This window comes from Kryptolebias marmoratus, linkage group LG10, assembly GCF_001649575.2.
Source record: "Kryptolebias marmoratus isolate JLee-2015 linkage group LG10, ASM164957v2, whole genome shotgun sequence".
NCBI lineage: Eukaryota > Metazoa > Chordata > Actinopteri > Cyprinodontiformes > Rivulidae > Kryptolebias > Kryptolebias marmoratus.
In genome coordinates, this window is record NC_051439.1 from 16,358,218 (window position 1) to 16,417,280 (window position 59,063).

At 39.4% G+C, this 59,063-nt stretch overlaps 8 protein-coding genes across 11 annotated transcripts; 7 read left to right on the forward strand and 1 right to left on the reverse strand.

Annotated features, from left to right (window-relative positions):
* Nucleotides 1-931: 931 nt before the first annotated feature.
* On the forward strand, nucleotides 932-4,146 carry fam167b (family with sequence similarity 167 member B). Its single transcript, XM_017413558.3, has 2 exons — nucleotides 932-1,301; nucleotides 1,963-4,146. Exons 1-2 carry the CDS (start codon nucleotides 1,011-1,013, stop codon nucleotides 2,224-2,226), a joined length of 555 nt encoding a protein of 184 aa, XP_017269047.1. The 5' UTR covers nucleotides 932-1,010; the 3' UTR covers nucleotides 2,227-4,146.
* Nucleotides 4,147-5,948: 1,802 nt separating this feature from the next.
* Nucleotides 5,949-21,042, forward strand: lck (LCK proto-oncogene, Src family tyrosine kinase). The gene is made up of 13 exons (XM_017410293.3): nucleotides 5,949-6,219; nucleotides 8,761-8,871; nucleotides 9,388-9,448; nucleotides 10,498-10,588; nucleotides 12,287-12,385; nucleotides 12,500-12,603; nucleotides 13,110-13,259; nucleotides 13,967-14,119; nucleotides 15,884-16,063; nucleotides 18,015-18,091; nucleotides 19,571-19,724; nucleotides 19,817-19,948; nucleotides 20,472-21,042. Exons 2-13 carry the CDS (start codon nucleotides 8,767-8,769, stop codon nucleotides 20,666-20,668), a joined length of 1,503 nt encoding a protein of 500 aa, XP_017265782.1. The 5' UTR covers nucleotides 5,949-6,219; nucleotides 8,761-8,766; the 3' UTR covers nucleotides 20,669-21,042.
* A 1,303-nt stretch (nucleotides 21,043-22,345) lies between these two features.
* On the forward strand, nucleotides 22,346-27,880 carry LOC108237416 (probable histone deacetylase 1-B). Of its 3 annotated transcripts, none has more exons than XM_017418822.3 (14): nucleotides 22,346-22,501; nucleotides 23,173-23,285; nucleotides 23,376-23,493; nucleotides 23,578-23,652; nucleotides 23,757-23,895; nucleotides 24,021-24,162; nucleotides 24,240-24,332; nucleotides 24,423-24,531; nucleotides 24,623-24,763; nucleotides 26,036-26,144; nucleotides 26,290-26,417; nucleotides 26,499-26,666; nucleotides 26,800-26,851; nucleotides 26,929-27,880. In XM_017418822.3, exons 1-14 carry the CDS (start codon nucleotides 22,450-22,452, stop codon nucleotides 26,954-26,956), a joined length of 1,467 nt encoding a protein of 488 aa, XP_017274311.1. In that variant the 5' UTR covers nucleotides 22,346-22,449; the 3' UTR covers nucleotides 26,957-27,880. The 3 variants fall into 3 exon arrangements, with proteins under 3 accessions (XP_017274311.1, XP_017274320.1, XP_037833854.1); XM_017418831.3 differs by having other exon boundaries at nucleotides 26,499-26,648; XM_037977926.1 differs by lacking the exon at nucleotides 26,929-27,880 and having other exon boundaries at nucleotides 26,800-26,855.
* tmem54a (transmembrane protein 54a) lies at nucleotides 27,535-32,422 on the reverse strand. 2 transcript variants are annotated; one of them, XM_017418852.2, is made up of 6 exons: nucleotides 32,370-32,422; nucleotides 30,675-30,871; nucleotides 30,031-30,090; nucleotides 29,633-29,830; nucleotides 29,416-29,550; nucleotides 27,535-28,169 (listed from the first exon to the last, which is right to left on the reverse strand). In XM_017418852.2, the coding sequence occupies exons 2-6, from the start codon at nucleotides 30,831-30,833 to the stop codon at nucleotides 28,029-28,031; spliced, it is 693 nt and encodes a 230-aa protein (XP_017274341.1). In that variant the 5' UTR covers nucleotides 30,834-30,871; nucleotides 32,370-32,422; the 3' UTR covers nucleotides 27,535-28,028. The 2 variants fall into 2 exon arrangements, with proteins under 2 accessions (XP_017274341.1, XP_017274331.1); XM_017418842.3 differs by having other exon boundaries at nucleotides 32,265-32,421.
* A 925-nt stretch (nucleotides 32,423-33,347) lies between these two features.
* On the forward strand, nucleotides 33,348-35,989 carry zpcx (zona pellucida protein C). Its single transcript, XM_017413493.3, has 9 exons — nucleotides 33,348-33,794; nucleotides 33,873-33,985; nucleotides 34,063-34,130; nucleotides 34,212-34,383; nucleotides 34,455-34,560; nucleotides 34,636-34,721; nucleotides 34,791-34,876; nucleotides 34,945-35,839; nucleotides 35,911-35,989. Exons 1-9 carry the CDS (start codon nucleotides 33,390-33,392, stop codon nucleotides 35,930-35,932), a joined length of 1,953 nt encoding a protein of 650 aa, XP_017268982.1. The 5' UTR covers nucleotides 33,348-33,389; the 3' UTR covers nucleotides 35,933-35,989.
* A 1,191-nt stretch (nucleotides 35,990-37,180) lies between these two features.
* On the forward strand, nucleotides 37,181-45,768 carry pabpc4 (poly(A) binding protein, cytoplasmic 4 (inducible form)). The gene is made up of 15 exons (XM_017417572.3): nucleotides 37,181-37,685; nucleotides 39,699-39,892; nucleotides 41,249-41,364; nucleotides 42,212-42,351; nucleotides 42,431-42,525; nucleotides 42,612-42,749; nucleotides 42,834-42,929; nucleotides 43,022-43,291; nucleotides 43,599-43,689; nucleotides 43,774-43,872; nucleotides 43,960-44,090; nucleotides 44,172-44,262; nucleotides 44,351-44,481; nucleotides 45,031-45,134; nucleotides 45,227-45,768. Exons 1-14 carry the CDS (start codon nucleotides 37,493-37,495, stop codon nucleotides 45,127-45,129), a joined length of 1,884 nt encoding a protein of 627 aa, XP_017273061.1. The 5' UTR covers nucleotides 37,181-37,492; the 3' UTR covers nucleotides 45,130-45,134; nucleotides 45,227-45,768.
* Nucleotides 45,769-46,406: 638 nt separating this feature from the next.
* On the forward strand, nucleotides 46,407-51,465 carry ppie (peptidylprolyl isomerase E (cyclophilin E)). Its single transcript, XM_017410688.3, has 10 exons — nucleotides 46,407-46,469; nucleotides 46,893-46,991; nucleotides 47,075-47,118; nucleotides 47,589-47,615; nucleotides 47,718-47,799; nucleotides 47,900-48,000; nucleotides 49,036-49,159; nucleotides 50,612-50,797; nucleotides 50,884-51,026; nucleotides 51,309-51,465. Exons 1-10 carry the CDS (start codon nucleotides 46,439-46,441, stop codon nucleotides 51,375-51,377), a joined length of 906 nt encoding a protein of 301 aa, XP_017266177.1. The 5' UTR covers nucleotides 46,407-46,438; the 3' UTR covers nucleotides 51,378-51,465.
* Nucleotides 51,466-51,794: 329 nt separating this feature from the next.
* On the forward strand, nucleotides 51,795-53,884 carry gjb10 (gap junction protein beta 10). The gene is made up of 2 exons (XM_025004656.2): nucleotides 51,795-51,945; nucleotides 52,369-53,884. The coding sequence occupies exon 2, from the start codon at nucleotides 52,467-52,469 to the stop codon at nucleotides 53,256-53,258; it is 792 nt and encodes a 263-aa protein (XP_024860424.1). The 5' UTR covers nucleotides 51,795-51,945; nucleotides 52,369-52,466; the 3' UTR covers nucleotides 53,259-53,884.
* The last annotated feature ends 5,179 nt before the right edge of the window (nucleotides 53,885-59,063 follow it).

The following is a 59,063-nucleotide window of genomic DNA, read 5'->3' on the forward strand; positions in this document are numbered from 1 at the left end:
CCCCCCCCCCCCACTGTCTCCAGCCCCTCCTGGAGGATCCCAAGGTGTTCCCAGGCCAGAGAGGATACATAATCCTTCCAGCGAGGTCTGGGTCTTCTGAGATCTCCTCTCAGTGGGACATGAACCTCCAAATGGAGGTGTCCAGGAGGCATCCTCTTCAGACGCCCGAACCACCTCAACTGAAGCTTTCTGTGCGAAGGAGCAGCGGCTCCGAGCTCCCCTTGGTTGACAAAGATCCTCATTTTATTTCTAAGGCTGAGCCCGGCCAGCCTTTTAGCTTCCATTTGCTATTTTTTAGCTTTTAGCTGTTGTTCTGCTAGCATTTTGCTTCTTTTAATTTTAGCTTAACATTTGCAACATTCAGCCTTTAGCTAACCTTTTGCTATTTTTTAGCTTTTAGCTGGTGTTCTGCTACTTTTAGCTAGACTCTCATTACTTTCTGCTTTTAGCCAGCATTTTGCTTCTTTTAGTTTTAGCCATGTGTTTTTTTTTTCTTTTAGCTTTTAGCTTTTAGTGTTGTGCTGCTTCTAACTGGAACAACAGCTTCCAGCAGTCATTTATAGGTCAGGTTTTCTCTAGTTAACACTGTAGATAATCAGCTTGTGATTTAAAAGCACGCACACACAAATGTGTTTCTGTTCATTTCACCTACTCACTAGTATGAAATAGTTCATTAAAACAGAAGAAGTGACATATTTTCTTAAACAATGATGCAACATTGTAACTCAAGTTGTTTGGCTAAGAGTTTGAAGCACTTATGTTAGGCTACAGTCACAGTTTTTATTTTATATTTTTGCGTAAAACAACAGACTGCCCTGTGAAAGTCCCATCCAGGGTCTCCCTCCTCCTCCCACCAAACAGCTGACAAACTCTCCTTCCCTCCCGTCCTCTGCGGGATGGGCGGTCACTGCTTGACTTCTCCCTATAAAACAGCCCTGGACCTGTTGCGCATTGAACACTCCAGAGGCTGACTTTGGCTGAGTCCTGAAGGCTCTCCGTGCGTCTCTCGGATGGATTTTAAAGAGTTCGGAGCTGATTCCTCGGAGGGAGGCGCGGAGGATCTGGACAGCGTCAAGGCTCTGACAGAGAAGCTGAAGCTGCAGACGCGCAGGCCGTCCTACCTGGAGTGGCAGGAGAGGCTGCAGAGCCGCCCGTGGACGGACAGGAGCGCCCAGGACTCCGGAGGGGACGTCGTCTCCATGCCTGCGGTTCTGAGAAAGGAGAGCTCGGAGCTGGTGGTGCGCAACATCTGCGGCTTTGATACAATCGATGATGCTTTGGAGTTCCTGAGAAAAGAGCTGGTGAGTTCCTCCTGACCATCTTATTTTTCCTTTGACCAGTAATTTAAAACCATAAGTTTTACTGCAAGTTTTTAAAAATGTCCCATGAGAGATCCTGCTTCCAGCCGTCATCTCAAGTATCACTGATTAAAGGTGCTCATCATTGCAAATTATAAAATTTCATCCTGAACGAAATCAAATGGTTCAGTTTGAAAGCGTTTACTCCAGTAGGTTTCCACTGGAAACTTTCCAGAAATGTTGATGTCCAATTCTGAAAGGTGGGTCCACCCTCAATGTAAACAAATCATTGGGCGGGCTGGCTGTCGGTAAACAATCATGGCCGACAAGTTTAATGTTTGATCTATTTTCCATCTGCCTGTTTCTGCAGGTAAGCAGTCATAAATGTTGCTTACAAGTTTTGAATTTAATGACACATTAACCATCAATATGAGAAAAAAAATGAGTTGATCACTTTCTTTGCAACGAGCACCGTTAGTCCCAGGATGACACGACTGATGATATGCTGTAGTACTCACAGCCTAAACAAAAGGGTTTGTGAAACAATATGCTGTCTTGACTTGCAGCCCATAAACTCCACATGCCAGCATTTCACACCCCTCGATATGAAGATAAAACCTCTCAGTTTTCACACCGAGGTTCGCTTTGCTCTCTCACACCCCAGAGGGAGATGCAGGTCCAGGACAACCGCCTGGCCCGTCAGCTGATCCGCCTGCGCGGGGAGATCCACCGGCTGAAGGTGGAGCAGGTGTGCCACCGCCACAAGGAGATGCTGGACGACGCGACCTACGAGCTGGAGGAGTGCGGCGAGGAGTCGGACCTGCTGTGCGACATCCCCATGAAGGCGGCCTTTGCTCTGTCCACGCCTCTGAAGCACCTGGGCCTCACCAAGATGAACATCAACTCCAGGCGGTTCTCGCTGTGCTGAACCCCGAGGACGACCCGGTTTCCTCCTACATGCACGAGTTACTTCCTCCTGAAGTTGCTGCGGGTCAGAGTGAGGAGTGTCGCTCAGTGACTGTCTGCCATGAGGGAAAATGAAAACTATTAATGTGTTTTGACATGAATGAGGAAGCATCTGTTTGCACACCTGCAGAGACCCACACCTTTAAACCTTCAGAGCTTCCTGAATCTGAGCTGCTGTTTGCACTGCAGAAATCTTCTAAAGGCAAGACGGAAGACGTTTTATAATTAAAGGTCTAGCACTCCTTTAAGGAATGCATGTCACCCGCCACCTTTCATGTCAGAGTTTTAGACTAAGATCATCTTAAGTTGAGAAATGACTGAGTTATTATCATGTTAATTTCTAACTCAATATCTGTAAAACTGACTGAATTAGAGCCATTTTTTGTGTTGGCTAATGTCATTTAGTTGTGAAGTGGATTGACTCCAAAGGTTAATCGGTTGAAGATGCACATCTGATGAAGGTTTCATTAACATCCGTCAAGTAGTTCATGAGATATTTTGCTAACAGACAGGCAGGGTGGATTCCAACAGTTAAGGCTAAAGTTTTAGGCACAATGAGTAGCACTTGGAGTTAATCTGCTGCACATTCAGTTTATTCAGTGATTACTTTCTGATGTTTTTATTAAAATTTGCAGAGTGGTTCGCAAAATATTTTGCTGACAGGTATATGAACACACACACAGATATGAGCAAAAGCAGGCTATGTGATTTGTTGATGCAAAAACCAAGTTAAACGTGCTGAAGAGGTGCAAAATGGGGACTTTATTACTGAGTGACACAAAAAGGTGCTCGAGTTCGAGACTTTTCAGACTTGTTGTTCTGCTAACTAGTTCATGACCCCAACCTGGAGACCAGTCATCATGACAGAAACTACAAGAACTCATTTTGAAAAGCGAATGAACTGTTGCGTACAGGACTGACTGGCAACAACTTCTTTTAAAATGTCACAAGTTAAAAAAACACATCAAGGTATTCGAAGGCAGTGTGTCTGGTTATGCCTGCTGGGATCAGATAAAGAAAAATGTTCAGCAGGTCATAAAAGTAAGCAGAGTCACTCAGTACAACAACAAACTCCTGAAGCCTTCATCCGTCTGTACCAGGAAGCACGCACAGTTTTTACACCTCTCCTTCGCGAACCAAAAATATCACCATGGCAGTGACAAGACGCAGGAGGCTGGTTTGTTCCCCAGCGGCACGTCGATGCTGCGCAGCACTGGTTATATAAAGCTGGACGCTGACCAAATACTTCTTGTGGTTCAGAAGATAATGGTAGGCATGTTAAGTGGTTGGTTTTAAAGTTTAAAGGTACCCATAGCAAAGTATGAAATCAAACAGGAAAAAAGTTGACCTGAACTATATCAAATTGTGTAACTTCAAAAAGTTTACTCCAGTAGTTTTCTAGATATATTGATATACAATTATAAAATGCGGACACGCAGTCCATGAATATGAAGCCCTCAGCTGAAAAACAAAGAGGAAACGAAACAAATGCACCTGGTAGTTGGTAGCCGCTCACAAATTTTGCTTACAAATCTTTAAATCAAGTGTGAGAAAAATATTGTGTTTATTATCTTTTTGACCTGTCTTCATTACTTTGAATAAGCAACTATAACAAAAAACACAAACATTAACAAAAAAAACAACAACATTTTTTCCCCTCAGATTTGATAAAGGATGAGTGAAATGTTTAAAATCACATTCTATGCAGAAAAGTGAATCCTAAACTCTGTAATGTAAACGACTGATGTGATTGGTCAAGAAAGGATCTGAAATGTAAGTTTTCTTTTTTCTTGCACGTGAAACAAAACCATAAAGTAACTTTTTCCTGTACTAGTGACAGTCATACGTTTATATACTGATTATTAAATGATTTAAAAGTAAATGTTTGTTAGGTCTCTGTCCAATATAGAGAAGGATGTCACATGATCCAGTGGACCAATCAGCTGCCTTCCATTCTTCAGCAAGCTGAGCACAATAGTGTCCTCTTTCTTTCTACTACACATTCACGATCAAAATACAGACATTAATCTGGGTTTCTAAAGGGACAGCATTACAGACATTATTAGACCTATTTTGTAAAACAAGAAACCAAATATGTCTCGGCTGAATTCAGCGACTGAATGAGTGAAATGAGAGCAAAAGTCGGCCTGAATGATCAGAATGGAGAAAGCTACAGAATACGTGACCCAATGTGTGACGTACGACTTCATAAAGAAACATGAGAGTGAATTTTATATGGAAAAAAATGCAGAGGCTTCTGGCATGGAAGCCTTTTATCCTAAACTCCAGCTTTGTGTTTCTCACACCACTGTGCTTTTCCCTGTGGACAGTCTCCTTTAAACTTTGCCCCCCCCCCTATCACTATCACGCATAAATATCATATGCCTAAAAGCTAATATTACAGTGCAAATAAAGCATTCACGTGTATCAGTTCATCGCACTCTTAGCAACAAAAACAAAAGCCTCACTCAGAATCATGAAGGAGGCCAGCACCTGCGTCGTGAAGCCGCTGTAGGAGGGCTGGAAAACTTTGATAGCATCTCAGTTTTATTGCGTAACAGAATGTGATTTCCAACCACACTTGGAAGCAGTGACAAATGTGGAGTAGGAATACCCTTAAAAGCCTCAAGAGGCCTTTACGATACAGGTCATCCCTCAAAGATGGCAGCGCTCCTTTCCATTTGAGGATTTCTACAACTGATTGGATTCATTTTTAGCTTTTTGAAAACACTAAAACTCTCTGCTACATGTGAAAAAGCAAATCAGCCTCACACATCCTCCCAGAATTTCACTCTCTAACGGAAAAAAAGTCTGAATTCGGGTGGTTTCATCACCAGAGAGACATGATCTATGCTGTGGCAGTCTTCTGAGCACACATATATTGTGTGCACTCTCTGTGATGCTTGGACTGACTTCCTGCCATTGCAAGCTCTATAGCAGCATCCGTTCACCACAAGAAAAGAAAAGCGGCCCATAGTTTGAGGTGTCTGAAGTGTCGAGTGTGCGACAGCACAGGCTCCGAATCTGAGAGGCCTCATAGCTTCTTGTTCAACGAAATACGCCTGAAATGTTGATTTCAGTCTTTCTTTCATTGACATTCTCATCTCCGTGAGGACGATGCTTACAGCTAGTATTGCAAGTTTTAGTTTAAAGATTTGACTTAAGATTAAAAAAATCAAGGTCAAAGTCTATTTTTATGACATGCTAGCCATGTAGAGACACAAACCACATGCTTGAGCCTCGTAGTCAAGTGTTCTTCACAGTAAACCAAAAGTTTGAAACCGCAATTCAGGAAATAGATCTGCTACAAATAGCCATTACAGCCTTGTGTGTGCCGCTCGTCTTAATGTCATGCATTAAAAATTAAATGATCACTTCTGATTTGAAACATATGGGTCCTTAAATACTGTGTTCATTCTTCTAATTCGAGCACTACCACGGCAGCATCTGAAGAAGGTCAGTGACTCCCACGTCATGAAGTGCAAACCAGGATAAAAATATACAAGTGTTACCTCACCACAGTTTTTCAGCCGTAAAGCCCTTTTTGTTTTTTGAATTGCACTGGAACATGTTCAGGAACGACGCCGTTCTGACCCCTTTTGTCTCGGAGCCCGTAACGTTCCCCTTTGCTCACACACAGCTGCACATAGAGCACCTGTTAAAAGCCTGCAGAGCAACCCTCAACATCTCAACGACAGGAAACTCTCTGGGTTGCTCCTCCACAGCGTGCGTCTGTGTGTGTGAGTGACACCACATCAGCACTGTGTGCACACTTAGTTATAATAGGGGAGGCGGATGATGACATCTTCACACCCAAGCGCTCGAAAGAGAAACACTTGCTCCTTTTGTGAATAACTCTTTAGAACAAATAAATGTCTGAAAAAGAACACCTCGATGGCGACCTTTGACATCTGACATTACTGGACACTTGAGGAGATATTTCACTTTTCAAGAGGTGAGTTTGAATATTTGTGATCCCTCTGGAGCTAAATGTTAAAGTTTAGAACATAGAGAAATAAAAAGCTATGAACATTTTCATTTCTCTCCTAATTTAGATAGTTACGTCTGTTTTAAAGGCGTAGAGAAAAATGACACGTATATGATGAAGGACATCAACACCAGAAGATAATATGGCAGCTAAGATCCACTGTAAACAGTTTATTGTTAAAATAACAGTACATTATTGGCAGCAATTACTATGGTTTTCATTCCATAATAAAATTTCTGTAAAACTAACCTATCAGTGTTATCAAACTAAATACTGTACAGTAATAACTGGTGCTGTTGAATTAACCACTTAAAAAGGATAAAGCAGGTGTTCGTTGTCAGAGCAGAGAGATGAGCTGATCTGAGTGAAGTTTTAAACTCTGTTGTGAGACAACCACACTCCATGTGTACTACAGTATTGAGTACTGATGCAAAATATCATGGAAATAATAAAAACAATATGATTTAATACAGTCAAGCTAAAAAAACAACAAAAAAATACATAAAATAAAATATTACTCCTCAATTGTGAAGTCTTTTATTTCAAGATGGACGACTGATGTTTATTACAATAATTCAGCTTTGTTGTATTTTGATTTACAACAGCCAAATATTTCCTTTAGTTTTTACTGTAAAAACCACAGCTCTACAATAACTTACTTTACCAGTGAAGAACAGTAATTTTACGGTTAAAACAGCAAATTAATCATTTATAGTGTAGTTCAAACATAAAACTCTAAGCAGAAAGTTTGTACCAGCTGTTTTTTTTATAAATTTTAAGGTAAATTGATATAACAAACAAACTGCTGACAACAGAAGTCTGTATTTTTCATTCTTATCCTTTAAAACAAATTAAAAAAATGAACCCCATGCTTTTAGTTCACATAAAATACCCAGTAAAAAATATTTGTAGTCATCTTATGTTTATAAATTTACATACAAACATGATTAGGAGATAGTGGGAGTCCTCAGAACTGTCAGTATTTAGCTTATTGATGCTACAACAGTCTTGTTATGAACACATTTTTGTCAATTTGTAAAACTTTGTTTTATATATCGTAATTTTTTTAAACACTCTTGTAGTTCTTATCTTCATAACCACAGTGCTTTATGAGAAATGATCAGATGTTTGTTTGGAAAGGCCTCCAGCTTTTAATAAATAGCAGAGGGTAGCCCTTCACTGGAAAGTGCTGACTTGTGTAACTCTCTGTAGGCGTAGGAGACCTTCTTCATACCCTGGTGTTCCCCTTATGATTCATTCATGAGCTCTCTCTGCAGCACTGGTGGATTGTTAGTAGTAGGAGGTCAGACATCTTAAGAGTTCTCACGACTCTGAGCCTTTGGGACAGACGGCGGCGGCGATTAGCCCACTGACCCTCTTCCACGAGAGGCCCAAAAGGAGTCAAGTGAGCTTGAGAAATCTGGTTTGTCTAAAATAACACAAAACATGCAGTAGGCGGATCGTACGAGATTAAAAATCGGAATTTCTGAACCATTCAAGCCTGAATGAGGACTTAAAACCAGCAGTAAAACTAAGTCAGCTTTGACCTAATTAGGCTGTCGTGTGTGAAGGTTTGAATGCCACAAAAAGTGTGTCTAATGTTTTAATTCACAGGTGTTACAGCCTCATTTCTTAGTTTCAATCAACGTTGAACCTCCATCTTGTGTCAAGGCCCTCCGCAGCTTTCGACGAAGGTGATCGGTGCACACAGCTCAGATGTGTAAACCTTTTTCCGGGTGCGCGGTTAAAAGAGGAAGAACGGGCATACCAGAACCAGCGCATGAAGCCAACTCTTATATATGAATAATTAATTATTACCACCCTGATTGGATAAATAGAAACATCTGTAAGTAAGACAATCACGTAAAGAACAAAACAAAATGTATCATAAATGGAGATGAAGATCCTCCATCATATAAATACTGTATATAATAAAAAGAAATATAAATATATACATTACAAAGCTTTACAAAATATTGAATAATCAATTTAAAACTTACCAGCGACACTGAAATGACAGGATGATCTGAATAAATAATAAAAAAAGACATTTTAATTTTCTTAAGACACATTTAATCTGCTGTTTACAAAGTATGTATCCAAAACTCTTCCCTTTGCAGCAATGATTTATCTTTATCACCTCTTCAATCAGGTTAAGGAACCATTTTTACTCCCCGAAATCTCTAAGAACAAACATCATGGCCCTCTGTATTAAAGTCAAGTCACTGAAGAGCTTACATCAGTATTGCTAATAAAGTTTTTATGTTCAGAAACCCTAATTTTTAACTCTGTTTTTGTTTTACCTACATATGTTTACCCACAAGGACATTTCAATAAGTAAACTATATTTAGTTTTACATGTAATTCTTTGGGTTTTTTGGAAACTAAATTGCTTTTTTTCATCTGTTGTCTTCATGTATGTAAATTTACAAACTTTTCAAATAGTTCTGAATGCGCATAAAAGCAGAAATAGGTGGTTTCTGAAAGCTAATGTTTTCCAAATTGCAGAAAAAAATGGGATGCGCCTGCAGCTCGGACTCGGACATCGAATGGATCGAGAACTTGGATGAAGTCTGCGAACACTGCAACTGTCCCATCCCCCCCCAGGCCTGCAATCCAGTAAGAGCCCAGTTTCGATGTTTGTGTCAGTGTTTAAATATGTGACACCTTTGGCTTCTTGGTTGCTCTTTTGTGGTGGAACGTAAATGACCACTTCATGTCTACAAACACACAAGAGCCGAGTGCAGCACAGTGCGGGTGTGAACATGAAACGAGCCCCACAGCTCATTCTGTTATGCCATTTCTGTAAACATCGTAAAATACAACTTGCTAATGGCTGCTTTAGCTGAATAGCTTACATAATAACTGTGAGGGAAGTTGTCTTTTGTGTGTGTGCAATAAACAGGAGTGTAACTATTCCCTCAGTGGTGTTTCTTTCCTAGCTTTGACTCATATGTTGTTTTAGATTAGAATTAAAGAGAGAACCACCTGTGTGAGAGGAACCAAAACTGCCTACGATTAACGTCAAGAGCTGCACTGCTATTGTGAATATTTTTTATAGCTCGAATCTTATGTTGTTCTTGACAAAGATGAACATTAAATTAAGATTTAATTTTGTTTCTCTTGTCCTGCCAGTATACAGATGAGCTCATACCGTACGGATCACAGTATACGCCTCCAACATCACCTTTAGCAGGTAAATCCTGTTTGTTTGACTTCTTAAAAAGGTGCCATCAGAATAAAGCTGTTTTTTTCTTTTGAACAAGATTCAATACCTTTTTTTAAACCCTCCCGTGGCCTTTGGATCAAATTGCTACAAGACCTTCTCTGCCTCTCAACGTCTCTCTTTTAAGGGCTTCAGGGGGCTTAATCAGAATCAAGAATACTATAAATGAAAAACACTGACATGGAAACACCGTAATGTTGAATCAAATAACGAAACATAAATAATGTTTCTAAAAGCTTTAAATGAGAAAATCCTCCCATTTCTCTGTTCTGTCACTCTAAATCTTCCAAATTAATCATTCCATTTTATAATTTGTTTGCATAGCATTTTCCATTTCCCTTTGATTTTCTATTTTCCATGTAAATTTCCATTGTTGCTCAGACAAAAATGAGAGCTGTGTCTGATGTGTTCCAGTTTCTCATTGGTTAACAGATGACCGATGTTGACACATTTGTATTGTCCATTTGCTGAGCGTTTAATGAAGTCTCATTAGCGACGAACTTGTCCTCTGTTGGCATCATTCGACAAACCACTACATGCAAAAAGTGACAAACCATGATTATAAACAGATTTATGTTTTTCCGGTGCCTCCTTCCTCGCATGTCCTGCATCAGCATTCTGTATTTTCAGTTTGACGTTTCCATTTCAAGAGAAAAAAAAACTTTTTTGAAAGTTGGATTTCTGTGCCCCTTTCAGTGTGTTTAGAGTTAGAAACAAAATATAGTTCATAAAGACTGCACAGTTTGCAAACTAAAAGCTCCAAAAATCTGACAAAAGTTCCTCAGGTACGAAGAAATCTTTGAACTGAAGCATTTCAGTTACATGTAGGTGTTATTTCTCTGCCATGTTATTCATTTTCAGTAACCATTAATAATTTCATGCTGCGGGGGTCCAGACAATTACAGCTTCAATTTTCCATTTTATATATATATATGGAAACTGAGAACATCGAAAGAGAAAAAAGTCTTGTTTATATTCTCAGCAAACTAAAACATTTAATCTCCTGTTCTTTTTCCCAGACAACATTGGGGTGGCCATATACAGCTATGAACCTAAACATGAGGGGGACCTGGGCTTTGACAAAGGAGACAAGCTCAAGATCATCAACAAGTGAGATGCTTTTAAAACACATTTAAATGACAAAAACGAAAAGTCGTTTCTCCTCTGCGATGACAGGAGTTTGACTCATGTTTGTCCGCAAAGCTGAATTCAAGATGTAGGATGTTTGCATGTTGTTCGGAATATCCTAACAGTGTTTTTAGAAGTAAAATGTATTTAAAAATAATGCAAAAAACAATGTGTCATGGGTTGTTCTGGTGACATTGTGGTTCTGGTTAAATATAATGAACTGAAGATGTTTCCGATCAAGGATGCAGCAAAATCATGACCTCACGCAAAGTTTCCTGTCTGTCTAAAATGCAGGCAATTAAACAAAATGCAAAAAACAAAAACAAAAAAAAATTGTTGAGCCACATGATCCAACAAAGAGGTACCCAAACTTCTGATGGGACTGAAAGTAACAAAAATTCCACTGAAAGTTGATTTTGTTAAAGATTAGTCAAGTTATATATAAGTTAAATATGTCATACTGCGTGGCAAAATTTTAAAATATAATTACTTTAGATGTCATATTGGCAGGATGCATGAATCTGTTTGTCTCCTCGTATCTTCCTAGCGCATCGGTTCTTCTTTTCCTTTGAAATGAATTTCTGAAAATTGTGACGACAATTTTTAGACCTTTTGAATTTTACTGAACGTTTTAACAAGAATTTCAGAGCAATTCAAAATTTTGGAGTTTACTTCAAATTCTTAGGTTTGTTGAGTTAAAGTAAGATTGTTTTTTTGAAAACTACAAGTAAGAAATTTTCTGCTTCTGAAGTCATAAAAAGCATAATAATAATACATATTTTGTTATACTTCTTATAAATGTTGTTCTTTAATGACAAACTGAGATCTGATGGGGAAGGTATTATTTTATTTTTGTTTTTGACAGTTTTTGTTGTATAAAGGTTTATTTGAAGCTACCAGTAAATGTTAACAATAATCATGGCTGACAGCAGAACGGTGCTTATGTTTGGGATACTCATTGTTCACTTTTTTTTTTACAATTTTTGGGTTTGTTTTGTTTTGTTTTTGGATGAACTGATATTGTTTGACGTTGATGCATGCAAAAGCTGTTCTTCGACACCCAACATGTTCAAGTTTGCCTGCAAACCTAAGTGTTGAGAGTTTCACTCTCATGTTTTCTGCTCTAGTGTGAAGTGTTTTCAGTGACTTGAAAGGACTTCTGAGCAGCAAAATGGGGTTTTCTTTAAAGGCTATGCAATAAAAATTAACAGGTAAAAGTGTACTCAGATGAAAGATGTAGCAAAAATAAAACTGAGTGTCACGATCCATAACTAAAAATAGAATTTGTAAAACTGAACTTGAAGTTCAGACTTGTATTTATAAAAGTCTCTACAACACTCACTAACACAATATAGGTGATTATTATTGAATAAAGCAAACATAAAAGACTTTGAAATAAAATTTTAAGATCAGCTTTTATTTTGTTGTGCTTCAAAGGAGTGTATAATGTGGCAAAGATTAAAAATTAGAGGGCATATATTTTCCTCTGAATCGGATGCAGATTTTTCCATCTACCCAGTGTGATGTGGTTCATTTCATGCACGTAAACTGCAAAGAATCAGTGTAGTTGTGCCAGTTTAATGTCCTGAAGGTGAATCCAGTCCAAGTTGCTTTGAGGCAACATCAAAATATAAACAGACTGACGATATTGTTGCTGTCTCTTCTGTTTTTTTTTTCCAGGGATGACCCAGAGTGGTACATGGCTGAGTCCCTCACCTCAGGCCAGCGGGGCTACATCCCATACAACTTCATTGCGATGACCACCATGGAGACTGAACCGTACGTCACACAGGAAACACGTCGGAACGCCATCTCGTTTCAAGTGCCGTGTCCCTGAGGGAAGGGAAGTGGTTTAACTCAGAGAGTGAAGCTTATCGTGTGCTTGTGCTGCAGGTGGTTCTTTACGAACATTTCTAGAAACGATGCCATGAGGCTCCTCCTCGCTCCGGGGAACACGCAGGGTTCCTTCCTGATTCGAGAGAGTGAGACATCCAAAGGTGAAATGCTCTCTAGAACATGTTGTAAAATTGTTTCACATTATAACCAGAACGAGTAATATATTGCACTTGATGGGCTTACTGTATGTCTTCTTCAGTCCTTATTTATAGCCTTATAGCCACTTCCTGTTTCCTAGTTTGCCTCACCTTTTTATTTCACTTTTGTTTTCCTGCTGAAGATCTAAAATACTTGTTGAGACCTGCATGTGACTGATTCAATTTTTTAACTGGGTATGTGGCACAAAATGTGGAAAGTATCTCATGTAGGTCATAAATTAGGGGTGATGTTTGTAGTTATAATTAAACACAACAAAATGACTTTTTTAACACCCCAACAGTTTGACCTCTAAACACTATTATATTTAATTTTTCTGTGCCTCTAAAACTGAGCTAAACTGTAAAACCTGGTGGTACGACTGTCTGGACATTTGCTCCCAAATAAAAACTTGTCCTTCTAGACTTTTCGGGTTATAACATCTGTGCGTCTCCCTTTCTTGTGTTTCCAGGGTCATACTCTTTATCAGTCAGAGATTTGGACCACAACACAGGCGAGGAGGTGAAGCACTACAGGATCCGCAACCTGGACAACGGCGGCTTCTACGTCACAGCCAAGATCTCCTTTAACTCACTGAAGGAGCTGGTCCAGCATTACTCACGTGTGTACAGCTCTCTTTGTCTTGCTGAACTATGCAGGGCCTTCAGCTGGATGGGAGCATATGTTGTTCTAAAGCATGTATATACTGTTCTGCATTGATGGTGCCTTTCCAGATGTGTAAGCTGCCATAGGCACTAATGCACCCCCATACCATCAGAGAGGCAGGTTTTTGGACTGTATATTCATAACAGGCCGAATGGTCTCTCTCCTCTTTTGAATTGGTGTCTGGAATTTCCAAAAGAATTTCCACTTTGTCTCATTTCATTTTAAATGAGCTTTGGTCCAGAAAAGTTTCCGGATGGTGTTCACGTATATCTGATAGAGCTTTAAGCAGCATTTGCCCATCTTTACTTTTATGAGATTCAGCCTCTTTAAAATACTTTTTTATACCCAGTCTTCTTACAGTCCTGTTGCCATTCAACCTAATTAGTTGCAAAATGTTCCTCCAGCTGTTTCTTATTTTTGCAAATTACTTTTACAACCTTTTTTTGCCCCATCCCAACCTTTTTAAGATGTGTTGCTGCCATAAAAATTAAAAATATCTTGTTTTTTTTCTAAAACCTTTTGTGGTTTAAACATTTGATGTTTACTCTGTTTCATTGTGAATAAAATATGGGTTTCTGAAATTTGGAAATCCTTGCATTCAGTTTTCTTTCACATCCCAACCTTTTTGAAATCGTGATTATTTATGTTTTCAATTTTGTTCAGGTGAAGCAGATGGGTTGTGCACAGTCCTGGTGAAGCCATGCCAGTCCAGGGCACCGCAGAAACCCTGGTGGCAGGACGAGTGGGAGATTCCCCGCGAGTCCCTGAAGCTGGAGCGCAGGCTTGGAGCCGGCCAGTTCGGAGAAGTCTGGATGGGTGAGCTGTTTTCCTATTTGTCTGAGTGCTGACTTCTGTACTCAGGAGTTTTTCACATGTGAAAAACCCAAATGCCCGGTCTGGTTGCAAGCTAGACAGTGTGCCTGCCAGAAGCCAGGGTTTTTCTGCAGCGTGTGCAGAAGAGTTTCCTAAGCGACGTCCTAATTGTAGGCTTGTTTGGACTGGTTAACGAAAGAATGATGTGTGGTATTAACCCTAATACGCAACACCGCTCCAACTGAAAATCTAACTTTCTGCAGAGATTATGGATCTGAGGATTTGTCTCCTAAGAATACTTTCATGAATGTGATTATGGGATGAAAAGTTAAACAAAAAGGCTAGAAGTTTTGATCACAAGCATTTTGGTTAGGCCACAACCTCATTATTATTGAACTGCAGGGGTAATTTTCCCTCGATTTTCCATCCTCATTTGCCTGCACCATTTAACCTCCCAAACAAACCCCTGGACAAAAGCTAAACTTGTCCTCATTTCACTGCCACTTTCTATTTGCAGTCTTGTCTTGCATGCAGTGTGTGTGTTTGTTTCCCCGTCCTCATCCAAACATCGGTCAACAGCTATGAAGCATTTTCTGCTTCTGGTTAACATGGGAATAACCACATTATTGTATTAGAATTAAAAAAACATATCCATGGCAGAAAAAGGAGAAGAAAAGAATGCTTTGAATGGCAGATAAAGATTTGTTTCCCCACATCTCTCTGCTTCATGCATGATGAGAGACGCTTTAGGTGAATGAAAGGAAAAACTGGTTGGTTACGGTTTTGGTTGAGGTGATCTGAGTGACTGTCAGTGTTCCGGAGATTCTGTTTGCATGAAAGTCATGGAAACTGTTATTAGTGAAGTGCAGGTTTGATCCATTTATGATTAGCATGCCTGCCTTTTTGGAACACAAGAAAGGAAATAACCGCCTGATGAATTGGCATACATTTGTGTACTGAAGAAAGAACGCTCTGTACACAGTTTTGCGTAATATGTACTGCATTACTTGAACAGATACTAGGCTATATCTGTAACAGGAACACAACGATGTAATTCTGTCAGTATGCTAAAATAAACAAGGCTGTAATTTCCTGGAAAATTTGAAAATACAGTGGATAAATATATATTTAAAAATAAACCTGTTGTTGACACCTTCAGAACTCAAAGGTGGATACTAATTTTACATTCAGTTATTTCTTTATTTAGTTTAATTCAGATACAGAATGATGAAGTTTTAAAGGCTTGTGAGCTTCATTCTGCTTTTACAGGAAACACGTGAACATGTGAAACCGTTTTGTGTCAGCTGGTTTATTGGAAAGGTGAAGCTTTTAAGCAAAGCTGGAAACTAAAAATGCCATACAGAAAAAACATTCTGTGTTAAGTTTATTTAGCTGAAAATTGGATTTCTGCTTTTAAAAAGTGTATTTACTTTGCTGCAACTTTCAAAATATGTTTAAAATTAAATTGGTTTCCAGGCAGTTTGTGATAACAAAGTTCCATTTCTTGATTTAAAAAAAAAAAAAGTTTGTCTCATCTCAAGATCAGAGAATGGGTTTCATATTAGACCAGAATTAACGTTTCACACAAATAAACAGATATGACATAAATTATTATGAAAATAGTTCCAGATTTTCTTTGTATGATTTGTGTTTAATGCATATTGTTTCTAACAAAACGTTTTCACAATGTAAGTAAAATAACAAATGGGCAAATCACCGCTGGTGTATAAATATTCATGTTCTTCCTGTGGCATTTAAACATTTCAGGTGTCTACAACAACGACAGAAAGGTGGCTATTAAGAATCTAAAGATAGGCACAATGTCAGTGGAAGCCTTCATGGCAGAAGCCAACATGATGAAGAACCTGCAGCATCGTCACCTCGTCCGCCTCTTCGCCGTCGTCACCCAGGAGCCCATCTTTATCGTCACAGAGTACATGGAGAATGGTAGGCAGAAACAGGTTTTTCTTTTTTCTTTAACCTAAAGTTTATTTCCCATATCATTGGGTAATGATGCCAGCTTCTTTTCAAGTGAGTTCAGTCAACTAAAATAAGTCTGAGCCTGCCTGCATTAATTATTTCTGTTAGCACATGTGTCATAGATGTTCTGGATTTAACGCGGCGATCTGTTATCAGACTCCGAGTGCGAGTTTGAACAAAAGGCTGGGCAGAGCCATGAGTTTAATGAGTCATGGGCTTTTCACATAAATGCTCCACTTCAGTGATTCTGTTGAATCAACTTAATGTCTTTTCATCCCACCTTCACAGCAGACTCTCCCTTTTTTTTTTGTCTTTGCTACGTGACCTCAAATACGAGCTATAAACTGTAATCATTGCCTATAATTGGACATGAAAGCTCCTGTTAGAGCTACAGTCTGTACTCTGAGGTGGCCTGGCTGTTTCCAGCCTCCCCTCGTCAGCCTCCCTTGTTGTTCCCTGCGATGTGCTGAAATGTTTCAAAACAAACATGAACTTTCACTCCTTTTCCGGACCCCTCCAGCCAGGTTAGCCGTGTTTACGGGCCGAGGGGAAGTTTTCCTTGGCCGGTCTGAGATGAAGGGTGTTAAAATAGGGGACAGTGAATAGTTGTGGCATTGTTTAAAAGGTTGATGCCTGGCTCCTTTCCAGAGGTTGCATTTCACACAATTTACTGCAGCTATAAAATAAAAAAAGAAAAGAAAAACGCTGTAGATTTTACAATGTAATTTGTTCAGCATCCTGTCACTTCCTTTTTTAAAAATGTCTTCTCATCTCATAAAACAATTATGCGTGACTTGTGGTAATAAAATGAATCCATAGCAGCAGCTGTAAGTATGATAGCACACGACAGTGTGCCTAAAAACCTACATTCAGATGATAGCAATCTTATATCTGTTTTACTTTAACCTCAAAAGTGTTTATAATTCTGCACAGTGTGAGTGAGAATACAAAATCCACAGAGATGCTGTCACAAACACAACAGCAGCTTTAGAGCCGGAGTGAAAGGCGTGTCTTTGTGTTATCGTCTGTGAACCGGCAGCAGTGTTTCTGCATCAGGCTGACTCTTTGTCTCTTTGAATCTTTGATTCATGCGTGGACAGGACACAATTGTTGCTTCTGTGGTTGAGAGAAAGAATGACTAGAGTTCCCATCTTTTACAGTTTGTGCCCCATTTTTTTAGCATTATCGAAGACAAGAAAGAAGGAAAATAACAGGCACGCCTTTCTGGCTTTTCTTTGTGGCCTTGACAAAGAGCGTTGCTCTGGGTTTTAGACTTCAAACGTAATCTCCTGGACTTAAATAGAAGAGGAAAAACCACTGGCACAATTATTTTCCTTCAAGTATTTCCGCTGCTTTTGGAGGTATTATTCTGTGGGTTTGATTAGCTGCGAGAAAGTCAGCATTAACTTAACAAATGTTCTGTTTACTTCCTCAAACTGACATGTTCACTGATTTGAGCTGCTATTCTGGGCACAGTTTATTTTTGTCCCTTCAGTGTCATCAAGTTAAAAATGTCATTTGTATTTTGATAAAGGTATTTTTGTTAGAAGTCATTTTGGAATCACCACCACCTTTCACTGTTGATTCAGTTTGTTGTACAAAGTGGTGATGTCCTGAGAAAGTTGGTACTTATTCTAAAGAAATAACCACATAAGAGCTTAAAACTTACTTGGAGAAACATGGAGAGATACCGTAGTCTCCGTCTGTATAACATCAACTGCACACTTAACTAAAGAGTACATCTTAATGGAAATGTAAAAGGCAAAAAGATTGTTGCAAACACAGATTGACAGAGAGACAAAAACACATATAGGCAAACCACAGATACAGTATGCATTAGTGATATGAAATACTGATGGTAATCTAGTTTAAAATGTACCAGTTCTTTAATGAAAAACCTGGATGTTGTTTTCTACAGGCAGCCTGGTGGACTACCTGAAAACACAGGAGGGAAGCAGTCTGCCCATGAACACTCTGATAGACATGTCAGCTCAGGCAAGATTTCTCTTTTTTTTTACTCCTAAATGACTCCTTTCACTCACTTTATCAGATTCCCATTTGTTTGTTCGTTCTTTCATTTCCTCTTCTCCGAACCTGATTCTTCTGGGTAATAAACAAGCAGCTGTTGTAATGAGGCTTACGATCAGCACTAATCTTGTAATATGTGCAGACACAACGTGTATGTGTGCAGGAATGCACGTGTGTTTGGATTAATTTCAGTCTAGACTCTGTGGCACAAATAAAAAACGTTCTACTTGAGTGAACAAATTCACCAAAATTTGACCTTTTTTTTTGTTAAACTTTTCACAAGGGTGCAAACTATAAGCTGAAATATAGGGATTAAGATGATGAGAGTACCTGAAACTGAACATATGATGCCGATTAGGTTAGAATTTTGCCTGCACACTAAGTTCTGAGTTATTTATTCAGTTAAACTATAAAGTTAACAAAGAGGTGATGCATTAAGTCTAAAACTGAGAACAGGATGTGAGCTTTAAAGGTGTTTGGGAGGTAGAAAGTTTTTATATTACATTTTGCTTTTTCCTCATGAATAATTTGAACTCAAAGCTAAGCCTGAGATAAACTAATTTAAAAGTAAAACTTAATACACAAGAACCATTTTGTAAATATTATTGAGGAATTTGACGTCTTAAACTCTTACATGTCAAATAACTTTGACTGTATAGAGTATTGTGGGTGTGGGAATTACAAAATCAACCACAGGAAGACAGACATGACAAACGATGCAGTCGACAAACACTCAGACGCGTTCACAGCTCGCTGCAAAGACCTATACTTTATGCAGATCTATGTGGTGAACACTTTACAGAAAAAGTCTTCATGAGTTGATAGCATTTGTGATCAAAGTACCTCCAAGCATCATGTGATGGATTATGTTTAAAAGCTTAAAATGGATGAATGTCAATTTTTTCCTCAGATAATTGTTAGCTATATGAGTGTAAAAACACACAAGCCTATACAAGTACATGTCAAGTTTCTGACGAGGACAGCCCACCCTGTGACACATACATGACACATTCTTGCACCTGAAATGTGCTCAAAGAAAAACTTCACAGCTGTAGGAAGTTGGACACACAGACAAAAAGGAATTGTAAGTGGTAAATTCGGAGGAACTCATCAGCTTTCTGTCACTTCTGGCATCATGACACATTCCTGTTTCCTCCTTCATTAGGTCCATGTTTTGAAATGAGTCACATAGTATTTGACTGAAACAGAAACACAGACAGCGAATAAGTCAAGCGAAGGGAAAAGAACACGGCTTTTTGTGTCAGAAAGAAGAGCACAGCTATGTCTCGGTGGAGTGTAGATCGGGGGTAAAAGGGTAGAAGTTATTAACCTACAGGAAGTGGTAAACTCCCTGGTTTGGGTAGTCTCTCCAATGAATACGCAGTGCCAGGTTCATCATTGTCTCTGTTTTTAGGGGCTTGTTTGATGATGTGCTGTCCTCTGCAGGTGGCTGACGGCATGGCGTTTATCGAGAAGAAAAATTACATCCATCGAGACCTGCGAGCTGCAAATATTCTAGTTTCTCATGAGCTCATGTGTAAGATTGCAGATTTCGGCCTTGCAAGGCTCATAGAGAACAACGAATACACGGCCAGAGAAGGTAACAGGTTTGCTTTCACTCAAAGTTGACCTCAGAGTTGCTCTTGTGTGTCTTTTCTTGCTAAATATCAAGTTTCCTCTTGTTTTTTCTAGGTGCAAAGTTCCCCATTAAATGGACCGCACCAGAAGCTATAAACTATGGCACTTTCTCCATAAAATCTGATGTGTGGTCATTTGGGATTCTCCTCACAGAAATAGTAACATATGGGCGTATTCCTTACCCAGGTAAATACTTACTAGTGAAGAACTATAATGTTTTTATATGTGACCATTTTTCTGTAGGATTAGCAGAATATCTCATGAAATTTGAATATCTCATTTAACAAATTTGAATGAAACTTGCAGAAAGTTATAATAAGAAGTAGATCTATAACTCTTTAACATTTGGAGTCACCCCAATTCATGATGGTCACCCCAGCTAATCGACATTATCAAACACAAAAATGGCTACAACTCAGTCAGTTTTACAACTACTGAGATAAGATTTGGTGTGGTAGTAGCTGAGAGTCATCCTCAACACATACTTGCAAGATTTTGCAATAATGCAAAAGATTTTGCGTAACTTCATTTAGGTTTGCTCAAAACAGCTATAACTCCGCCCCCTCTCATCATTAAGTCTTAGCCTGAACTCTGGCATGACAGCTGTCAGGGATATGCATTCCTTCAAGGAATGCAGGACCTTTAATTAATTTATTTGTTCCTGTCACTAGTCTTTTACTGATAATAAATCCTGATATTTGTTGTTCAGGTATGTCAAACCCAGAGGTTATCCAGAACCTGGAGACTGGTTACAGGATGCCCAAACCAGAAGACTGCCCTGATGAGCTTTATAACATCATGCATGAATGCTGGAGGGAGAAACCTGCAGACAGACCCACGTTTGAGTACCTGAAGAACATGCTGGAGGATTACTTCACTGCCACAGAGAGGCAGTACCAGGACTAGCTGCAGAAGTGGATCAAAGAGAGACTTAAATCCAAGTAGCTGAAGCTGGATTTTGAACATTTTGCTGAAAGGTTCAAGCCTTCCTGCTGACAGGAAACAAACTAAGATGATCTAAATATGAGTGCTTTTGGGGTTTTTTTCTTTGTGCATCAAACTAATTCTGAAAACATGCAATAATCCTCAGTGGAAACATGGATCAGAAGCAGCTGGATCACATGCAGCAGCAGGGAAGAACGCGATCATCAAACTGGAGACAAATTGGTGTGGCTGGATTAGCAGCTGATCTGCTGGTGCTTTGTAAATGTAAATACCTGCTTCAGTCATGTTGTACTTCTGCAGCTTAGTAACTGCTGTAGTAAAGAGCTTTTCATGGGTGTTGTGTATTATTGTGTTCACATAAAAATGAACTGCAGACAGACATAATTTTGTTCATGTTTTATATTTAAAATACACAGATGACTCATTTTGAATGTTATTTTACGAAGAATAATTGACAATAAAGTATGTTTAAATGAAATCATCAGAGGCGCTCAAAATGAGCATTTCTGTACGTGGTCTGAGTGAAATGCAGCTTGGTCCAGTAAATAAAGTTTTGAGGAATATATTACTTTGCATTGGTTCAGACATGCAGTTATGTCTATTTGTTTTATTATCTAAAAGTTATTTAATTAGAAGATGCTATCTTTAGATAAAAAGGAAGTCTAACAATTTAATAAACAAATTAAGATGTACGTACTGACAGATTAGAGACAAAAAACAAGTTTAGAGACACAGAGTTAGGGGCATCTGGTTTGGTCCTATACAAATTTAATCCAAATCCTGTAAAGAGGGTTCAAAATTAACCACAAAGCATGTAAGATGATAAAAATGAGAATCAGAAATGAACCTAAATATATGCAAAACTATCCATGCTTGAAAGAAAAATTTAAGAAACAAAATACATGTTATGTGAAACAGAATAAAAAAAATAACACAAACTGAAAGAAAACAGCTAAGCCAATTAAAAATATGCAAAAAGAAAAAAAATCTAAGTAAATTAAAAAAGTAAATTAAAAATACCAACAGGACAAGATAATGGAGGAGTTGGAGAAAGAAGTTTGGAAGTTTCTCTTTCACTTTGATTGTCCTAGTGGGGATTTTTTTTATTTATATTTTAACATTTCACCAATTTTATGTTAATATTTGCATCCCATTAAGCTTTAAATTCAAAATATCTTTGTAGATATTTGTAATTGCATTGTTTTAGTCATTATTCTAATTATTGATGCTGCGTTTGCTTTTTAACCAAACACAACATGAACACTGGATACATTTTTAGTTTTTTTTTTTCATCAATTAAGGTTATATATCTGGAAATTAAAAAAAAAAAGGTTATGACTGACTAGTAACAACTACCTTGTATGTATTTAGAGTTTCTCTTTGAAGGAATTATTTGTCAAATATCAAGAATGTTAATTTTAGATAGTACGCTGAAAGCCTAACACAAAAAAGGGGCATCATTTGTCTAAAGAAAAATGATTCTGAGATGGCTGAGATGTTTATTTTGCCCAGGCGTGATGAACCATGGACGTTAATAAAGTTATAAAGGTTTAAAAGTTGAGAGGAACTGAATCTGCTCTGAAGATTCCTCATTTTGGACTCTGTCGCCCCCTGTGGACAACCGCCGGAACTCCAGCAGCCTATTCATTAGAACTCTTGTCGCTGTAGCCTCCTCTCCTGCGGTGTGTGTGCGCGATACAAAAAAAAAGAAGATTAAAAAAAAGCCAGCCAAAGACTAAAAAATGGCATTTACTTCCCAAGGAACAAAGAAAAAAGTTTGCTACTACTATGATGGTGAGTACTCAGGAGGTTGCGCTTCCGCAAACGGACGCATTTCTGGATGAAACCCGGCGGTTTGCACCAACCAAGATTTTAGTTTCCTTCACCTCCTGCTAACCTTAGCTAGCATAGCTAACATGAGACGCTGGCGGCTCTCATCATCTCAGCCTGGCACTATGTCGGGGAAATTACGCCTTGAAACGTTTAATCTGCGTCGCTAAAGGCGTTTCTGGTTGTTAAAATGCAGTTTGAGGCGTCTTTGCTGAGGTATTAGTACTTTGGCTAGATTAGTCAACTAGCTAGCGCGCTAACAATAGGGATGTGAGTTCATTGTCAACAAAATTAGTTATCAGTTCAGGCTAAAGAGCTCATGTTTTTAGCTGCAAAAGTTGGTATTTTGAGGGAGAATATGTTCGGATCGACATTAATCATTGTGTGTACCAAAAGATCCAGTGTGGTTATTTTTTATATTAAAGCTGATTTCAGTGTCTTAAATTAGATATTTAGCAGACCCTAAAAACATCTGTGCTTGATTGGTGAAGTCTTGAGCTTACTTTTTTCCTGCTTTATTGTCTTTTAAGTCGTAAAGTGATTATTTTTACTTATTTTCTTGTACTGCATGGTTTATATAGCTATAATAAACTAATTAATCAACATACTTTAATGTATTTTTTTCCCCACTTTAGGTGATGTTGGGAATTATTACTATGGTCAGGGCCATCCCATGAAGCCCCACCGTATCCGCATGACACACAACCTCCTGCTCAACTACGGCCTCTACAGAAAGATGGAGATATATGTACGGTGTACCAAAGACTAACGTTTGTAAATGCAGATCTCCTGTGTTTTGTTGGGTGTCTGAGGATCTGACCGGTTTTCTGTGTCACAGCGTCCGCACAAAGCCAGCGGAGAAGAGATGACCAAGTATCACAGCGACGATTATATCAAGTTCCTGCGCTCCATCAGGCCAGACAACATGTCAGAATACAGCAAACAGATGCAGAGATGTGAGTTTGGTCAGAGGAGTTATTTAAACCTTTTAGTGGCGCCCTGAGTATTACTAAGGCTGGTTCTGTGTGGTTGTTTTACAGTTAATGTAGGAGAGGACTGTCCAGTGTTTGATGGTTTATTTGAGTTCTGCCAGCTCTCAGCTGGGGGCTCAGTTGGTAAGTTTTTTTAAAAATGCAACTCAAAAAAGATGTCATTTTTTTTGCCTTATGCCAAGTTCGGTGTTAGCAGACTCTGAATTCCCACTTTCCCTGCGCTCCAGCCGGTGCTGTGAAGTTGAACAAGCAGCAGACAGACATTGCAATCAACTGGGCCGGAGGTCTGCATCACGCCAAGAAGTCAGAGGCCTCGGGGTTCTGCTACGTCAACGACATCGTCCTGGCTATTCTGGAGTTACTGAAGTGAGTAGGAAGTCCTGAAACAAACATCTCCTCAAAGGAGTTTCTATAACAGATTTATCATGTTGAACCCCAATACTATGCATTAAAAAACTCTGGATTCAAAGAATGTTTTTTCTGATTTTTAGATACCACCAGAGAGTTCTGTACATTGATATTGACATCCATCATGGAGATGGTGTGGAGGAGGCTTTCTACACCACTGATCGTGTCATGACTGTGTCTTTCCACAAGTATGGAGAGTACTTCCCAGGCACTGGTGACCTTAGGGTACGTCTTTGAAGGCTTTATGTTTTTAAAATACGAGTTCCAGTATATTTAGTTGATTCTTATCTTGTTTTCTTTAGGACATTGGTGCTGGCAAGGGCAAATATTATGCTGTGAATTATCCACTGAGGGACGGGATTGACGACGAGTCCTATGAAGCCATATTCAAACCTGTGAGAGTTTCTGTCATTTCATAGTTTAGGTTTCCTTTTCATTCACAGAAGCATTCTTGAGAGCTCTTGTTGTTGTTTTCGGCCCTGTAGATCATGGCCAAGGTGATGGAGATGTATCAGCCCAGTGCAGTGGTCCTCCAGTGTGGAGCTGACTCTCTGTCCGGGGACAGGCTCGGCTGCTTCAACCTCACCATCAAAGGCAGGTTAAATTAAGAGTCGATCGACTTGTGACGTCACAATCAGTTGTAAGTCTCAAGTATCTTATCTCATTTATTTTTGACTCTTCTTAGGCCATGCCAAGTGTGTGGAGTACATAAAGAGCTTCAACCTGCCGCTGCTGATGCTGGGCGGAGGCGGTTATACCATCCGCAACGTGGCACGCTGCTGGACTTTCGAGACTGCTGTGGCCCTCGACTGCTCCATCCCTAACGGTGTGTTGTGTGTTTCTGTGGCTCCGACTGTCTGACCAGGTTTTCATTGGAAATCAGATACTTATTTTTATTTTTAAAAAACAATACAATAAACAAACACACAGAAGAAAACAAACAGAAAAGTACAGTTTCCTAAATATAATAATTCATTTTTCTTTCAAAATTAGATTATTTTTACTGATCATGACACATATCAGCAGTAGCTATTTTAAGTTTCTCTTATTATTAATAATGGCTAAAATAAACATTACCTGCAGTCTGGAAGGGAGATCAACAAAATTCAACAAGTTAAAGTTTTGAGTCTAATTTTTTCATCCATCTGGGTTCCTGTCGTAACTTCTGTGCATATAATCTACTCAGGTTTGAAGTTTTGAATTAAATTACCAGTAAAATAAAACAAAAACCCAGAGAATCTGATCTGTATGTAAATCTGCTGAGACTAAGTAATTATACTACAGAACACAGCAGTACTGTTCCTGTGCAGTTCCACAGGAACGTGGGATGTATTTGCATTTGGTTGAGAAGCCAGAAAGTGCAAAAGCAAATTGCATTTATTCTTAGTTTGTTTGTTTGTTTTTCATTTCCCACGTCAGTTGTAGGTGAAATAGGACGATTAGATTATTATGATTCAAGCACCTTTTGCATGGTTTTCAGTCATATAATTGTTTGTTTCTTGTGATAAAGAAAATCCTGATGGTTAAGTAAGATTTTTACAATAAGAGCTAAAGTTGTACTTTTGTTTGAGTGTATTATTATCATTATTAGTATTTTTTTTCAAAGGTTAAAAGTACATATATTTTATCATAAAGCTTTACGTGTTACAGAAAGCTCTCTGGGTTTCAAGGGAGTTTTTTTGTGTCACATTTTAAAGCTTCGTTATATATAATTATATCAGAAGTTGAATGCTAGTATTGCGAAGACACCAAATAGTAAAATGAAAGTTTTAACTTGCAAATGTAATGCCAAGAGTCCTTGCTTTCTGTCTATAGTTTCAGCAGCAGTGTGTTCCTTTAATCAGCCTGTCTTTTAAGAATGTGAAGACATCAACCTTCTTTTAGCTGCTCTAACTGGATTTTCTGGTCTCGTTCAGAAATCAAAGAACACCTCGTGTTGAATTGACTCTGTGGTATAACCTCAGTTTTGTCTCGAACAGATCATTTGAACTCGCAGGTTATCAGATTTTTAAATTGCTGTATTTGCTCCACCGCTCATAAACCATAAAAGAAGTTTAAAATGTTTATTAATCACAAATCTTTACTGTTGACTTGACAGAGCTTCCATACAATGACTACTTTGAGTACTTCGGACCTGACTTCAAGTTGCACATCAGCCCTTCCAACATGACTAATCAGAACACCAACGACTACCTGGAGAAGATCAAGTGAGTTCCTGAAACCAGTTTGATATTCGTGTTGTGAAATATATGAGGAAAGTTGCATAAACATGTGTCACTAGTTACTATATGACAGTGCATGACTTGTGATTTTTGTCTTTAACTGTGTATTGGTGCTGTTTTTTTTTTTTAGGCAGCGCTTGTTTGAAAACCTGCGAATGTTGCCTCACGCCCCTGGAGTTCAGATGCAAGCCATCCCAGAAGACGCCGTGCAGGAGGACAGTGGAGACGAGGAGGAAGATCCCAACAAGCGCATATCGAGTAAAAACATTTCCCTCTGTCGCAGGATCTGTTCCCTTGCAGCTAAAGCTGATTTAACCCTGTCCCTCTGATGACTATCAGTTCGCGCTCAGGACAAAAGGATAGCATGTGAGGAAGAGTTCTCCGACTCCGAGGATGAAGGGGAAGGAGGCCGCAGGAATACAGCCAGCTACAAGAAAGCCAAGCGAGCCAAAACCGAAGGAGAGAAGGAGGGAGAAGAGAAGAAGAAAGGTGAGGAGGAAACAAAAGGTATCAAGAATTTTTTTGTTTTGTTCTCATTTTCATCTCATCCTCATTTTTTCTGTGGTTTCTGACAATTCTGCCAAAGACTTCATTTTTCAAGAAGCTTGTTGATGGCTTATTGTTGTTTTTTTTCCTGTAGATGTAAAAGAAGAGGAGAAGGTGCCAGAGGAGGAGAAAATGGACACATCAAAGTGAGAAAACACTGCACACACATGTTGACCGTGATGCCCAGGAGGCGTTAATCATTCCTTTAATCTGGGTCCTTTAGGCCAAAAGAGGAGTCCAAGACATCTTGAGGTTCTCAGCACCCAGTGATGCCAGAGCACCAGACCACACCTGATATTAAAGAGGGTTTTTTTTCCTGAATAAATTGTCTTTTTGGACTGCTGGAGTGGAAATCAGTGAAGGACTGTTCCTTTTAAAACAAGGTCCAACTCCCTCTGACGGGATGGGGATCCAAATGTTTTTAGGTTTTGTTTTTCCAAGAACACCTTTGCAACTTAGCAGTTTTTTGGGACATAAGTTTATTTTTTGAGTCTTGTTTTTGTATAAATTTTCATCTTTTCGATGCTACAGTATTTGCTCTGTCCTTGTGAACGACTCTGTGAAGATGGCTTAGCATGTGTATGTTTTTAAGTCAGATATTTTTGGGTCCTTTTTTTTATTTTTTGTTTTGTTTTTTTCCACACCCACTTTTGTGTTGTGCCTTTTCAGATGTAGTTGAATGATGTAGAAATAATTGATGCTTTTTTTTGTAATATTTCTGCTAAAAGTCAGCTTTTACGTGGCACATTGTAAGCAAACTGCATTTTTATATTTTAGGCTACAATTTAGTATGTATAATTTTCAGAAATGGTTGACATTTTTTTGGCAATTTTCTAAATTCTTGCCTATAATTTTGCAAATGTTCCTTCAAAAGGATCCCTGGTGTTGGGCTTAGCATCCTCTGGAGAGACATAGCAAATGTCAAAAAATATTCATTGTGTGTATATATATATATATATTTGTATTCTGAAAACATTAGTAAACGTGTTCCACATAACATCTGGCTGATATTTAAATTCAACAACACCAACACGAGCTGTGAAAAGGTTAAAACATTCTTTTTAATAAACATAAAAATGCAGTGTCGGGTTTAATGATGGACAGTTCATTAAAAAAAAAATCAAACATTTAAAAGTAAAGATACATAAAGCAGATTTAGGAACAAGTATTTCAAACCAAAGGAACAGTGTTTTATTACATCAAAACTGAAAAGCATAAATAGTAAAATGCTTCTTTGTTTAAGTCAGAATATCTTTAAACAATAAAAGGTGTAACAGAGCTCTTATGCACAATGTTTTCTCCAGCTGGTAAATCTGATTCGGTTTACATCCAATGACTTCGCTTCACAGTACTGCTGTCCAGCAGGTCGTCCTGCTCTGTGGGCTCGTCTTCAGCTCTGGTGTTTGGAGCTGGAGCCGGGGTCGGAGCCGGGGTCGGGGTCTCACCTCTCCTCTGTAGACGCATCTGAAACGTGGTGTGTAAAATGATTAAACAGAAACTAATTCTGGATCAAGAGCAGCTTGATCCAAATAACTGAGCACGAGCGTTGGGAAATAATCCCTTTGGGATTCAAAATCTTACAATGGAAGGGAGTCCTGGCCAAGATGGCAGCCTAATAGCTCCAAATCAAAACATTTAAACAAACCAGGTAAAACTAGTCAACTGCTCATATCATAGCAGTATAATCACCAGCAGTTTTTGGTAATAAGACGTGCATTTTGTACTCAAATGGTCCTTTATCCTACTTTTTAAAAATAAACCAGTGTTCCAACCTACAGCTGTGCAAAGACCAAACAAATCATTCTGCATGATGCACTTAATCTAGCCTTTTTAGTGAAGGTAAGTTTGCATGCGTTGATAAAATATCACCGTAATCAAGTACTGATATCGCTGATTGAGTCTTTTCTTCACACAAAAAGAGAAACATTTGTTTCTGAAATGAAAACTTAACCTCGAGGGTTTTTATTTTTGTAAGAAGCTCAGTACAATGTTTAAAAGTCATCTAAGTCTTAAATTTTAATAAAACTTGCAGAACGTAATCACTGGACGCACATCTACAGCTGCTAAACTTTTGGAGTAAATCCAATTTGAGTTGGTCGCCACAGCTAACGGACATCAGTCAACACAAAAATGTTTATAACTCTTAAATTTACAGGCAGTGACCTCAGATTTGCTGTGGTGATGGCTGAGAGTCAAACAACAGATACTCTAGGTGTGAAATCTCACAATGATGCATGAGAACATAATGTTATTTTCAAAGGTTGACATCAAATGGTCTTAGATTAAAATGTAAGGGCAGTAAGGCATGCTAAGCCTTTAACTTTGTATTTAATTTGCTGTTATGTTGCTGTGTGTTATAACAAACTCACTTCAGTGTTTATATGTTTAATCAGCCTTTTGATGGGGTGTTGCAGTTATGAAGTATTCCTACGTAACCTTAAATGCAACTTTTGACTTTCCCCACTATTAACGTCAGGGCTCGGATGGAAAGAACTCCTTTAATAATTCAAATTTCAACAAGTTAAAACAACCGAAACATTTGTAATATGGAGCTCTAGTTTATATGTATTTTCTTTCTTAAAATACCACCTTTATCATTGACTTTTTTTTGCCATTATATATTGAGACATTTTATGCAATATACTTGCTAACAAGGGGCAACCCCAGCCTCATGCATGTGATTAAAAAACCTGAGGTGCCACCAGCTTACCCTGGACGAACGGGGCCTCTTCCTGCATGGACACAGGTGCAGGAAGGAGGTGCAGACGGCAAAGCAGCGAAAGGCGAACACCAACTCCACAATGGACATGACGACAACGGGCACCCACAAGATGACAATGGTCGTCTGAATGGCGACAGTACGCACAAAAATGATCCGTAAACACTTTAAAAACCTGACAAAATACAAGAAGGAAAACTGCACTTACATAAAGACGGGTTGGATCAAATTCACATTCGTATGTGATCCTCGATGAGTCAATGGTTCTGTTGAGGGCCTTGCAGTGCGTCTTTAGGATTTTCGTTCCTTTGTGGATCATAGCGGTAACTACAGAAACTGACAAGCCTGTGGCTGAGGCAGCGCCTAGGAGCCCTGCCAGGAAGCTGAAGACCAGCAGAACCCACTTCTGTAAGGACAACAAAACAAAAGGATATTCCTGAGTCACAGACGCCATTTAAAGTATGTCAGAAGGAATCTGTAGCACGACTTTGTCTGACATCTCCAGACACGTGCGCTTAGTCCCAAACAAAAAGACATGTCCCAACAGGAGCCAGCAAGTAGCAGAGATGGGAGAAACTGTGGCAAAGATAGGGAAAAAACATTTACCAGGGTCCTGATTTTCTTGTTTTTCGACAGGACGATAGCCGTTATTCCACTGATGATTCCCTGAAGGAGCACAAGCAGAAAGATCACTCATCACAGGTGACTGAAGCAACTTTTAGGATTCACGATCAAAGATACTCTTTGCAACGGTAGCAAACACAAATTCATCAAGAAGGAAACAAAAACTGCACACTTTTCTGTCTCATAGCTATGGTTATTGTGTCCTGAAGTTAAAAATTTGTGAACGGTTGCCAACTACCACGTGTGTTTGTTTGCCTACGGAAACAGACAAAGTGACTAAATATAGATCAACAATGGTGACGTGCATGGAAGAGCAGTTTGAGTTGGATAAGTCCATCAGTTAAGATGTACTGGTACGTATTTATCATATTTGTTGAGTAAAGTATGACAATAAACTTCCAGCAGATTTAGCCAAGTGCTTTGTTTACATTGAGAACATTTAGAATTGCATATCAATATATCTGGAAAACTACTGGAGTAATTGTTTTCACGCTGCACCATTTGATATAGTTAAAAATATTGTTTTTAAATGTTTGATTTCATTCTTTGCAATGAGTACCTTTGAAAGGATTTCCAGCCGTAAAGCAGCCAATGATCGCTACTCTTTTGCACAGCACATCACTCACCATCAGACCCGCCACGATGGCGATGACATTAGAAATGGCGTACAACAGAGTCCCGATCCTGGCTTTCACGTGGATGTGTCTGAGCACGGTGCCGTGCACCAGGGCACCCAGGAGGAAGTTGACATGGCCCACCAGAACCAGGGCCAGCCCCATCTTCATCAGGACTTTGCCGTCTTTGAGGCTGGCGCAGCATAGTCCTGGCACATGCAGAGAGATGTTATGAATAACTGAGCATCGTGTGCACAAAATAAGCTCATCCTGTCGTAACTGTAATAACACACTTTGATTCAAAAAGACTACATAGAGCAGACCATGTGTGTCCCAATTCATTTTTGTTTGTACTGCGTATGATTTCTGTGATACAGAGCAAGTTCATTTTTATATCAGTATTGTGGTCTCAGCAAAACAAAACTAAAGTAACAATATTTAAAATACTGCAGCAGCCCTTAAAAGCAATGCAGTGACTACAACTACCCCTCACTCCTGACGTGGTGGCTGATGATCTCATCCTCTTTGTAGCGAAGGAGGGTACAGTGACAGTTTTGCTCGGAGCAGCAGTGCATGCCACAGTTTTTGTTTTTCACTCTGAGAGAAGTGCAAAGCACCCACATATGGAAGCCAAGTAAACTGATCCTGATTCCAAACAAGACAAAAAGATTTGGGTGTGGGGTGGGGGTTTGAACCTCCACCACCACCTTTACCTGACCTGAGGGTTTGGTCAGGTGGTGTCGGATAGCTGCTGCTTTCCTCTTTTGTTCAAGTGTGTAAACACCGGCGGTGTTTTTGGTTATAATATTGATAGTCAACATTCATTATAAATTACTACATAATTAACAAAAAAATCACTACATAATAATTATATTTACTTTAAATGTATGTGAATTATGAAGTAATCTTAGTATTTTTTACAATATTATACTTTACATTCAGGGTGAAACTGGGATAGTTTTTTTATGAATAGAGGAATAATTCTGTAAAGCTGCAGGAATCTGGATAAAAGCTAAAGTTGGAGTTTAATTGAAGTTTTGTCAGGTTATTCATCACATTTCCACGTGTGTTGGAAAATCAATAAGTAGGGAAGCACGTGTAAAAGGCTAAAGGTATCAGAGCATCCAGCAGCGCAGCAAACACTGATCAAAGCTTCCTCATTAAATTGCAAACGCTGTCAATAAGTAATAATAAACCATATACTTCAATTCAGTTTGATTATATAGTGCCAGTTCACACAAGTCTAATTCTAATCCAGCCCAGTGTGTTCAGTTGAAATAATGGAGAAATTAGCCTTTCCATGAATGGTGGAAGAAAACTTGTATAAAGTCATAGTGATGCCTTAAAATGTTCACTCCTGGCCTCACACTGAAGATTTATTATGATCATCACAATCAACAGGTCCACCTACATTTTTTCACTTTTATACAAGCAGAACTTAAAGGAAAACATTAATAACCACAGGAATCTGTGACTGAGCTGCCTCTCTTCCTCTCTTTCTCTCTGAAGCCCCGTTTAAGGCACAGTCCACGCCCAAACCTTTCACAACACCTTCAGGCTCTCACGGTTTCACAAACAGGCAGAGTGCAGCTGGTTACATACCTGACCTCGACATGGTGGATTCTCAATCCCCTCAGATCTCAAATATGATCGCAAAAGTTGTAATTAAAACCATTTCTGACGGATTGTTGCCTGCTTCACCCTTACCGTTGGTGGCTCCTCAACTTCCTCAACTGCCACTCACCTGAGGACGAACAGGCCCCGCCCATCACCTGCCGGCGAGGAAGCCCCGCCCACAACAGGTAAACAGCACTGCAACTGAGAAAGAATACAGACAGACAGATAGATTTTTAAAATTGTTTTTAATAGTTTTAATGTTTTAATTTTATTTTGGGAGCAATTTAAAAATAATGAAAGGTCTGATTTTTTTTTTTCAGTACAAAGTTGTACAAAAAAAATGTTTTTGATTTTCTAAAAAGTGTAAATATGTATCCTCAGAGTGGCTGGATCCCCTTCTGCTCATCATCTTATGAGACCCTAAACATAAGATGCTAGAATTTGTCTTTTAAATGATTGTCCACATTGTCCTACAGTTCTAATGATTTTTATGTCACAAACATGTAGAAAGAGCTATTAGTGCCAATCTGCAATCATCCTTTTGTTCTTATCATCATCTACTTATTTGCTATTTTTAATATTGTAGTTGCTGTCTAAAAATGATTTTAAAATGCTCAAATAAATAAATAGTTGATCTCATATGCAATAAGAGACCATAAAATATTTTTCCAACAGGGAAATGAGAAATAATGGAAATAGCTGTAATTAGCCTATAAAACCTTACATCTACCTGTGATTAATTTTGTTCCTTTATTATCTGAACTTTATTCTTCCTGTGTCACACTGTGATGTGACTTCTGTTGTGAAATATTCCAAATATGATTAAACTGAACTAGTTTGTTTGACATGAGCAGAAGATGCTTTTTCAATGAAGTTAATTGATTTCGTCAATTTTTAAAAATATTTTTTGCTGGTAAAGAAACAAAACCACTGCTGGCACCAAGATAAAGACTTACTCAGACTTACTCAGTCCCATTTAAAGTGGAGTGATTGGCTGTGAGTCGAATTAACCTGATTGCCAACACCTGCCAGTCTTCCTCCATCATTTTATTAATGACACACTTGCATCGTGTGAAAACCCAGAGCTGTTGGCCCTTCTTGTGGCTCACAATGGGGACACTACAACAAGTTCTTCTCATCTTTCTTGGACATTTTGTCACTGCTCAGTCTTTCAGAAGACTTGAAGATGCCATGTTTCCCCAGGATTTTGGAGGATTTTTTGACAACAACTGGCCTTTTCCGTCTGATAGAAGCTTTGACACCCTCTTCAGCTCTTGGCGACGCTGGAGCCCGGGCCTTCACATGCTTGGTGAAATCCCTCCCATCACAAACGTCCCAAGAGTTCAAGTGTTTTGTGATGAAACCAAGCTAACCGTCGTGGTGGATAAGAAAGCCTATGGCCTGATGCTGACTGGGGAGGAAATGCAGCTGGGTGATGGTTGCTATAGCAACAAAGAGCTCCCCAACCAGTTTGTTTTTGCTTATGACTTGAATCAGTGTGGAACAACCCCTGTGGTCAGTTGTGCATCTTTTGTTTATTGTCCACCATTAAGTTTTCTTTCCTAAGCTTTTTATGACACCACTGTCTTGCAGCTGCAGAATGGCTGGCAGGCGTTCACCAACTCTCTCCACCTGAACCTTAAGAAAATCCCTCCCACTTGGTGGCAAACTCCCCCTACAATTCACATCTCCTGCATCCCTAAAAGGTGTGCTTCCTGGTTATAATAAAACGCCTATCATTGTTCACAAATTATACTTAAAAACCTATTGCATGTCCCTTCAGGTTGTATGCTGAGCCAAACCATGTCTCTCACATGAACGCAAAGAGATTTGACATCCAGGCCATGAATCGTAAGTAATGCCAAAAATAACTTTATCTGGACAGCTTCTTTTATAGATGTGTACATTTTTATTTTATTTTTTTTCCTTCAGCATCCTGGACCACCATGGCAGAGTCCAACCTCTATAAGAGAGGCCAAGCAATCAATCTCCAGGTTTCTGCCGAAACGAGACCAGATCAGCAGCTCTTCATCCACTCCTGTTTTGTTTCTGCATCCTCTGAACCACAAACCAGACCCAGACATCCCGTCATATTAAACAAAGGGTAAGCAGAATCTCTCGGAATTTAAGCCTTTTATATCACTGTCATATTTAGTGCACCTTGCCTCCTACCAGATGTGCGTCTTCTCTGGGTTCTCCATATACTGTTGCTCAGTTTGCAGCCACCAACGGAGCAGGTGGGATTAATTTCATGCTGAACACATCAAACCTAATTTCTGAGGTAAGGTAAACAAACCGGTTGTATCGGTGCATTATTTTTAATTGGGTGATTACTTAATGATGTCTCTCCTTCAAGTTGTATGTTCACTGTAATGTGGTCATCTTGGATCAAGAGCTCACCTCTGCCTCAAAGTTCTGCAACTATAATGTGAATAAATCGAGGTATTTAAACTACCGGTATGTTTCCTCCCTTTCTTTTAAAGGATGTTAAAGTTGCAATTTTTCTTTCAGCTGGGAAGAGTTAAATGGTGATGTGGAGGTTTGTGGTTGCTGTAGCTCAAAGTGTAAAGGCCCATCAGTCAAGAACCTTTCTGATGGTGAGTGTTTAAAACTTTAGGAGCAGAGAAATATTTGCTAAAGCTGCTCACTGCATTTGTCGTTTCAGATGCTAAAGCTGTAGTCACCATTGGCCCCTTGGTCATTGTGGATGATGACCGGGAGTTAAGCCCTGCGCTTCCAGAATCTAAACCACAAGCTTTCAGCTCTTTACCCACCACCATGATGTCTGACACTCCCAGTCCTGCTGAAGATGTGATTGTTTCTGCTTCCACTTTGTCACAAAGCATGGCTGAGTCCTCACCACAGGGTGTGGTTATGGTGAGTCAGGACCCAACCACCAGGCTGACACTCTGGCTACCTGGACAGGCGCAGGCTGAACATGGCAACAGATCTCCATTTGAAGATGGCTTGTTTCTGTCGCAGCCAGGTGATGAAGATCATCCTGAGCAGCCGCTTTCAACCGCAGATGAAAAGGCTTTTCTGAATTCACCCATAAATGAGGTTGCTGGTCCAATAAAGGGCAAAGGTGACCCTTTGCTGTGGGATATGAAGTTGGTTACACTGACTGACGATTGGCCAGTTTCTTCACAAGATGACAAACTTATTGCTGAATTCCCAAGGAAGAACAGGCTTGGAAGATCTGAGAATTTTGCAGCACAGGCTGACTCTCCTCTCCCAACTGAGATCCATGTCAATCTCATGCTGGTTGAAAAGCCAACGCAAACTGCACCAGACGGTGAGGAACCTGAAGCCCAAACAAAACTACCAGCTGACGTTAACGAGACGGCCCTGGGAGATGAGTTCTTACAAATGGACACAACAGAGCCTGAAGTGGATGTTCAGCCAATAATCCATACAAAATTGGAGTTTACCAAAGGTGCAGATGGCTCAAAAAGGCTGAGCTATGAGGAAGAAGTGAAACAAAAGATGGCAAAACGAACACAAGGAAAACAAGAGCCCAGACTGAAGGGACTGCGCTCAACTTTCTTGAACTTGTTGAGGTAAAAAACAGTAAATTTGAACAAATGATGAATTAAATGCACTTTAAAATGACTTTCCCCTCTCCCAACAGGAGGCTGAACAAAGCCGAATGATGAATCTCTGAAGATAAATTATAGTTTAATAAAAATGCATAATGATTGCTTTTTGTACATTTTTCTGGATTCTTTCTGAATGGTCCAAATGTCAATTCTAAACCAATGAGAGTGCAATGCAGGTCTTAAAACCATGGGAGTTTCTGCTCCTTACTAGCTTTCATTGATTTAATCTAATAGCACTGGTAAAGACACAAATGTGTGGAATGTGATATTAAAATGTAGAACTTCTACAGGAAAACAAGTAGACATTAACCAAGTTGACTTTTTTTCTGACAAATTTCCTTGTCCCCCACAATTAAACTATTTCAGCATGTTCTAATTGCTTCAGGTCTTGGCATGAGGAAATGGCTTTACATCTGCCTGTAAGTTTCTGAAACAAACTTTTTCTTGGGTGCAGCAGGAAGGCCTATAACTCGCCAGGGGCACAAGCCCCAGTAAAATGGGTCTGGCTATGCCTGTGCTTTAAACAAAAAGTGAAACTTTATTTTGGTGCTGACCCAATTTCAACCATTCTTGAATAACAATCACCTTTTTTAAAGTGGCCATGCAAAAAAAAAAAAAAACAAACTTGTGAATGACTTCATTGAATAAAGCACCTTCAGTTTTATGTTATAACCTTGTGACTAACAGTAGTTCAAATTTGTCTGTGAAGGATATTTTTAAACCTGAATATCTCCCACCCACTACATACTGAATTAACTCATGCTATCTACAGATTTAGGGCTTTCCAATGATGCCAAATATGAAGAGGTGGGGGTAATTACTTGCAAAGATTGGAGAATTTTAAAATTGTGACTGGACAAATTTTTTTATTTGTTAATCAGCAGGATATTAAAATGGTGTACACACAAAGCCACAATGTTTGAATATAACATATTTCACAAACTGAACTGTAATGAAGGCCAAAATTAAAAGGATTTGATCTGAACTTCTGTCAGGAATTTTCACATTTCTAAACATTTTCATTTTTTTCCTTAACCCTGTGTTTAGTTTCATGCAGCGGCTCTTTTTGGACTGGTTTCCAGATGATTTCCTCCTAAATGTGTGCTGTTTTAGTGGCCGCTGACGCTTTGGGTTCCCTCTCCGACGCAGGCGTCGCTGTGGGGAGCTGCTGAGTGTAGTTGTCTCTGCTCACAGCGGTGCTCTCTCCCTTTTACAACACATGCTCCGCTGTTTTTTTCCTCTCCAAAGTTTGACCCTGACCACTGACTGCAGCTATAAAGTGCCCATGCTTTTCCTCACGCACTCTCTTTCCCCGGCCACAAACCCACCGTGAGTGTCCAACTCACTGTTCTCGAATAAAAATTAAAAAAAAAAAAATTAAAAAAATATAAAATCTACAAAATCCTTAAAAAAGATACCTAAAGAAATACAAACTTTAAAAAAAAATAGCAAAATCAGAAGGAAAAAAAAACCTACAAACAGAACGTGTCGGGGTTTGTGGAGGTTTTTAAAGGAAGAAATCCTCCAGATCTTTATTATTAATTATCCATCTGGATCAGAGGAAGTTCTTCACTTTGGACCAGAAGCCAACAATCCTTCAGGTCGGTGTGAGAAATGAACACAGCGACGGGGAGTTACCCCATGGCTTCTCTGTATGTGGGCGACCTGCACCCAGACATCACCGAGGCGATGCTGTACGAGAAGTTCAGCCCCGCCGGACCGGTGCTCTCCATCCGGGTCTGCAGGGACATGATCACCCGCCGCTCCCTGGGATATGCTTATGTCAACTTCTCCCAGCCCGCCGACGGTAAGGAAGGACGCCTGGGAGTGCACTCTGAGCATGACTGTGTCATTATGTTGTCAGTGTTGCCCATTAAACTGTAAATATGGTCACATTCAATGAAATGGGCTCAGTTTGGAGTGACTTTTGCAGCCAAAAAGTCTGATTTCAACCATATATGCATGTTCCAATTATTAAAACTGTTTTTTATATTTTATTTTACTATAAAGCTCTTCATATGGATTAAAATCTGTCATTTAAATGGCAGTAATCTCAAAACAAGAGGTGATAAACACAGCTGAAATCTACCAGTTATGTAAAACAAGGGTGTTAAACTCAGTTATGTTCAATCTTGGTCTGCATTGATTAAAAAATACAATAAAATGTCAAATTACTCATACAAAGTATGATTAGCTAGACCCTAGACATCTTGTATTTAATTTTAAAGAAGATACAATTTGAAAAGATGCATGATTTGCTTTCATTTCTTAACTCCTGTCATCAAAAATCAGCAAGAGTCTGAGCCAGTTCTAATATATTTCAAATATTATCTCATGGGTCAAATAAAACTGTAATAAAGGCAGAATTTTGCCCTTAAATATGAACACTAAACCTTCATCTGTTTGGTTTCACTCCCACAGCATTAACGATCAGTTTGTCTTTTGATTTATCATGATTTGGTGTTTGTTTAAGCACAACTTTTTACTGCCTTTTTTAGTTTCCATTTACACTCAATAGGATTAAACTGCATCAGAGCTTTGAGTAAAAAAAGCAGGTGTTGCGGCCGTCGTCGGAGGCTCGCTGACACTGCCTACATTGTGTGAACTTTTCTCCTGTTGTATCAACAGAAAGCACCTGTCACCGCTTATCTGAGCTGGAGGTGGTCACCAAAAAGCGTTGAGTTGAAAAGGTTAGAACAGGGTTGTTTCCTGGAAGAGGCTCCTGAGATGAGCCACGAGAGGAGTCCTGGCGTGTGTTTGCCTGAACAATATAAGTAACGAATTGAAATGTCGGAGCAGAAACGTTTAGTGAAAGAGATTCTTGTAGTAAGTGTTAACTGGATTTCCTCACTTGCATGTGTGAACACAAGACCTGTTGTTGCTCATCTGAGCAGTCTTGAATGTCCCTTTCCTCATCGATGGTAGAGAATGTTACCCTCAAACACCATGCCAGCACATGCCTCTCAGGACCCCCCTCTAAATATAGCACTTCCCTCTGAGCAGCCGTAAATTTGCCTGCTACGTGACACTTGAGACAAATGGTTAACAATTACGATATTCTCAACCCTGTCTATTTCACGCTAAGTTAATTCGTTGTATCACAGAGATCTTTTTAAAAAGAAAGAAAGAAATAAAGAAAAACAAGGATCTCCACTCTGAACCTTCCAGAAGTCCACGTGTTTGACAGTGATTACACCTTGTCTCTCTGGTTGGGAAGTACAATTGCAGGACAAACTGCTGATGCCAGCAGACGTGAGGGAGCTCCGTTTTGTTTACCAGACACTTTCAGCTGGAAAGGCTGGCCTGCACGTGTGTGGAGCGACTGAACAAAAGCCCATAAGCCATAATGATATGAGAGTTGTTGTAACAGACAGGCAAAAACTGCATATATATATATATATATATATATATATATATATATATATATATATATATATATATATATATATATATATATATATAGATCTCACTGGGCCTAATAAAAAGTGTAATATTGTTTCTGAAATGTTCTGTCTGTTATGGCCTGATGCATATAAGCATGTGGTTTGTCTGAACAGGGAGACATGTGGCTTTGGTTTGCAGCTGCCCCACACTCGCCCCCAGCTGCTGGCAGACCAGCCACACGGTCTGCTGTGTCTTCACCATGTGGCTTGTTAACAGCACCCACAGGAGGGCAACATGTTTAGAACCCGTAGCTTCATGCCGTTTCTGTCTTGATGCTGCCGAATGCTATTCACCGTGGTGTTTTCTGAGTTTAAGCACTGCATAAACAACCACACGTGACCTCTGCCTCTGCCTCTGTCTCTGTCCTGCCCTTTAGCTGAGAGAGCCCTGGACACCATGAACTTTGACGTGGTGAAAGGGAAGCCGATCAGAATCATGTGGTCACAAAGAGATCCCTCCCTCAGGAAGTCAGGCGTGGGCAATGTGTTTATCAAGAACCTTGACAAGTCCATCGACAACAAAGCTTTGTACGACACCTTCTCTGCCTTTGGCAACATCCTCTCCTGCAAGGTACAGACTTCAGAAACATATCGATTTACTGGACATATCCATACGTATCATAGAATTTAATCATGCTGCATTTTAACCATAAAGAGCCAATTGAAACTCAATTAAAGGCCTAGCATTCCTTGAAGGAATGCATATCACCCGCTGCATTTCATGCCAGCTCGTTTTATGATCATTTTATGTTGAGAAATGAAGAAGTTGTAAACGTCAAACCTTCAAAATGACCTTATGCAGAGTCTTGTGTTATAATGCAGGATGTCACACTCAGAGTGTGTGTTGTGGGTGACTCTCAGCTACTACCACATCAAACTTTAGCTCAACAGCTGTAAAATTGACTAGCAGCCATCTTGAATGAGGCTGACTCCAAAAGTTAATGAGTTGTAAACGTACATTTAATTATTACTTTCTGCAAATTTAATTTGTCCAATGAGTCATGAGATATTTTAGGAGCATCAGATACACAAACACACAGATGCAGGTAAATACTTTATCATCCACCTTTCCCTTTTGACAGCCAGCGATCATCATAATAGTACAATCTGATTCAGTAGTAAAAATATATCTGTCTAAAGAGAATAAGCTGTCAATTCAGTCCGGAAAACTGTTTTTTAAAAAGTAGATTCTTCTGAAATGGTTTCTATTTCACAATTTAATGACTTTAAGAACATTACAAAGCTACATTTATTTAATACAAATCTAGATTTATTATTACATTTATTACATTTTTTATTACATTTTAATTTCGAGCACTGTGATTCTTTTGATCCCTGCCTTTATATGAGTTATACTTAGATATTTGACATCAGTCTGGTTCTGTGATTACATTTCAACTCAGAGTTGGATTATGATGATGCTAATACACTCAAAGCCTTTTATTCATTTCTAACCAAACTTTAACATGTATCCATTGTCTTTTTAATCTTACACTGAAGCATAACATAGGGATTTTTCTTGTGATAATTCTTGGGATGAATCCTAAAAATCTACTCAAAGTAGTCCTACATGGAGGACACAAACCATGGAGAAGAGTCTCATGGATAGAGCAGAGGCATAGATATGATACAAGCAGAGATGGGTCATTCATTTTTATAAGTGCATTATATAGAAAGATGCAAAGTTCCAAACTGCAATGAAAACGCGAAAAAATGACAATGTTCACGCTGGTTTCTGCAGTTATTATGCTATGCTAAGATAACTGCTTGTACTTTTACAATTAAGTGTTGATATACATCATTTCCCTGAGACAATAAAGCAGAAGTTAGACCTTTTCCTAATGTGAAGTTGGTGCTTTAAAGTTCTGAAACTGCCTGACATTTAAAGCCATATGAATATATATGTGCATGCCTTCCTCTCCTCCAGGTGGTGTGTGATGAAAACGGCTCCAAGGGCTATGCTTTTGTCCACTTTGAGACACAGGATGCAGCCGATCGAGCCATAGAGAAGATGAACGGCATGCTTCTGAATGACCGCAAGGTGTGAGTGTCTGATCATTCTGCTCTGGTATCTACTGAGAATGTTTTTAATAAACGTCCGACGGATTTACTCAAGCTGTGAACTCACTTTGACGCGGTTGCAGAGGCTGCTGTATGCTTTGACATTTAGTGGACAGTGGCTTAAAGTTCCTTATTTCTGTTGAAAGGATGATCATTTGTGTTGCGTGAACTGACCTCTTGTGTTTTTCAATCGGTGTGTTTGTGTGAATAAAACGACTAATCCACTATTCTCTAACAGCCACCAAACTCAAAAATAACCAATTAAACCTTCTTGGGTTTCCTTCCTACCAGATATCTTATCTGTTCCCTCACTGTGCACTTACTGGTCACCCTTAGTGTTTGAAGGTGTGTGCGTATGACCATGCTTGTGTGTTTTAGTGAAGGATCGAATGCAGAAATGCAATTCTGGATGGCAGAAGGGGAGAGGTCTTCATAGCAAGGTATATAAGATCATTTGGTCCTCCTCAGATTGTCTTTTTTTATACTTTGAGACTCTGTTCCTCGATCCCTCTCCATCCACCTCCTCATCTCGTTTGGGACCAAAGATTACGCAGGTTGCCGTATCGATGTCCGGCATGCCAACATTTCTTCTTGTCTTTGGTTTCATTTTAAAATATTGTCTTTTTTTGTTATTGTTAAACCCAGGAATGATGAGTGACTCAAAGAAATGTAGCCGTGAATTCGTCTTACGGATGTTGTCCCTGTCTTTGAGCTTGCCGGATCAAGCCATGATATCCTGAAACCTTTTTTTGTTCGGTTTGTTTGCGTTCTCGTCTTTGTTTGGGGCTATTGTACAAGAGTTGTGCTTCTCGTCCTCTTTGTTGTTTAGGTTTGTGGGTCGTTTCAAATCTCGCAAAGAACGGGAGGCTGAGCTCGGCGCCAAAGCCAAAGAGTTTACAAATGTCTACATCAAGAACTTCGGGGACGACATGGACGACGAACGGCTGAAGGAGCTTTTCGAAAAATACGGTAAACTGAGGCAAGGGGACTCCTAAATCCAGGAAATGTTAGGTTTTGCTTTTAAATCTTTGTTTTTGATTTTTTGTAGGTAAAACCCTCAGCGTGAAGGTGATGACAGACTCCACCGGCAAATCCAGGGGCTTTGGATTTGTTAGTTTTGAGAAGCACGAAGACGCGAACAAGGTCTTTTAAATTTACAGAAATGTTTAAAGGGTGTGTTTCCTTTCTTGGGGGGAAATGTTCTCAGATAAATGTGTTTTGATCTGAAGGCTGTGGAGGAAATGAACGGCACCGAGCACAATGGCAAGACTGTGTTTGTGGGGAGAGCTCAGAAGAAAATGGAGCGGCAGGCAGAGCTGAAGAGGAAGTTTGAGCAACTGAAACAAGAACGAATCAGTCGTTATCAGGTAGGGTCCAAGCAGAGCTGTATTTTAGTTTAAATATCATGAAAGCTGCAGTTTTTTAATCTCAGTTTGCCTTTTCTATGTCAGGGAGTTAATCTTTACATCAAGAACCTGGATGACACCATTGATGATGAGAAATTGCGTAAAGAGTTTTCTCCATTTGGATCCATTACGAGTGCTAAGGTGAGAGAAATCAGATCAGTCAAACAAAACAAACGAAAAGACGTGAAAGTACCTGTGTTGTTGGAGCCTCACAGCTTCTGTCTTCATGACAGGTGATGCTAGAAGACGGTCGTTCAAAAGGCTTCGGCTTCGTCTGCTTCTCCTCCCCTGAGGAGGCCACCAAGGCCGTGACTGAGATGAACGGTCGCATCGTCGGCACCAAACCTCTGTACGTGGCTCTGGCTCAGCGCAAAGAGGAGCGCAAAGCCCACCTCACCAACCAGTACATGCAGCGAATCGCTGGCATGAGGGCCATGCCGGCGAACGCCATCATCAACCAGTTCCAGCCCACCAGCGGCTACTTCATGCCAGCTGTGCCGCAGGTGTGTAGTTTAAACTCTGATATATGAAAATGTGCTTTTTCTTGTTTAAATGACATAGTATGAAATCATTTCCTTGTGACTATTAATGATCTATAAAGTTGTTTGAGTATAGATGAGAACTTTAACATTTTTGTTAGATTTGGCCAAAAGCCATAAATAAATTGGAAATTTTCTTTGTGAAATTTTGCAGACAGCTGGACTGTTTGGCAAAAACTGAAAAAAAAATCAAATTAAATTAGTTTCATTAGAGGTATCAGTGTGTTTTTTTGCCACTAGATGATGCATTTTACTTTTTTGTGCCTGATAGGCCCAAAACAGGACGACGTACTACGCACCAAATCAGCTGGCTCAGATGCGACCCAACCCCAGGTGGCAGCAACAAGGTGGCAGAGGTCAAGGTGAGCATGGGGGCCGTGATGGTGCCATTTAAACACCTGAGTTAAGGTCTGATGTGATTGTTTTGTCTTCTTTGTCCATTCCAGGTGGTTACCAAGGAATGCCCGGCTCCCAGCTGCGTCAGCCTGGACCCCGCGGCGGTCTGAGACACATGAGCCCCAGTGGCAGCGGACAAGGTCCACGAGGTGTGTTTAGAGCTAAAGATTTTAAAAACTGTTTTTTCTCCCTGCATTTTCTTTACTGACTTTCTGCTTTGTTTTCTTTGATGACAGCTACTAACCAAGCCATGGCTCCTCGTCCCTCCATGGGAGTGTCTGGCCCCCGGGCCATGCCTCCGTACAAATACGCCACTGGTGTCCGTAACCCCAACCCTCAAGTGGTGCAACCTATTCCCTTACAGCAGGTAGTATTTTACTCTCCTGTCATATAAAGCATTCAAATCTGTAAATATTTGTTCTTGAAACGTCTCACCCTTCCTGTTCAGGCTCAGCCAGCTGTGCACGTTCAGGGCCAGGAGCCTCTGACGGCCTCCATGCTGGCTGCTGCGCCCCCGCAGGAGCAGAAACAGATGTTAGGTGAGACTCACTGCTACAGTCATTGTGCTTTAATACCTGTCGGCTTGTGTTGTTTTAATTTAATGTTAATTTCTTCCTTTAAAAATAGGAGAACGCCTGTTCCCGCTGATTCAGGCCATGCATGCCAACCTGGCAGGGAAGATCACCGGCATGCTGCTGGAGATCGACAACTCTGAGCTGCTGCACATGCTGGAGTCACACGAATCTCTCCGTTCAAAGGTGGCTCATTGCATCGTTCTCCAGTTTTTCAGTTTCCAGTATGGTTTTGTGCCATCTAACTACTTCTGCATACTTTGTGCTATTTTAGCCTTTCATATATTAAAACGTTCAGCTCAATCAGGAGATGGGTGCTATGACTTTTGATTTTTGTAAGTTTATACTTTTCAAACATTTAACTTTATTTACATATACTTTCCCAGTAGAAGTACATTGAGGTCTCTTCAGTTCCTTCAAAAGCATTGTTCTTTTTGAAATAGATTCAACATGCTGGCTCTGTTTTTGCATTCTTATACAGGTTTTAGCTTTTAGCTAGTCTTATGTTACATTTAGCTATTTATTTGCTACTTATGCTTTTACCTAGCATTTAGCTCCTTTTAGTTTTAGCTACTGATCTGCTTCTTTTAGCTTTAGCAACTCATTTTCTGATCATTTCAGCAGTCATTCTGCACTCAGTATTCACCCTTTTTAACTAGTTCACTTTGCATTACTGACACAGTTCATTTTTTTTCCTTTTCATGCACTAATCTATCTTCTTCCTGTTGGATTCAGGTGGAGGAAGCTGTCGCGGTTCTTCAGGCCCACCAGGCGAAGAAAGATGCCACCCAGAAAGCTGGAAGCATGGCAACCGCTGCCCCTGCAACATCCTGAAGACTGTAAGCTCTGATAACAGTCGAGCTAATCGTAAGCTTTGATTTGACAAAATGTTATTTTCTGTTACTAATCGGAGGTTTTTGTGTTGTTTCAGGGTGAAGAAAAACGAGCAGGAGGGGACATCACACTACAGTGACTCTAAATAAGAGTCCCACTAACCAATGTGCAAAAAATATATATAAAAAATGAAAATATAATTTAAAAAATACTTGAACATTTGCAACTCATTACAGTAGATAATTTTCTATTTCTTTAATACTTTCACTCTGCATATCAAAGGCAATAATACACATGCATCTTGAATGCAGGCCCTACTTTGCTGCAAAGGAGAGAAGCAATTTTCCAAAAACCAAAGCCTTGTTCTTTATCTCAGCTTGAAAGCTTCACGTCTGATTTAAAATGATGGAGTTTGCCTTCATATCATAACGTCATGATGAGGTGTGTGGTATTCTCAATAAAGGAATGGTGGATAGATTTCTAGTCTCATTATTTTAAGACGGTTTTTTTTTAAAGTGTGAATAATTGTGCAAACTCCAACTGTGTGAAGTAGTGAACAGGGACAAAGTGTTGCAACATCTTTTTCTTTAACAACAAAGTGTCTGAAAAGTGAAATAAACAAGCTTTGTAATTTAAAAAGAAGCTCGTTTACCTTGACGTCCTCAATAATATCGGATTTCATTTATATCATACACACTCAATCTTCTGACAAGCACAAATAAAAAAACAAATCTACAATGATACATGGAAGACTTGAGTTTTAAAAGTCTAAAACTGTCATAAAATGAAAAAGATATAACTAACTATAAAACAAAGACAAATGCATTTTAAATGTTGTAACTGTTCAAGACTTTTTTTTTCTTTTAATAATTCACATATTGTTCAAATCCAATTCAAACTAAAAGCAATCTCAGATTTACAATTTACTATCACTCTCAGATCATTTCTTGGTAATGTCTTGATTTCATGGTCATTCTTAGATTCATAAATTGGAGCATAATGAAGAGTTCTTCTAGATTTGAAATGTTTTTTGTAGCTTAAGGCGAAAATGTAAATGTAAGATATTTGCTTTTTACATGATGGAAAATTAAACAACGTAATTTCACAATTTTATCGTGTGTTTTCTGTCCTAAATTAGAGGAAAGAGTACAAATACTGCAATATTTAAAGACGCTTCATAGTAAAATGTGACCGGTATTGAAAGGTTTGACCACCAGGGGGCGCGAAAGGAAAATGAATCAAGGAGGCGGAGCTTACTTTGACTCCACCAATCAGCGGCCGGGGTCAGAGTTGAAGGGTGAACTCCAATATGGCGGCTAATAAACGAGTGCTGTATGTCGGTGAGTTTAACAGATTTTCACTGAAATTTATCCAAAAATAGATGTACTTCTTATTGTATTTTATTTGTTTCAACTTACTCATAAAACAACGTTAGTGTACTCAAAGCGGGACCGTAAAAGTCAAACTAAATACGTGGAACGAACTTAAAATTACATTTGAACAAAGAACTAAGTTAATTCCTGATTGAGATTTTTATGTTTTAAACTAAAACTTGACTGAACTAAGTATTTTTCAACATTAAATTTTGCCAAACTATATAATGTCACGTTTAAACAATAATTGTCTCGAAAAAAATAGCCACATAACTTTAAATACGCATTATTTAAATGTATTTTTCTGCCCAATGAATCTAAAGCTTTGGGAATTATTTTTTAAACACAACAAGGAGCATATTATTAGCACTGACTGTGTATTTTTTTCAGGTGGCTTGGCAGAGGAGGTGGATGAGAAGGTGTTGCATGCAGCTTTTATCCCCTTTGGAGACATTATAGACATCCAGATACCTTTAGACTATGAAACAGGTAAGTTTAGTAGTTTATGTGAGATATAATAGCCGCTGCTGCTAACAGTGAAATTAATCTCTTGTCTCATGTTGAATTTTCAGAAAAACACAGAGGATTTGCATTTATTGAATTTGAGCTGGCAGAGGTAGGTCCACGGGTGCAGTTTTGCCTTATAATGTTGAACTATTAATTTATAAATGTAAAAATCCTAATTTAGATATGAAACTGATACTGAATCAGCTTGTTTTAACTGCTAGAAAGTTACACTACAGTTAGTTGTGTGAACGAAGAATACACTGTAAGAACGTACAGTTTTACAAGCAAATTGTTTTCGTTGTGAAGCACATTTTGAGAGGACCAAATTGATCTACACAGCACTTATGCCCAGTATTAAAAGACGAATTAAACAAATAAGACAAGACAGATTAAAAGTAGCATAAAGAAAAACATAAAACCTGTCAGGGGAAAGCCCAAAGCTGTTGCTCAGAAGATCTAAGAGGTCCAGAATTTAAGTAAGAGTAGAAAAGTTCAAGACATATATTCACATGTCAGTCAAAGGTTTTAAAACACTTAATTTTATGTTTTATAAATGTTTAATTGTTGCTTCTTCCGCAGGATGCTGCAGCAGCTATTGATAACATGGTAAGTTGGTCATGTTCCTGCGTTGAAACAGAAGATTTTTGTTGCGTGAGCGAGTTCTCACAAATAAGCCACCTGGTTTAATACTTGTGCTTTTTTTACTAGAATGAATCTGAACTTTTTGGGCGAACTGTCCGCGTCAACATTGCCAAACCCATGAGAATCAAAGAGGGTTCTTCTCGACCAGGTGACAGGAAAAAAAATCTGCTCGTAAACTGCGCTTCTAGACTCGGTCTTTGGAATGGGGTGTGGGTGTGGGTGTGACTGTAACGGTGCATCTCCCACAGTGTGGTCGGACGATGACTGGCTGAAGAAGTTTTCAGGAAAAAATGTGGAAGAAGCTGAGGCGGAAGCAAACACTGGTGAAGCAGCTGCCGCAACACAGGAGGTGAGGTGGCTTTTACTTTAATGTGTGCTAAGCCAGTTAATAAAAAGGAAATGTGGAAATACAACACCTCATGCAAGCTCCAGATGACAGATTGAAGTTATATTGAAAGGTTTAATTTAACTCCTTGACTTCCTTAGCTAGACATCCATCCATCCATTTTCTTTATCCCCTCTTTTCTTCTGGGTTGTGGGAAGCTGGTTTTACAAACTTTCATTTGGCATTATACAACAATCTGATACACCCAGTCTGTTTGTATTGACCTGGGTTTACTTATACAAGCAGTTCGATTGACTAGAGCTATATATAAAAACTCTTTTCTGTTGTATGATCAGATGTGTTTCACTATTTCTTGGTTTTTCATTCTCAGTAGTACAAAAAGTACCCCAAAGCCCTGCGTATCTTTATTGTGCATGCAGATTCTATATTATGAGCCACACCGAGTTTTCCCCTTTCTTGGCGGCGTGTGATAATAAAAACATTTATATTTACCACAGGTACTGATTGAGTTTGATGTGTTTCCTCTGCTGACCAGAGTTGAGCTGTGTAGTTGTAACCTTTAACAACAGAAATTCTGATTTTTTTATTATTTAAATTAGTCACAGACTTATTCAGTGCAAAAAACACCATGACTTTTGGTTATACGTTGCTTTAACTATAGCAGGAAAGTTGTATGTTGTCTCACTGCAGCTTTGTACACATTACAATGATAAAAACAGATCCAGACCATATTGAGGAGATACTGTTAGTGGGGGAAAATGAAGCAGGGAAAACCTATAAGGAGAACCATCATGAGTGTTGTGAAAGAAAAACGCAACTGATTTAAACATTATTTACGTAGAGTTTTTGTATTTATATAGCACCCCAAGGAGACTTGTTGTAAATAGGTGCTGTTTAAATAAACTAGCTTGACCTAAACTAAAGAAGACTTAATCCAAAGTTGCACCTAATAGCAGAAAAGCACCCTTTGTACCATTTACCATGTGTGGGATCTTGGATGTTTATATGCTGAAGCAGAGAATGGCTTTGTTTTTGCAGGGTGAGCCACCAGCCAAAAAGGGCAGAGTAAATCCGCAGGTCTACATGGACATCAAGATTGGCAACAAACCAGCAGGAAGACTGCGCTTCCTCCTCCGGGCAGACATTGTTCCAATGACAGCAGGTCTCCACATACTTTTGGATTCATACAACATGCTATCTCCTTTTCTGTTAGATACTGTAGAGAGACTTTTTATTTCTTCACAGAATCCTGGAGTTTAGGTTTAGTTTGTGTCTCATATAACATGCTAATAAATATAAAAGTTACAGATGGACTGAAGCCAAATGACTAATGCAGTAAGATTTGCTGTTGGAGTCTTTCCCAATTTCCATTCTCTGACCAAAATCCTGAATAATTGCAACACAAAGCCTCGGAAATGCTCATAATATAAGTAGTATATTTGATTTTACGCTCTGTAAACTAGTTACCTTCTTGTATTGGTATTTTGAGGTAACATCTTTTGTAAGTAGGCTTTTAAAATACATTTTTCTGATCATCCTGTGTTTCAGAGCAACATATTAACATAGCTATCATTGGCACAATTCTTCCACCCTCTTTTGGATCGAAACAAGCCCCCATTTTGACTAGCAGCAAATGCAGCCTCTGAGGTGTAAGACTAAATAAGTGCACAAATAATTTGTCCTGACAGGAAAGCATTTATATGTCACTGTCAGTCAACAATCTCCAGTGTTGAACAGAAAAAACATTCATAAACATAAAGAATGTTCTTCCTTCATCAAAGAGGAGGAATGACGCCACTCAGTGGCCTCGTGTGTCATATCCTGACATCTTGCGAGGCTGTGTGAAGGAGAAGGAAGTGACGTGACGTTGCTCCAGTTGTTCCCAGCATTTTGTTTTTAAGGTTCTTTTTTAACTCATTTCTCATAAATTCTTTGCATCCTTTGTAACCTGCAATCCAAAGCCTTAAATACACACATAAAGGATCATTTTCTCTCGAAGGTAAATCAGATTTTCAAAACGCGAGTTTCTGTATAAGTGATTTAAAACTGAACATTTTAGTGACAGAAACTTGTTTTTCTCGTCCGGCAGTGTTTTCTGACTTGTGAAATTTATATCCCTACATATTTGACTCGCCTACAAGGTCTGGCTTATCTGGTAAAGATGGTACAAAAGTTCACCTCTTCTTCTGCACGCAGTGTTATTTTAACTAATTAAAGAGGACTGGAGTACAGTGCAGAAACAAAGTATGAAGCTTGTTGGACAGTTTGTTCATGGCTCGTGTTCAAAGTATGAGGGAGAGATGGTGGTTCCTCAGTGTGCTGGCATGTGTTCAAAAGGCAGTATTTTCAGAGTAATGTGCTGTTAATCTTGCTATCTCTGCACCAGCATCCTGTTTAATTTCCAGCTTAATGGTGGGGTTGTTCAAATCTTCAAATACCAGCATGACTGTGTGAAAAATGCTTCCCTCCTGCTCCACATTTCTCTTCTGTATGGAAAAAAAAACCCCAGATAAAATTAGGGAAAAAAAGAACTGGTCGGTCCAGCTGTAGAAAAAATATTTCTTTGCAGATTAACTTTAGTTAAAAAAACTGAATAACATCTTTTTGTCTGTAGAGAACTTCCGCTGCTTGTGCACTCATGAAAAAGGCTTTGGCTACAAGGGCAGCAGCTTCCACCGTGTCATTCCTCAGTTCATGTGCCAAGGAGGCGACTTCACCAACCACAACGGCACCGGCGGCAAGTCCATCTACGGCCGCAAGTTTGATGATGAGAACTTTGTCCTGAAACACACAGCTCCAGGTGAGGAGCGCAGGAACGAACCTCTCACTTTTGGGCTTACCGGTTGACCGTATTTGGCTAAAAGGTTTTTACGCTCTGCCTCACAGGACAGCTCTCCATGGCCAACTCGGGGTCAAACACCAACGGCTCACAGTTTTTCATCACCACCGACAAAACAGACTGGCTGGATGGTAAACACGTGGTGTTTGGAGAGCTGCTGGAGGGGATGGACGTGCTTCGAGCAATGGAAGTAAGTTTTATTTAGAAAGAGGCGAGTTTCTAATCAGCGATCATCTCAACTTGTTTCTACTGGTTCAAGTTGCAAAATAAAAATGCACTGTTGCAAAACAATTGATTTGTCTGATTATTTTAACTGGGTTTAGTAAAAAAAAGAACTCTTATTTAAATGCGTACTGTTTAGACATAAAGACATACTTTGCATTGATAATCTTCTAATTTAAGAAAAACTTTGCATTTAAATTCAATAAACTTGTTTTATCACAGAGTTGTTGATTTTTGTTTTGTTTTTCAGGCTCAGGGAACAAAAGATGGAAAGCCGAAACAGAAAGTGATCATCTCAGACTGTGGGGAATATGTGTGAACAAAAAAAGAAAATTATTGCTAACTTGTATGTGTGCTCATTGATTTTTTTTTTTTTTCAATTCTTGTCATGTAAATATTTCAATAAAAACATTTTTATAAAGAAAACAGAAAGTGCTGCATGTGTTCTTTTTTGAGCATCTATTAAAACTAACTTAATCAAAGTTTTAAATAATAGAAATAGGTTCTGAAAATAACTTTTCTACACTGTTTTGTAATTTAAAAACCTTTTAAACAGATTCCAGATTTGAAATAATGATTCCAAAGTGCTTGTTTTTGTTTTCGGCCATGTTGTTTTTGACCTAATTTGACACGACAGTAATGCGAGCGGGACAGCAGAGGTTTTTAATGATGCCCTGTTTGCCTCCGGAGCGGCGGGGACGCGTTCAGGGCGTTAGGAGCCACACCTGAGCAGGTAGAGCCGCGGCGGGGAGAGGCGGTGAGATGCGCGCGCAGCTCCTCCCTTCGCCCCGCTCCGCTCCCGTCCTGCTGGCAGATCTGCTGAGATTCTCCTCGCTGTTGTTCAGCTCCGGACTGCTCCGAGGGGGGATGAAAGCTCCGTGTAAACTGTGAGTATCCGAATCGATCCTTAAAAGAAACACACCAAAAAAGTAAAAGGAAGGTTTTTGTTTTTTGTTTGTTTTTATTTTTTAAGACTCGGGCGTCGTGAATGTGCGTAATTACGCGCGGAATGTAGAAACATTTGGAAGTTCGTCGCGCAACCTTTGGAAAAGCGGCTGGTTTTAGTAGGAGACTTGTTTTCCTCTCTGTACAGCGATGAAAGACAAGTTATTGTTTTATATCCATCTAATGCAACATTTTAAACAAAAGGCTGCTCTATTTTAGGCTCGTTTTTAACTTAAAAGTTAACATTTGTTTAAAAGTTGTATGAAAACATGAGATTACTGAACATGTTAACACCCAGCTCGACCTGATTTGTTTCTTTGTTGTCTCACCCTGGGATTTAACGGGTTTTTTTTCTGTTTTTTCAGGCTGGTAAATACCTGAAGTTGATTTGTGCCATTTTAGCTGAGAAGAGGCTGTCTTCTATCAACAGGAAGAGAAGACAGACTGTGAACAAACTTCCATCATGAACTGGGCATTCCTCCAGGCCCTCCTCAGCGGGGTGAACAGATACTCCACAGCCTTCGGCAGAGTATGGCTCTCCATTGTTTTCCTCTTCAGGGTCATGGTGTTTGTGGTGGCCGCAGAGAAGGTGTGGGGAGACGAGCAGAAGGACTTCAAATGCAACACGGCCCAGCCCGGCTGCCACAACGTCTGCTACGACCACTTCTTCCCCGTGTCCCACGTCCGGCTGTGGGCCCTGCAGCTCATCTTTGTCACCTGCCCCTCGTTACTGGTAATCATGCATGTGGCCTACAGGGAGGACAGGGAACGAAAACACCAACTCAAGTACGGCGACAACTACCGCCGCATCTACCAAAACACTGGCAAGAAGCGCGGAGGCCTGTGGTGGACCTACATCCTCACGCTGGTCTTCAAAATAGGAGTCGATGCTACCTTCATCTACCTCCTCTACCACATCTACGAGGGCTACGATTTCCCCCCGCTCGTCAAGTGTACCCAGGACCCTTGCCCCAACACGGTGGACTGCTTTATCGCTCGGCCCACCGAGAAGAGAATCTTCACCATCTTCATGGTGGTCACCAGTTTCATCTGCATACTCCTTTCCATCTTTGAAATCGTCTATCTGATCGGCAAACGCTGCTGTGAGTGTTTCTCATCAAAAACCCACTCTCGCACTTTTGCCACCGAAACAATGTCCAGCGGGAAGAGGCTGTTGGATTCAGGCTCGGTAGAGCAGCAGGGCAAGATCACCCCTGAAACACCGGCGCCCTCATATGCTGCTGCCGTTTCATGATCCGTGACCAGGAAGACTTTTTCGAAAGAACAAAGACGAGACGGCAGAGCTGTCTTTTTCGTTTGAAAAGACTCGTTCGTCAGAGACGGACCTACAGTGAGCTTACTGTATTTCCTTACTGCCAAAGTTTGTGTCATAAATCTTGAATGTTCACCGTTGTGTGCCTATTTGAACTGACTTTATTTTAATACAAGAATCTCTCCAGTCGTAAAGGAATGACTAAAGGCACGTTTGCATGTCTAACTTGGCCCTGATATCCGCAGCATGAGTCACTCCTCGGTTTGGCGAGTTTTACCAGCACATGTGGTTTTTCTGTGTAAGATTTTCCTTCTGCTTGTGCCCAGCCTCAAACATTCAGTCAGTGCTGAAACCTTTTTTTCCTTTTTTCCCCCTTTTCACACAAATCTCTCTCTGTGAATGCTGTTGTTTTTGTACATTATAATTAAAAAAAGGCAGGGTACTGTCCTGATTTGTGATTGAACTGTTTTCTTTGCTCAGGCAGTGGAGCAGGAGAAAAATGCAGTTTCACAAACAAATGTAATGGTTGTTTATATTTTACACTTTTGAGGTGCAACTTTTTAACGTGTTTGTAAATGTTTTGTAATAAATATTATTTTATGATTTAAGAAAGTGTGTTGGTTCATCAGAAGCAGAAACATGGAGGCTCATACACACTATGCCAGCAGAGGCACTTATAAACCTAACATGAGAGCAGTGTAAACCTAACACCCATACAAAAAAAGGATTTGTTGACTTTGCACAAGTTCTGTGTTTGAGCAAAGAGCTCAGCCATTTTTTTTTCTCCCATTTCCTCGTTTATTTTTATTTTTTCCACATGTTGCGTAAGTTCAATCAGATCCTTCCTCGTCATTGGCTGCACTGATTGTTTTGTTGCCAGGAGAGGCGCCTCCATTGTTTAGGAAGATTGGTACTTTTAGAAAAAAGCAGAGGAGGAGCCCCGGCTCTCCTCGGTTTAATTCATCTGTGCTGACGCGCAACTCCACCCAGCGCAGGAATCTGTGCTCAGAGCCTGAACGCCTGGTTACAGTTCTCTCTCTGCGACATGCCCAAGCAGAGATGAAGTGAGAGTTTAATGGCTTTTTCTAACTCTCTCCCTATTTGTTCTGCTAAGGTTTTGAAGCGCATCTATTTACACCTCCGTGCCAATGATGGAATGGCATAAACAAAACTCAACCGGTCTACTAATGGTGACGGGATAATCTGCAGGCACCACTGTTGATGTTTCAGGGACCCTTAAAAGCCCATTTCAGACGTTACTTCCAGTAAAATCTTTTTCCCATTAAAACCTGCTGATTGTCATAATAAATTTAATGTGCCAATGCTGTTATACTGGCATGACAGGAAGTAAATGATTGAAAAATGTCTAAATATGCTTTTAAAAGAGCAAAAAAAACCTGTGTGACAAGTAAAGTTAAGGTAATTAAAACATCTAAAACTGATTTCTGCTTTCACATATTTCTGCAATCACTCAATCATACAGAGAAACCTTTTAAATAATCAAATAAGCTAAAACTATATAGCTTTTATACTTCTATTGTTCTGTTTGGTAATAAAACTAGTAGTAAAAGTTTATCATTTAGGATAAGTAGTTAATTTGAAGGTGAAACAAGAATAACAAAAATCTTTTATCATCAACAATATAAGGTGTGAACAAAAGAGATGCTGATGCTTCTCAGGCCATATAAAAGTTACAAAACTACATCTAAAGAGTTTGTACTCTGTCAGTCCTTCAGCACACAGAACTGTTCAAGTACTTTTAATTTATCCGTATTTAAAAATACATATATTATATCATACATGTAGTAAAACAAGATGGATGGTATGAGACTGAACAGCTCATTGGAAGGGTGACAGGAGTCGTTCTTCTTGCATCTTTCCTTGAACATGATCTCTAACGACGGGAATTTTTGTAGCAGGAAGTTGGGACAGCTTGTTGTCATTCAAAGTACCGTAAGATGTATTCTTTGGTTGACTGTTTAAGGTCTTGAACACGTGACATCTTCCATTATTTACTTCTGAGTTCTGTGGAGTTCAAGTTGTTTCAGCTTTCTGGCTCAGTCCATTTTGTGAATGGCGTGTTTTTTTTGTTTTTTTTTTGACAATTATTCCTGAATTAAAGCGTGAATGGTGGCAAGTTAGGGTGGGAAGATAGCATCGTATGTAGTTGAATGGATTTACTCTCCTCTATTTAAAAATCTGTTTTCTGAATAGTCAAAGCAAACTCCTGACTTAAATTGTAAATAAATGTTTGAAGAGAATTATGTATGTTCTACAGCACTTTCATATTCTCACTCACACACCGATAAGCTTATTGGTGGGCAGTGAGGGTACAGGACAAGGACAGGTCAGCTCACCGCAGGGCCTGGGGATCGAACCCCCAACCTTTCAACTTTAAGATCGCCACAAAGCGTCTGGGTGCCCAGAGGCAGGGTGTTTCATGGTTGTGATGGGCACAACCATGAAGCAATTACAGGCACGTCAAGTTTCCATCATTCCTGTAAAATGGAGTCACACCAGCTGAAAACAAAGGGATATCGGTGACACTGAATGAAAGATTTTTTTCCCAGTTAACAGCCACAGACTTAACTGGGCAAACTTAGCAACCCTCTGTGAGCTTCGGATTTCTGGTTCAGACTGTTACCCCAAAAATCCTCAGAAACATCCAAGGAAATAAACGGATGGGTTTGCGATCAATCAAGTGGGACGTTATTGTCCTATTCAAATGATTAGAGTCACTTTCTTGACTTTGAGGGACAATTCTAAATAGATTTTAGGAAATAAATCATTAAAAAAAAACAGGATCCATTTTTTTTTAAATTTCCTGGTGAACATGAAATGGCAGGTTCATAAACCTCAACCTTGAACATATGAGTGATCTTAGCATGTCGAGTCTTGTTAGTCGTTATTTTGTTTACCCACTCTGTCTGTGCGGCTCTTTGAACGATCCAGGACACATGACAGTCGCCTTGAACACGTTGCTGCTTTTTTTTTTGGTAAGGTTTTAAGTCACACCTTTATATGGCTTCCTTCCTTTCACAGCACCAGTTGAAAGTTGCGTGTTTATCCTGTTGTGTTTACTGACGAATCCTTCTAGTCGAGACTTGTCATTGGCAGAGGTTGAGTCATTCGTTTTAGGTGTGTTCTCTTCAGACTGCCAGGACCTGTTCTGTTCGTCATTTGGAGCCTAGAGAAAAGGAAAAATAGTTTTTAATTTACCCCTCCCCTGTTCTACAATGTGCCACTTGGTCACTGAAATACCCAAAATATTGAAAGAACAGACGTTATCTTGATGAGTGAAAGCACCACATTGCTGAACCGCACAACTACTACTAAAATCTGTAGCAATGAAGAAAAAACTTGCATGTGACGTGATTGTATCTCAGTGACAGATGAATTCCTTTGGTAACTAAAAATAATTTGAACAAAAATTAAAATCTGAAAGTAATTAAAAAGCATCTCATCCTAGTTTCTGTTTTTTTTTTTCAATTATTCAGAATCCCCTTTTTTTTACTTCTAAATACATTTTTGCGCAGTTTAAGGCTCAAATAGGCCATTTTAAAACAGTGAACCTGACTCCACTTTAGAGAAGAAATACACTTTTGTGTGTTTTATTCTTTCACACTGTTTAAACACCGGATTGAATAGCTCTGACTACAAGAACGAACACGTTCTCACACAGCCTTGTGTCTAAACTTTAAGGCGCCTCCGTTTCTGAGAACTCAAACTTGTCGGCAAATTCCAATAATTGTAAAATGTTCTTTCACTTTAGAACGTCAAAACCAATTTCTTTGCACAGAGCCAAAACCAACAATCTATATGATCTAAGGATTGTAGTGAGAACTCTGGGGGTTGCGTGAACTGTGACAGTGTTATCTGAGCAGAACAAAGATTTGAAAAGGATGAAGGAAATACGATCCTCCTTTTCTTTACAGTATTATCACAGAAAGAGCTAGTCAAATTTAATGGTACAAGCCCTTTCCAAAAAAAAGGAAATGAAAGTTTTAAAATAATTACTTTACAGTAACTCATCTAAAAACGACCTTACATTGCCCTGGAAACCTTCATCAACAACAACAACAAAAAAGAGTCAAAAGACAGGCCCAAAGAAAGAAAAAATGTATTCAAGATGTGCCTTCCTCTTGCTGGCAAACAAGTTCAGACAAGGAGGCAATCCCATTCCTGGAAACACAGAATGTGGAAACAAAGACATCTAAAATGTCCACCAACCACCCCCCTCAAAAAAAAAAATGAGCAAAAAACTTTTATTAGAGTTGCTTTACCAGTTAGATAAACATTAATACAACTTTATGGCTTCAAATGTAAAGAGAGTTGGACGTTTTCCCTTTCAGTGGGTACTATAAATCTAAATAAAATCTCAGTTTCTCTTTCTAACAAACCATCCTTATGACCTCTGATTGTTTGCCAGCTGAAGACCTAAACAGTGTTAGTCCAAAAGGCCAGACTACCTTAAAGTGATAGTCTGGTCATTTTTGAATGTTATGTCAAATAGTTAGTACTTTATCAGCCATCAGTCATAGTCATTACTATTGTTTTTTTTTTTTTTCAGGCTTATGAAACAACTCTTACTCAAAAATGACATACTGATGTAAAAAAAACACTACATTAGCTAATACTAAACACTTTGTTTAGTTTGTCATTTTCTCAATCGAACAGCGTCTGTGTTACTACATAAATGCATGAGTGCTGAGCATAGACACATTGAAATAAACAGTGTATATATGTATGCCGAGGGTGCTAAAAGGCTGCAAATGTATCAGTTTGCCTGATCGGCGTCTCGTCAGTCCTGAGGGTTACTCATCTCCTGACGGACTGATACATTCAGCAGCGTATAACAGGTGATGCTCAGGACACATATGTTAGTGTAACACGGGCGTTGTTCAGTTGAGAAGACAGCAACAAACTAAACAAATATTAGCTAATGTAGCAGTCCTAAACACCAGTGGGATGTTTTTGAAAAAGAAGCCTGAAAAACAATATAAAATGGGCCCTCACTGACTAGCTGTTAGCCTAGCCTGGCTAATGACGAGGCGTTAACCTAAACAAATTACATCTATGACTGATGTCATGGTTGATAAAGTTCTAACTATTGATGACGATAGCCGTCTTTCGATTGTTCAATCTCATCACGAGTCGCTTCGCTCTAGTTCGACTGACTCTACTGGGGTCTACACGATCTCTGTGGTTTTTAAAATAACTGATTTCTGCCTCGATGTCGGAAATGTCAAGCTGTGTCAAGGTCGACACAGGTCGGCTGCCTGAAACCTCCACAAACACAAGTTTACTACAAATGGGTAACTCAGTGAAATAAAGTCACAAAACACATCATCCTCTGACACGGTTTCCAAAAAGGCCACCTTCCCTCCACTGGTCGGAGCTCATAAATCGAGTCCATTTGGTCCGGTTCTGTTTGACTTCAAATCTTCAGCTTGACTCGGACTGTGTCGAACTTCAGCCAAGTAAGTCCTAAGAACCACACTGGAACCGGGTGAGATCACCCAGTACAATGACTCTGAAGCCACACTGGGTCGACCCAAGTGGTGCCGGGTCGAGTCCATGGGAGCAGGCCATATTTGACAGAACATCACTTCAAAATGACCAGACTACCCCTTTAAAGAAGTCTGGCTTCCTTCCTCCTAATGCAATTCAAATGAAATCAAACAGTGTGTATAAACTGTATTAAACTGTGTTTTTAATATTATAATATGAAAGTGGAAGGAGTTAAATGGATCTCTTCTAACTTCTATTTATTTATTTATTTTTTAA

Bases quoted from the DNA above. Each gene is read 5' to 3' on its own strand.
- fam167b (XM_017413558.3), top strand. From the start codon at position 1,011: ATGGATTTTAAAGAGTTCGGAGCTGATTCCTCGGAGGGAGGCGCGGAG. The intron at 1,302-1,962 runs GTGAGTTCCTCC...CTCACACCCCAG, and splicing joins AGTTCCTGAGAAAAGAGCTG to AGGGAGATGCAGGTCCAGGA.
- lck (XM_017410293.3), top strand. From the start codon at position 8,767: ATGGGATGCGCCTGCAGCTCGGACTCGGACATCGAATGGATCGAGAAC. The intron at 16,064-18,014 runs GTAGGCAGAAAC...TGTTTTCTACAG, and splicing joins CACAGAGTACATGGAGAATG to GCAGCCTGGTGGACTACCTG. The intron at 18,092-19,570 runs GCAAGATTTCTC...TGTCCTCTGCAG, and splicing joins TGATAGACATGTCAGCTCAG to GTGGCTGACGGCATGGCGTT.
- LOC108237416 (XM_017418822.3), top strand. From the start codon at position 22,450: ATGGCATTTACTTCCCAAGGAACAAAGAAAAAAGTTTGCTACTACTAT. The intron at 23,896-24,020 runs GTGAGTAGGAAG...TCTGATTTTTAG, and splicing joins GCTATTCTGGAGTTACTGAA to ATACCACCAGAGAGTTCTGT. The intron at 26,145-26,289 runs GTGAGTTCCTGA...TTTTTTTTTTAG, and splicing joins GACTACCTGGAGAAGATCAA to GCAGCGCTTGTTTGAAAACC.
- tmem54a (XM_017418842.3), bottom strand. The intron at 30,091-30,674 runs GTGAGTGATGTG...GTGCTCCTTCAG, and splicing joins CCATCGTGGCGGGTCTGATG to GGAATCATCAGTGGAATAAC. The intron at 29,831-30,030 runs GTAAATGTTTTT...TTGTCCTTACAG, and splicing joins ACAAGAAAATCAGGACCCTG to AAGTGGGTTCTGCTGGTCTT.
- zpcx (XM_017413493.3), top strand. From the start codon at position 33,390: ATGGGGACACTACAACAAGTTCTTCTCATCTTTCTTGGACATTTTGTC. The intron at 33,795-33,872 runs GTCAGTTGTGCA...ACTGTCTTGCAG, and splicing joins AGTGTGGAACAACCCCTGTG to CTGCAGAATGGCTGGCAGGC. The intron at 34,131-34,211 runs GTAAGTAATGCC...TTTTTCCTTCAG, and splicing joins TGACATCCAGGCCATGAATC to CATCCTGGACCACCATGGCA.
- pabpc4 (XM_017417572.3), top strand. From the start codon at position 37,493: ATGAACACAGCGACGGGGAGTTACCCCATGGCTTCTCTGTATGTGGGC. The intron at 42,750-42,833 runs GTAGGGTCCAAG...TTTCTATGTCAG, and splicing joins AACGAATCAGTCGTTATCAG to GGAGTTAATCTTTACATCAA. The intron at 43,690-43,773 runs GTGAGCATGGGG...TGTCCATTCCAG, and splicing joins ACAAGGTGGCAGAGGTCAAG to GTGGTTACCAAGGAATGCCC.
- ppie (XM_017410688.3), top strand. From the start codon at position 46,439: ATGGCGGCTAATAAACGAGTGCTGTATGTCG. The intron at 46,470-46,892 runs GTGAGTTTAACA...TATTTTTTTCAG, and splicing joins TAAACGAGTGCTGTATGTCG to GTGGCTTGGCAGAGGAGGTG. The intron at 47,119-47,588 runs GTAGGTCCACGG...CTTCTTCCGCAG, and splicing joins TTGAATTTGAGCTGGCAGAG to GATGCTGCAGCAGCTATTGA.
- gjb10 (XM_025004656.2), top strand. From the start codon at position 52,467: ATGAACTGGGCATTCCTCCAGGCCCTCCTCAGCGGGGTGAACAGATAC.